Raw genomic sequence first — 72,089 nt, 5'->3', positions numbered from 1 at the left:
GTTCCAATATGTTCTGTCTAACATTAATCCTGGCCTGTCCCTGCTCTCTTGGCAGCCTAGCAGGCTCATAATTGTATGGCTGTGGTCCGTAAACAATTTCCTCAGCGTCCGAAATGTCATTGCAATCCATATTTCCCTGTTGTTTGAATCGACCGCTCTCCCTCGTGCTACGTCACGACTCTCGCCCGTCACGCCCATTTTCAGATGCGGAAGTAAAATTTTCTCACAAAAACGACTCCAGAAGCCACTGTAGCATATTTATAATTTTTTTTTAAAGAAAATCTAGTTCCTACATTATTTTTCTATACATTGACTTGTTGGGTCTTCTAACCTGCAAGTTGCTCTTTAAAGAGACCGCACCAAAACGAGTTGCTCTCAGACGCACATCAGAAAAGGGGTAGAAAAGGGGCCTGTGGAGCTATAATAATGAGGAATTCAGACCCAAGCATTGCAGTTCCGCTTTATATAGACTACAAATGTATGATTTATATGTAAAAAGGAACGATTTAAAAGCATGATATGTCTCCTTTAAATGGATAAAAAAACACAATTTTGGTCGGAGTAATGCTTTGATAGCATGATATTTAGCTTAATTGCGGACATAAATATACCGGTAAAAATACATTTCATTACGCTGTTTAAACACTTTCCAAACTCCGACATGTAGATTCACACAGGACTAGAAGCACCTTTTAACTTGAGGTCCTTGGTAATTCTAATCCCGTGTGAATAGGTCTATAACCACACGTAACTGTTAAACCACTTTGACAATGTAAGGTTATATGCTGCTGGTGCACTGTATTTATGTGTTTAACATTGTTTCACATGTTTTTCCTTAAAAAAAAAAAAATTCTCTTTCATCCTTTGTTATATTGTATCCAGTGTGAACAGCACAATATCCTTCAAAAAGTAGATAAAAAAAACCATTGTGCAATTAGTGCAAATCTGGTTTTCAGAATATATTTTACATCTGTAAAATAATGTTAGTTGAACATATTGAATAGCAGTGCAAAAAAAGTGTGTATAGTCACAATAAAAAACAATACAGCAGGTAATGCCATCACTCAACATCAGTACAAAATGATATCTTCCAAATAATTTCATTTGAAAGTGGAAGTGCATTTAAGTGCATTGGAAAGTGCACGTAGAACTAAAACTCAAGTAGGATGGAAGAAACAAATATCTGGTTGTCTGATCATAAATGGCACGACCCACCAACAAAACAAAAGTCTGCACTGTAAAAAAATTCTAACCCTCCCAAATCAAAAATTTCAAGTGACCGATAACATCTAAATTTTTCAATTGGCCCAAGTGCAATTCTTGTTGCAAAAGTCTGTTAACATTGGCTCAATGAGAAATAATACGTCAGACTAATTGAAAAATTTAGATGTTATCGGTCACTTGAAATTTTTGACTTGGGGATGTAATTTTTTTATACAGTGTGACTTTAATTTTATGTTGTATTAAATGCCATGTTGTTCAGCAAATTGCCTTACAAATGTATCAAGATCTAAAGCTTTAGTGCGTTTATTTTCAATGCTTAGTAATGCTAAGTTTGACAACCTACTCTCGGTCATAGTGGAGCGGTCTTTATTATTCTCAGAGTTGAAAAACTCCGCTCGCAACTTGCACTACTTACAGGGATCACAACAGCTATCCTTGTATTGTTCCATAAATTGGGTGTAATCCATTAAGGTAGCTGGTGAGTCTTTTTCTTCATTTTTAAGTCTTTCAAGTACTCTTTTGCACTGATGAATTTCATGTTTTAGGTCATCAGCGTTTGATCCATATGCCTTTGCCAACAGCATAACATCATCACCCAAGAAGGAACGACTGGAAGGATTCAGAGCCTGGAGTCCATTCATTATGTCACAATTTGTTTTTGAAAAACGCCGCTCGAAAACTTGTCTTTCCGTCTGGTGAAACGTGTTGTCCCAATGTTGAGGCGATGATGGAGTCCTGAAGCGCTTTTGTTGTTTGTCTGACCCTTTTGAATTTGTTCTGTGTTGTGGAGATATTGCTCTGGTGTCAACACTGTTATTCCACAGTTCACCAAAAGTGTCCTCACTGCGATAATCATCCAGAGTATCTTTAAAAGCTTTGATCAGATTAACTGCCTTGCTGAAGTCAATGTTTGATTGAAGGTGATCTAAAAGAAATTTGGACTCACTTAAGATCGTTTTAAAAACCACAAGGCACCCAACAAAATTCAGATCAAGTAGTCCAAGTATCCCTCTAGCTTCAACAGCTCTTTGTGGGTGCATTTCAGAAGCTATCTCCTCCAAGACGCGTATAATAGCAGGCAACCGGTCTAAAACATTGCGACGCGCTGCCTGCCGACAAGCCCACCGGGTGTCTCTAAGACGCTGGAGTTGTCTAGGGGCACCATCAAACATTTCCTGCTGCACTTTCAGCCATTTGTTGTGTACATATGATCCTGAAAGAAATACATGTTTTAATAATGAAAAGAAAGTTCCTGCATCTGAGACATTTTTGACACTGTCCACAATGACCAAGTTTAAGCAGTGAGCACTGCAGTGAACATAAAGTGCATGCTTTGACACCTCTCTCACTTTGGCCATCATAACCCTGACCAACCAGATTTTTTTTGTACTCCAACCCATGTTTTTCAAAAAAACAAATGATCTTTTCAGAGAGAGTGTTATGTCTGCATCAATATGCCATAATAACATATTTTATTCGGTTGTGTTTCAGAATATACACGAGGGAAACCGGAGACATGACTGCACTGTTTACACTGGTTTATTCGGCACACCGCAACAAGCACGGGAGTGACATCTAGTGGCCATCAGGTATTGGAACATCGCTCAAATACATTACAGAGAGCACCTGCATCTAGTTGATCTGCGTTAGAAAATTCAATAAAGCTTTCGTGAACAGCACCCTCATAAAAGTATCTCAGAACAAATGAAATCAGTTCCTTTTTCTGAATATCTTTTGTCTCATCAACAATGATGGAGAATTGTTGACTTTCTTTAACCTCTTTGATAATATTGTCTTTTACCATTCCTGCTAAGCATTGAAGTATTTCATTTTGTATCGTTTTACTTGTGTACATTGCATTTGTTGGCTGGTTTTGTAATCTCTTTCTGATCATTGGGTCATGTTTGGCAAGTAATTCCAACATTGACAGGAACATACCTTTTCTCTCAGAGTCTGTAGTTTCCCTATGGCCACGCTGAGCAGTGTTTTCAGTTGCAGTCACGATTAAAATTTCAGCTAATGCTTTCACAAACTTTTGGTTTTCAGTCAGTTGTTTCTTATTTTTTTCGTCCATTATTGCAACAAGTGAAGTGTTACTGTCTTGTCTTTTTTGTTCTCTGCCCATGCACACATTTCATTTCATTTTCATTTCATTTATTATTTATTTGAACAGGGACAATGTAAAATATACATTAACCTTAAAAAGGAGAGATGCATTTTACCAGGTTGTAGCACATGTGCTAATTTCCACCTGTAGTCCCTGGGCAGGCTGATGTCAACAAGTTAATAATACATCTATCTCAAAAATAGTATTAAAATAATCACACCCTTCATTCATTCCTCAGCATTCATTTACAAGTACACTCTCACATACACATCAATTACAATACATTATGTGAACATGTTTGTTTTAAAAGAAGCCATTTCTTGGCCCGATGTGAAAAGGTGTTAAAATGTACACATGTGGTCAGCTCTGTTGGCAATTTATTCCATTGTCTGATGGCCACACTTGAGAAAGCTGAGCTGGCGAATGCTGTTTTAATCTGGGAATCCTACACTCACCCCGAACAGTTGACCGAGTGGCTTGAGATGTAATTTCTGAGCTCAGTGAAATAAACTTTTTTAACGGAGGAGCTGCAGTACCATTTATTATCTTGAACAAAAGACAGAGATTTGAATATATGATTATGTTTTCAAAACTTAATATACCATGTTTTTTAAGCATATGACAGTGGTGAAATAGCCGAGATTTCTTGTCATGAACCTTAAGAGAACTTTTGTACAATGATTCCAGGGGCCGTAATGCTGTTTTACATGCCTGTGACCAACTCGTCATGCAGTAACGAAAGTGCGGAATTATCATCGCATTCAGATATAAATTAGATGCATCTGTGGTCAAAGAGTTTCTAATATACCTAAACTGTGCTATGTTAATTCTCAACGTGTTGGTTATCTTTTTAATATGTTTTTTGAAATTTAAGTTTGAGTCAAGAATGACTCCTAAATATTTAATTTGGTCAACCCTTGAAATTTCCTGACCTTCAATTATGATTTTTGGTTAAGGTTTTACACAGTGATAACTTACGGCGATTTGTGAAAAACATAGAAACCGTTTTGTCAACATTCAAAGTTAAATGAGAGTTTTTCAGCCAAATGGATATCTTTTCCATTTCCTCAGTTAACTTTCGGGCAACATCCTTAACAGTTTTACCATGCATATACACCACTGTGTCATCAGCGTACATTATCATTTTAGCATTAATAAACACAGATGGAAAATCATTAATATAAAGAGAAAACAACAAGGGCCCTAATATAGAGCCCTGCGGCACACCCATAGTGCATGCTCGTAAGGGATATGATACATTATTTATCGATACACACTGCTGCCTAGCACTGAGAAAAGATTGAATCCAATTAATTGTATTTTTACTAATAGAGAAATTTGTTAATTTATCTATCAGTAGTTCATGGTTTACTGTATCGAAAGCCTTACGCAAGTCAAGAAAGACCGCCCCTACAACTCCTCCACTATCCAAACTTGATTTTATTTCCTCTTTTAAATAGCAACATGCTGTCTCCGTTGAGTATCGTTTTCTGAAGCCAAACTGGAGAGGATGTAATGCTGCATTGTAATCAAGATGTTCCACTAGCTGTGCTGCAACTACTTTTTCAAAGACTTTGGAGATAGTGGGAAGGATACTTATAGGTTGATAATTAGAGACCTGGAGCTTGTCTCCTGACTTGTGTATAGGCTTTACTATAGCTGTTTTCAAAGCTGTAGGGAAGATACTTTCATTTATAGACTGATTTATAACTTTAGTTAGTGTGTAATGTTGCTGTTTGAGCATAAACAACATCTGCAAAGTTACAACGCTCAAAGTTCAAAGCAAAGGAAGATATTTGCTTTTAAAGAAAGACACTGAATGCCCCAGAGATCCATCTCTTCCTGATGCTCTCAACACTTTTTATGCTCGCTTTGAGGCCTCTAACACCACTCCTAGCACTAGACTCACTATACCACCTGGTGAGCAGCCACCCAGTGTAACCACAGAAGATGTCAGGAGGGCCCTACAGAGAGTCAAGCCACGGAAAGCTGCAGGCCCGGATAACATCCCAGGCAGGGTCCTGAAAGACTGTGCACATCAGCTCTCAGAGGTACTGACTGACATTTTTAATATCTCACTCTCAAAAGCAGTTGTACCATCATGCTTCAAATCTGCTACCATCATTCCTGTGCCTAAGACTACTATAGAGTCATGCTTGAATGACTATCGTCTGGTAGCACTCACCCTGATAGTGATGAAGTGCTTTGAGCGGCTGGTCATGACTCAAATCTGTGAGAAAATTGATGCCAGCATTGACCAGAACCAGTACGCTTATAGAAAGAACAGGCCCACTGCAGATGCTGTCTCATCTGTTGTACATCTGGCTCTTACCAGTGGCGTGGCGTGGGGAAATTTTCTGAGGAAGCCAATTAAGACACAACCTCTAAGCTGTGCATGTGTTTTAAGGGGTGGGGGCAGAAAATCATACGTTAGGGGTGCCGCCAGAAATTCTGGGCCCCCTACATTTTTTACAGATAAAGATTAACCCAATAAACATGCCCTGTATACTTTAAAAAAAGATACTTAGCACATTGCATAGTTAAAATGTCTAAAGATGAGTACAAAGCCTACAAAAACAAGAAAAAAAAATTTTGTATTTATACAAATTTGACTTATAAGTCAAACACACGTAATAACCATATGATTTCTATTGGCCTATTTAGTTTTCATAATATAAAATATAAAATATTAAAATATCTATTTTGTAAACTCCTTATAGCCAATGGTTACTACAAACACATGTTTTATTCGTTTTTTTATATTATTTTTTTTCTGGGGCATTTTATTCATATTAAGAACGTCAAGTTTGACATAATCGATGCGTTTTTTCGTATCCGTCATTATGTGGCTCTAAACTGTCAAAACACCATTCAAACCCTTGTTACGGATGCGAAAAACACAGAAAATCGAACCCGATCCGAATTTTTTTTTTTTTTTTGACGGACGAAAGTTTCGGAGGCAGTGTGCTAGTGTGATTGACCTAACGTGAGGTTGCATTTATTTTTTAACGTGCTAAAATATCGGACGCGAATTTCGCACGGGGGGAGAAGGAGGATGTGGGTGTGCAGCAGCCGCTGAATCTGTGTAGCTATTTTTTACAGATGGTGTAGAGACATGATAACCCAGAGATGTCATAATTCAGTAATTATTTTACTAAGCTAGCTAGATAAAAGCAGGTCATGTAGCAACAAAAATAAGTAACTCTGAAAGTTTTGGAATACAGGAATAGGGCAAGATACTTTTCTTTTTGAAAAACTGTGTGACATACTGTCGACTTCGGCGTTTTCTGTCTTCTCTTTCCTTTCCTTTTTTGATGCCCTAACTTTTGATGTGACATGCCTGCGTGTGTCACTGTCTGCGCTGCATCATAGCAAGTGCAATAAGAGACGTTACACTAGCGACCGTAGCTCGGACAGAAGCCGGCCGCACACCGGACGCGCAGCTCAGCGCCGCGCAGCGCCACGTCTAGGACAACTGTCACCTGAAAATCCGTTAGCATCAGCAATTTTCTGATTTCTGTAAATAAATATAAAACTAAATGTATATTGCAGCACGGGGTTAAGTCCGTATATACATTAACTACGATTTGAGACACATAAATATAAATTTAATATAAAACTATGTAAATGGCGCTGTGTGGCGCGGCAGGGTTTTGAACACGGTCCTGAGCCGTTGCTGGGCGCCGCGGACAGACGCCGCCGGTGTGTGTACTCTCATAGAGAATAATGTGTTCGAATTTAAAAGACGTGGCGCTGCGCTGCGCGGCGCTGAGCTGCGCGTCCGGTGTGCGACCGGCTAGAGCAGGTGGAATGAACCATTGTAAGGGGGAGGGGTGTGACTGAAACAATAAATGCAGTATTTGTTTTTTAAATATTAAATCTATGGTCAAAACGGACAAAATACACATTTAGTGTATGAGGGGCCCTAGCACATTTAATGTATGTATAAAAAAGAGAAAATAAATAAGAAAAGAAAAAGGGGGTCTGCTCTTCTGGGCCCTAAATCAGCCTGGGCCCTTAGAATCGTCCTAACCTTCCACCCCTTTACGGCGCCCATGTACGTTACCATTTAAATGTTGCTATTTGGATGAACTAGAGCGCCCAGCATCATCTTACCGGGACTTACGCTTGTTACAATCCAACACTTTGAGCACGGACGCTCTCGCGCTCTCTCTCTCTCTCTCTCTCTCTCTCTCTCTCTCTCTCTCTCTCTCTCTCTCTCTCTCTCTCACACACACACACACACACACACACACACACACACACACAGTCAGTCCTCTTAAACATCTTTCATGGTGTTTTTATTAAAACATTCGCAGATAGGAAGCGCCAACGGTAAGCAACAAGAAAAATAACCTTTTTCATTTAATACACCCTTAAATCGGTGTGACGCTCATGTAAGGATATACAATAGCGGTTATTCACAAACAATCACAACAATAAACAACAAAGTGCACTCACATGCTGCTTAATCAAAGCACGCAAGAAACAGTAAGAACTATAATCACATTAAAAAAATAACACATCGCTAAATGGGCAGTTTAGACCAGACGCGCTCTCTCTCTCTCTCGCTCTCTCTCACACACACACAGTCAATCTTATGGTCTTTTCATTAAAACATTCGCAGATAGATAGGAAACGGACGGTAAGCAACAAGAAGATAACCTTTTTCATTTCTTTTTCTAACTAGCTAAACAAGATGTCAACACAAATCCACAAATCTTCCGCTATTTCATTCATTCATTCATTGACGATGATAACGTGATGTGATTGGCCTGATGCCAACAAGTTCATGGCTTCCCTTGACACTGTCCTGACCAATCACAGGGGAGCAGTGTCGTGACAATAGCGTCACCTGATTGGTTAATCATTCTTTTTTTTTCTATCAAGGGATGCCAACTCTGCCTGGCCTCCTCACAGACACAGGGTGCAGTACCATGTTTTCAACGCTCATTCACCATGTCACTTTTATAGGGGCGCTGTTTTACACATCATAAAACATCATCCACAGACCTGATTGCTCGATAAGCAAACTGTCCAGCAAGTGTCCAGTGAGCTCCTCCAGGCAGTGGCGGCTCCAGAGGGGGGGGGGGGAGGTGGGAGGTGGGGGGGGGTTGAGGTGGAAGTTGTCTCCAGTTACAAATATCTCGGAGTACACATCAATGACAACTAACACCGAATAACTTTACATCTGAGGCGTTTAAAGACAGGAGGAGAAGCTCACAGTCAATCGGGGGGACGTGGAGGCATAAAGTCAAGGGAGAAGCCCATAGAGAGTCATAAAGTTGCTCCTGCTCCTAGCTCATGGACAGCTCCTACTCACACTCTCCGTCTCTGCAAGTTTCGGAAGGGAATGATTCAGATTTCTCTTGGCACAGCTACTAGAAGACAGACGGGTTGCTCACGTCACATCTACGTCGTCAAGCTCAGTTTGAGTCTGCACAGTTCGCTCAGCCATCAGGAAATGAGTGCTTCTAATTTGCTTCACTTTTCTCCGTTGAAACCTATGGGGTCGCTGTGTCCAGTTTATATACTGTCTATGGTCAAATCACCAGCGCAACAAACAACTCTATGATATATTAATTATATATATTTTTAATTTATAACAACTCAAACACACCTATATACATTTGGATGCTGCATTAAACAAATTCTTAAAGGGAAAAAAAATGTAAATATTAAATCAACTCCACAGCTGATTCAAAGTGATCAAGGGCTTAGGACGTTCCAGTTCAGCCCATTGCAGTTTCCGCCAGTAGTGGGCACTCATGCAACATAATCAATGACGTACATCAGAGTGAACGACACGGAGGGAAGTTAGCGAGTGAAGGGCATGACAATTTTGGACTGGAACGCAGACTCTGTCCACTGTTGTGGTCCTACTGAAGCTGTGATCCGATTGGTCCCCTCTGCTCTGGTGGGCGTGGCTACTGTCATTATACTGGTTTATGACATCACATACAGAAGAGATAACAGGATTATTGATTTTTAATGTCTTTCTATTCACCTTATTCCGCCCGCCCACTTTTAATACTTTTAATACTTCGCGCTTCCGCATTTTGTCATCCGACTTCCGCTAAACTGACACGGCACATCCGGTAGCTATTTCAGTAGTTAGAAGATTGTTTATAGTTAGCCAAAACTTTATCAAAATGACAAATAACGCTAATACCGTAAATGTTTTAAATTGGGAGCACGGAGAAAACTTCATACAACGATCAGTTCGTCTCACATTGTCTCATCCATCGTCATTGTTAAAGGTATAGCGGAGGATTTTTTACTTCCGGGTGGATCACCTATACTATTGGTCCTCCTAATTGTCAATCATTCTGGTGAATCAATCAAACTTTTCAAAAAGTGGAGAGGGCGGGTCTTATCTAAAATTCAGAAAGATCCTCCACTATACCTTTAACGTGGCCAGAGGTAACGTAAACCTATGGGAATAATTAACTACGTCCTGTCATCAGGAGTTGATGGAGCAGCAATGAAAAATTATTTGTAAATAATAAGGAATGAGAATATTTAGGGTTAAGGATAGGAGATTAGGTAATTGGTTAAATATGAACGATTAAATAAGTTGTATAAAATCAGTTGTAAGAAGTGTTTGATGTTTTCAGGAAGCTAGAGACACCTTCTACTGACCTTCATGTAGAAACATTTCACCATTTAAATTTCATAAGTAATAAGATGGTATTCATTTGCAAACTTGACGTGACTTATTCCTTCTAACTAGAAGACTTAATTCATTTTTTTAAGGGGAATCTACAGAGCTCACATTATATTGTTTTATAATAAATGACTGACAGGTAAAATCTGCTCACACTGTAAAGGTTTATAAAAATAACTATTCATAACAGGGAAAATCTGTTTTACAAGATTCACAAGGAGGACAAGTTTCACCTTCCTTTCATAGAGGAGATCGGTAATGGTGAAGCCTCTGTCTGCCATTACTTCATCGCCTGGACGAAGTTATTAAGTGCACGATATTGAAGAAAAATGCGATATACGATAACTCAATAAACAATGCGATATTCCATATGCGATACGATAATGCTTAAAGTATATAAAATTAACTTAAATTAGATTTAAAATTATATAACCTACATATGTGTTTCACATTCTTTTTGTAACAAGAAAACATCCCTTCAACTTGGGAAAGTGAACATCCGTGTTTTACTGTATATAAGATGTGTTATTTTAACATCAGTGTAATATTATCCTACATTAGGTCTATTTAACGTCCATAAAATGGTACGAACACACAGCGCTCGGGTGAGCACTTCAAGTTTAGCGCCTTCCGCCATTGCCTCAGGTGCTCCTCGTGTAAATCGTAAAGTACACCACAACATTCCGATCGCTTTAGCCTACATTGTGTTCGTAACACCGTTGGTTAAATTGTTCTATCCTCTTAATCCAATTGTTATGGCAGCCCCTAACTGAGCATATAATACTTTACATACCGTTGCAACTATAGAATTACGCTAGAAACTAGCGTAGGTCCTTTCAGCCGGAAGTTGAAGTCCCGCTCAGCTGGAAGTAAGATGACAAAATGAGCGTAATGGCGTCGCCCTTGTTGTCATGGAAAATAAGGTGAATAGAGATCTGAAGCTCCATCAGCGCTGTATGACGTCAGTGTGAGACTGAAGATTGTTAGTTTGAATCTCAACATTAAGATGTTTGATGTTCATCTCTCAAATCCTTTCTAGAACATTCTATTCTATTCTATTCTATTCTATTCTATTCTATTCTATTCTATATAAACATTTGATATGATTTACAGCAGTATTTCCTGTTCCTGACACAGATATTCAACATCCTGGTGTGTTTGTATTAATTGAGCATATTTATTTGAATATTAATCTGATCTTTCATACACACAGTTATTGCAGGCGATCTGAGAAACAATCGAGACATTTGATCAGAAATGAGCAACAAACGTCCTGAAGAGAGTTACAGGAGAGAGCAGAGCCAAACACTCACAGGATCTCATGACAAGATCAAACTGTTACTTTAAGATGTTTTTAACACATTATTGGTCAGTTTATTTCTGTTGAAAGTGTCACCAGTGACTTACAGGAATTGGAGGCCTACTGGAGCTCAAAGTGACAAACTGACAATGTTCAGAGTGTGAATTTATCAGCTAAAAAAGTGCTAGACGGTCGCATGCATTAACACTTAAAGATGTGCAGTTATTTTAGCTGACGGTGGAGTTTCCCCTCACTTTACTACAGAGCAGCTTCACATCAGCACGTCTGTTTATCACTGAACCAGTTTTGAAGAGTTTGTCTTTTCATATTTGTGGACTGAAACCGATGAAGATGTTTCTCCCTGTTTTGCTCTGCTTGTGTTTCTGGCGTCTGGATGGTGAGTTTAAATGTGTTTTTATGACTTCAGTTGTTTCTGTTCTGATGTGATAAATTACTGGTTAAATTAGTCAGAGAGGATCAACATTCACTGTTATTCTCATATAGAAATAATTGAGCTGTGATTTTACTGTCAGATCAACTTTGAATTCAGCTCTAAACTCAGTTATTATTGATTTATTAAATAAAATAATATAAATATGAAGCTCAGATACTCAACAGCATTAGTTTTAGTGTGACATTAAACATTACAGTAAAAGTGTCTTTTTAGTTATTGTTCCATATATAAATCTATTTCTCTTTTCATTCTTCATCTTTTGTCTTTGTACTGCTGCAGAATATTAATCACTTCACATTTAAACGATTAAAAGTATTTTAGTAAAGCTTCATCAAACCAACAATAAGTGATTTTAAAGCTTTAATCTGTGAAAAACTCTGTTCTTCAGGAGTGATTGGTGGGAGAGAAGTGTTTGTGATTGAGGGAGATTCAGTCACTATAAACTCTGATCTTACTGAAATGAAGGATGATGATGTGATTCAGTGGAGGTTTAGAGATGAAAACACTGTAATAGCTGAAATCAATGTAACGGCCGACAGAATCACTGTATATGATGATGTTCTTGATGGGAGATTCAGAGACAGACTGAAGCTGGACAAACAAACTGGATCTCTGACCATCACAAACACCACAACTGAACATACTGGATTTTATTATCTACAGATCAACAGTGAGATCAATAGTCTAATTCTCATTGTCTTTGGTGAGTTAAATATCAGTTTCACCTGTTTTATATTTTAATCAGCACAAAGATACAATTAATAATTCAAACTCCATTTTGCTTTTGGTGTTTAATGATGATATTCATTTCAAATTTAAATTTCAAACTATTTACTTTTATAAATCATCAAGTGACCGTCTTAATCTGAGATGAACCCTGTGTGTGTGTGTGTGTGTGTGTGTGTGTGTGTGTGGTGATTCAGTCCTGGAGTCAGTGACGGAGGGAGATTCAGTCTCTATAAACTCTGGTCTTACTGAAATGAAGGATGATGATGTGATTCAGTGGAGGTTTGAATATGAATGGACTGTAATAGCTGAAATCAATGTAACGGCCGACAGAATCACTGTATATGATGATGTTCTTGATGGGAGATTCAGAGACAGACTGAAGCTGGACAATCAAACTGGATCTCTGACCATCACAAACACCACAACTGAACATGAAGGAGGTTATGATCTACTGATCAACAGTGAGAGCAAGTTATTCATTCTCGCTGTCTTTGGTGAGTTCAAAAAAGTTTACACCTGTTTTTAAATGAAAAAATGTAAATGAATTCATACACGATTTTGTTTTTTTTTATTTTATATTGTTTATTTTTAATGTCAATTTTAACTATTCGATTAGTAAACCACTATAAAGTGATTTAACAGTATTTGTAGTAGCTTTTTCCAGTCAGATTGTTCTCTATTTGCTACTGTGTGCTGAGCTGGATATAGTTTGACGCAGTTGTAAAGATGAGGAGTAGAAGTTGATCCAGTCGGTCCAATGACCATTTATTGTTATTGAGAATGTTACAAAAAACTTGAGGTAAATAAAACAATTAAACTAAAGTAGTTTCTTATATGGTAGCAAACGGCTTGTGACGTCATGGAACCATACAGCACACACACACACACACACACACACACACACACACACACACTATTCACAAGAAAGAAACATGAAATCAACTCAAAGCTCAATTTTGTTTTTGTTATTTTATATTTTTATTTTTAATGTAAATTTTAAACTGTTCAAATTTAGTAAACGATCATAAAGTTATTTAACGGTATTAATCTTTGCAAACCCTGTTTCTGTTTGTTCTCTGTGTGTTTGACAGATGAAGTGAAGTCAGTGTCAGTGAAGGAGGGAGATTCAGTCTCTCTAAACTCTGGTCTCACTGAAATGATGTATTATCAGATTCAGTGGAGGTTTGGAGATGAAAACACTTTAATAGCTGAAATCAATAAATGGTTCAACAGAATCACAGTATATGATGATGTTCTTGATGGGAGATTCAGAGACAGACTGAAGCTGGACAAACAAACTGGATCTCTGACCATCACAAACACCACAACTGAACATACTGGAGATTATAAACTACTGATGTTTCCAGGATTCTCATCAAAATCATTCAGAGTTTCTGTCTATGGTGAGTAAAGATCATTTTTCTTCTCCTTCAAATATTCTTATTTACTATTTACATGTTGAATTGTTGAATCTTTACAGTTTGAGATGACAGACCGTATAAAAACTCACTTGGAACCGAATATAAGATTGTTGATTAGATTTGATCATATTTCTGTGTATTCAGAAATATTAGTTGATGTCAGCGCTGATATTAGTGTTTATTGACTGATCTGATCTCAGTTTGATGTGTTTATTCCTCAGATTCTGTCCACTGTTGTGGTCCTACTGAAGCTGTGATCCGATTGGTCCTCTCTGCTCTGGTGGGCGTGGCTACTGTCATTATTGTGGTTTATGAGATCAGATCCAGAAGAGCTGAACGAGATCAAGGACATATTCACACATCAGGTACATGATTGATGATGTCATTTCTCACAAACTGATTTAGCATGTATAATTATCTGTGAGATTTATTAATTTATGGCTTTTTATGTTCATCTTTTTCAGGAAGTATTGAAATCTAAAGCAGAACGCTGAACTTTAAAGGTTCTTCAAGTGTGTTTTTGTTCTTCTAGTGTTTTTTTCATAATAAATACGGATGATTATTTGAGTTTGTGCTCTCTTTCAGTGTCAGATTTAAACAGTGTCACTTTATTGTTTATAACTTCTCTCAGAAAATAACTTAATATCTTAACTTGATGGTTTAAAATATTATTAAATTTTAAATCTTATTAGCCTTTATTGTTTATATTTCTCTCAGATACAAAAATAATGAATAAAGAGACACACAGATCTCAGTTTACTACTGCTGTATATTTGTCATATGTATTTTCTTGCCTTTATCAATAAAGTTTCTCACTCTGAGGTTCAAGAGTCTCTCATGATTTATTCAGAGGAATACAAACTTCATGTATATTTTAAATATTTCAGCAGTGTACCGTATACAGCTTTATTTCTACTTTTTCACAGGTGCTTTAACCTGTAAAAACATTATTTATTTATTTATTTATTTTTAATAATACCAATTAGTTTGTTTTTATTTCAATATATTCCGGTATAAACAGCATATACAGCTAAAATATTATTTTAAAAAGTTTTCATATTGTATTAACTCAAAACTAACTCTGTTACATGTTCTAGCTGCAGATTTACTGCAAGAAAAATATACAATACTGTGTTAAGTTCGTGTTACAGATCACATGCAGCATCACATATTTTTTGTTGTTGTTTATTCAAGGATCAAGGATCTCACAATACTCGTTTTTAAAATATTTTATGCATTTAAAAACAAAACATAATGTACATACATGAGTACATATAACCATACATGTCAGGGGTAAACAAGGGGAAAAGGAAGAAAGAAAGAGAGAAAAAAGGCATTTTACAAAGAATTTGTGCCTATTAAACAACTGTGTCATTTTCTTTGCTTTTAAGTTTTTACATTTAGATATTGTTTCTAAATATATTTTAATATCAATTTTAAATTGTTCAGAATTTGCCATTTTCATTCCATTTGACTTTATGAATATAGAAACGGGCAAACATAATAATTAAATCAAATTTAAACAAAAGATTTTTATCACCATCAAATGAAAAACATTTTAGTATGACATCAACTTCTTCAAAGTTAACAGGAATCATTCTCCATTTCCTCCAACAATAAAGTGTTTAAATCTCTAGTGTGATTTGTCTCTGTGGTCTCGTCTGAGGAGCAACACCTCCATCTAGTGGCTCACCCTGAACTCACATGTTATCAGGAGTTATTTACTCAGAATCTGTAATGAGATCCAGTGATTGTGTCTGTTACTCAAGAAAGCCACTAGATGGCGCTGTGAACAGTCCACAACACCCCTGGGGGGCGCCAGTGCTGATTATGCAGGAGCTGGATGAGGATTTTGCCTGTCGGTGAGGAAGCTGGTGATCCACTGACAGATGGAGGCGGGCACAGGGAGCTGGGTTCATTTGGACAGGAGGATGTTTGGTATGATGGTGTTGAAAGCCGAGCTGAAGTCCACATACAGGATCCTCACATAAGTCCCTGGTTTGTCCAGATGTTGTAGGATATAATGCATTCCCAAGTTGACTGCATCATCCACAGACCTGTTTGCTCGATAAGCAAACTGACCAGCAAGGGTCCAGTGAGGTCCTCCAGGTGGGCCAGCACCAGTCTTTCAAATGACTTCATGAGCACAGATGTTAAGGCAACAGGTCAGTAGTCATTCAGTCCAGTGATTTTGGGTTTCTTTGGGACGGGGATGATGGTGGAGCGTTTGAAGCAGGAAGAAACTTCATACAGCTCTAGTGATCTGTTGAAGATCTGTGTGAAGATAGCGGCCAGCTGGCAGCGTTTGCGTACGAAGGTACGTCTCAAAACTGATTTCAGACACTCTTCTGAGGCAGCGTAACAGTTTAATGATCTACAACAGAATAGAGCGAGCTTTAGTGAAATTGAGAGAATATTTAATGACTACAACAGTAATTTATCAAGAAATGACATCATAAGTGGAAATCGTTGATCAAAAATGTACATTTACACACAACCTGATGACCAGCCGCAACTTTCAGACGCCATCTTTATTTTTCTAGCTCAACTGTCACAGAATGGAAAGCACAGGATTGTGGGATATTAAAGGCAGAGAAGGATACATCTACGCTACCTTCAAAAATCCATCAGATGGAGACAAGTGAACGTGATTTCACCAAGTACCATGATCCTGGATTAACATCTTTTTTGATCCTGGAAAAACTTTCTAATCAACTAATCAGATTTGAGGGACAGGTTTACAGTTTATGTCAAGTTTAGACTTAGACCCAGGGTGAGGTGCTTCAACATCAGTGTTATTCACCTATCATTTCCCTCTGGTTTTAGGGAAAGTTATGGGTAGGGTTAGGTTTAGGGATAGGGATAGGGATAGGGTAAGGGCTACATTTTGGGACAGGAATGTTATGCAGGATCAACAAAATATGTTGATCCAGGAACATGTCTTACTTGGCAAAATTACAGTGACCCAGGAGACAAGTGAGCTAACATTGCATTCGGACGAGCCTTGATGTCTTCCGACCTTGGATTGAGTCCGGCAGCATTTATCAGCTTTCGGACGCAGCCGTACACTCGTTATTGCGGTGCATTATGGGATTGAATGAGTGCACTCAATAACGTCCACTATGGTGTCGGACAACACTACAAATGGCTGTTCCCTCAAATTATGGCCTATTTAAGGGTCTAGTGGCGATTTCAGACACAGCCCATGCATGTTTTATTACATTTATTATGTTGAGCGCCTCCTGGAGGAAAACTAAATTTATATACATTATATATAATTATCAGCAGAGATAACCCCCCCAATATTTAAATCTATGCATTACAACCCCCCCCCCCCAAATATTTATACCATGATCACATGAAAAATATGCCGACCCAAACTTCAACCCTCCCAATGTTCAAACCAAATCTACACCCTTGACTCTGTACACTTTTTTTATCTAATTTTTTCGAAAAAACTAAAAAACTGTATATTGTTTGTAAACTTTCTGTCATGGTTAGATTTAAGAAATTCATGTTTATAAAAGACAATAAATTCTGTATATTTGTTTGTTTCCTCAGAGTAATCAATGAGTCATGAGTCATTTTTCCTATAAATTATTTTCAAAAATAAAAAAGTCACATTAAATAATGAAGTGCTCTTGATGACCACTAGAGGAGTCTTCCCGTTTCCCACAATCATTGTGGCATTTTATAACTGGTGAAATTAGTCAGAGAAGATTAACATTCACAGTTAGTAGAAATTATTTAACTGTGATATTACTGAAAGATCAAGTTTGAGTTCAGCTCTAAACTCAGTTATTAGTAATTATTAAATAAAAATGTAATAAATTATTAATTCGGTAGATACCGATTCCGTCGCCTACCCTTTGGCATTGTCTCAGCCCAGGACATCTTTCAACAGAAAATAGACGAGATTTACGAAGGTCTGCCTGGAGTTGTGGCCATCGTGGACGATATCTTAGTCTACGGAAAAACAAAAGAGGAGCATGACCATAATCTCAGGAGGATGCTGGAAAGGTCCAGAGAAAAAGGGGTACGCCTTAACCCTGAGAAAAGAACTGTTTGTGTCCCGGAAGTCAGCTACTTTGTCCACCGTCTTTCCAAAGATGGAATCAAACCGGACTCTCACAAGGTGGAGGCCGTGAAAGAGATGTCTCCACCTAAGAATTGTGCTGAATTAGAAACAATTCTGGGAATGGTCAATTATCTTTCAAAATTTGCACCAGACCTTTCAGACATAAATGCACCTCTGAGACAGCTACTGCGGCAGGACAATGAGTTCATATGGGACAAGCAACATGACGCAGCGTTCCAAAGGATGAAAGACATCATTACCAGGGAACCAGGACCTGTGTTGTCATTTTTCGACACAAGCAAAGACCTCACACTGCAAGTGGATGCCTCCAAATATGGATTAGGTGCAGTGTTGCTGCAGGAAGGTAAACCACTTGCATATGCCTCAAAGTCACTCACAGACTCAGAAATAAGATACGCTCAGATCGAGAAAGAGCTCCTGGCCATCCTCTGGGGTTGCAAAAGATTTCATCAATATGTTTATGGACGGCACGTAACAGTGGAGTCCGATCATAAACCCCTGGAATCGATCATCAGAAAGCCACTAGCTGCAGCACCACCAAGACTGCAAAGGATGATCTGGCAATTGCAAAAGTACAATTTCACCATTGTACACATTCCTGGGAAAAATATTCCAGTGGCCGACACGCTGTCAAGGAAATCGTTGCCTTGCGCCAATCACAGCCTTAGTGAGGAGATGGATGTGCAAGTGCATACCGTATTCAGCGCTCTCCCTGTTAGTGATGCGAAGCTCAGCAATATTCAAGAACAAACTGAAAGAGATGTCCAAATGTCCACGCTAAAGAAAGTGATCAAAGAAGGATGGCCTGCTGAAAGAAAGCGATGCCCTACAGCCATTCTAGAATACTGGAATCATAGGGACGAGTTATCTGAGATGGGCGGCATGGTCTTCAAGGGAGAAAAGATTGTAATTCCCATCCAGCTGAGAGAAGAGATGCTTAAACGCATTCATGCAGGCCACATGGGAATCGAGAAATCCAAACAACGCGCTAGGGACATTCTTTTCTGGCCAGGCATGTCCAAACAGATCGCCTGCATGGTCGAACAGTGCTCCATTTGTCTTGAGCGTCGTATGTCAAATGCAAAAGAGCCTCTCATTTCCCATCCTATACCAAACCGGCCATGGCAGATTGTCGGTACTGATTTACTCACTTGGAATAGTGACGACTACATCGTGGTGGTAGATTACTATAGCCGATACTTTGATTTGGAAAAGCTCAAGAGCACCACAGCTGCTGCAGTAATCCTGAAACTAAAAAAAGTATTTGCAACACATGGGATTCCTGAAAAGGTCATCTCAGACAATGGGCCTCAATTCAGCTCAAAAGAGTTTGAGAACTTTGCTCGGACATGGGACTTTGTGCATGTCACAAGTAGTCCGCATTACCCACAGAGCAATGGGCTCAGTGAGAAGGCAGTGCAGATTGCCAAATCACTAATGGACAAAGCAAAAGCGGACAAGAAAGACCCATATATCAGCCTGTTGGAGTACAGGAACACCCCAGTGGATGGTTTCAGATCACCTGCCCAACTATTGATGAGCAGAAGACTTCGCTCCATTTTACCAACTACCAGCCAACAGTTGCAGCCTGTAACTATCAGTGGAAATGATGTTCATGCAAGGCGTGAGCAAAAGCAACAACATCAAGCAAAGTACTACAACAGGTCAGCAAAACCACTCACACCACTAAGGGCTGGGGACCAAGTCCGAATTCAGGAGTCGGGTAAATGGAAGCCTGCTGTAGTCATTAAACCTGCTGACACCTTCAGGTCTTATCATGTGAGTACTGCAGGAGGCCAAGTCTTCCGCAGGAATCGTCGTCACCTTCTGCCAGATAGAGCACAACCTACCACTGCCGAGCCTGGAATGTCTTCGAGCATTCAGCACACAGTGCCTATGGATCAACCTAAGCTGACAGACACAAAGAACACTGACTCTGTTGCTCCACGTTACGTTACCAGATCCGGACGTGAAGTGAAACCAAGAGTCGTCCTTGATCTATAACTGTAAAGGGTGTAGGCGGATCGCTGCCATATATATATATATAAAAAATAATGATAATAATTTGTCATTATCGTTGATATAATTATGTTGTTTACTTTTCGTTCTTTATGCTGGTTGTGGCACTGATATGTTATATCTTAAAGAGTTGCACTGTTGCCATATCTTGTTCATTGACATAGTATGCCAAGCTCTCAAAGAAAGGGGATGTAATATTCAAGTTTGAATAAAGACTTGTAATTCCATATATGTTAGGGAGTTCCTGAATATATGCTCTAGGGGGCAGTGGGTGAACGGGGGGGTATGTGAAGCTGTGGGTTTGGGGGTTGGAGGAAGAATAAAAAAGTGGAGACCTGCGTTTGTTAAACAGATCTGAGACTCTGGTCATTTTTTCTAAATAATACACCTTCGTCTTTTTCATCACCCGTTGATGTTACAACTCTTATATAAAGTAAAAGTTTGTCTATTTTTTGCTTAGTTATTGGTTCATATAAAAATCTGTTTATCTATTTCTCTTTTCATTTATCATCTTTTGTTTGTGTTTACTGCTGCAGAATATTATTCACTTCACTTTTAAATTAATAAGTATTTGATGTCTTGAAATGATCAAATCTGAGATTATTTATTTTCATTATTCACATGTTGTAACTTTAAAAAAAAAAAAATATATATATATATGTGTTGTAACGATCACCAGCTGGAGTGCCCTTGAGAGCCACCAGAGGGCACTCCACATAAGACTGTCCTATTCACTCACAAACTACAGTTCCCATAACTCACTGCCTGGACTCATCATCACTTATCACTGATCACATTCACCTGTACCTCATTCACTGATTGCATTAACCTGTCTCATCCTGTTAGTCTGTCTATTTATACCATGTTCATTCATTCACTCACCGCAAAGTCTTGTTGTACTGTTAGTCTGCAATTCCGAGCATTTTCCCTGGTTTCATGTCTCTTGGTTTTTGGATATCTTGCCCTGGTCCCTGGATTACTCTCTTGCCTCTGGTCCCTGTTTGTTTGTTTGTTTGTTTGTTTGTTTGTTTGTTTGTTTGTTTCTTTCTTTCTTTCTTTCTTTCTTTCTTTCTTTCTTTCTTTCTTTCTTTGTTTTGACTGCCTGCCTGTGTATGACCCTTGCCTGTTCTTTGGATTACTGTTTATTAAAAGCTGCATTTGGATCCCAACCTTCAAGTCTCGGAGCAGTTCGTAACAGAAGACTTCGCCATACCCAGATCCAGCAGCAACAACAACATGGACCCAGTAACTAGACTCTGCTCCATCTTTCAGGATGGTCGCCCCATAGAGGACTATGTGGGTGAGTTTGTGGCTTGTTGCCACCTGGCCCCGCTGGACGATGGGGAACTCAAGGATTGCTTTTGGATGGGACTGGATCAGGACGTGAGTTTTTCTTTGCCTGAGGTTGACCCCAGATGGACTCTGGTTCAATATATAGATTTTGTTTTGCTATTTTGTGGGTCTCCCTTCATAGTGGGCGAGGTTGAGCCCGCACTTCATGCCAGTTCAGCCGAGCCTGGACTTCACGCCAGTCCAGCCGAGCCCACACTTTACGCCAGATCTGCCGAAGCCAAGGCAGTATGCGTCGTGCCCACTGATCCAGAGCCCTTTTCACCGCTGGTCCCGTCCAGCACGGAGCTCTCTTCACCGCTGGTCCCGCCCAGCACAGAGCCCTCACCGCTGGTCCCGCCCAGCACAGAGCCCTCACCGCTGGTCCCGCCCAGCACAGAGCCCTCACCGCTGGTCCCGCCCAGCACAGAGCCCTCACCGCTGGTCCCGCCCAGCACAGAGCCCTCATCGCTGGTCCCGCCCAGCACAGAGCCCTCATCGCTGGTCCCGCCCAGCACAGAGCCCTCATCGCTGGTCCCGCCCAGCACAGAGCCCTCATCGCTGCCCAGCACAGAGCCCTCTTCGCCGCTGGTCCCGCCCAGCTCAAAGCCCTCTTCGCCGCTGGTCCCGCCCAGCTCAAAGCCCTCTTCGCCGCTGGTCCCGTCCAGCTCAGAGACGCTTCACGTCACGTCTGCCGATCCAGACGCTGAGCTTCACGTCACTTCTGCCGATCCAGAGACTGAGCTTCACGTCACTTCTGCCGATCCAGAGACTGAGCTTCACGTCAAGTCCGCCCGTCAAGAGTCTCGTCCCGCCGAGACTGAATCTGTTCCTAAGCCTGAATCTGATCCTGATACTGAGCCTGAATCTGTTCCTCTTCCTCTTTCTGCGCCTGTGTCTTCGGACAAGATGGCCGACTCCACGCCTGTGTCTTCGGACAAGATGGCCGACTCCACGCCTGTGTCTTCGGACAAGATGGCCGACTACACGCCTGTGTCTTCGGACAAGATGGCCGCCGCCGCCGAACCAGTGTCTCCGGACAAGATGGTCGCCGCCGCCGAGCAAGTGTCTCGGGACAAGATGGTCTCCGCCGAGCCAGTGTCCTCAGCAGAGATGGCTGCCGACATGCCTTTCCCTGAGCCGGTGTCTGTTCCAGTTCCTGAGCCAGAGCCAGTGTCTGTGTCTGTGTCTGTGTCTGTGTCTGTGTCTGTTCCTGAACCTGAGTCGGTGGTGCCAGTTCCAATGCCAGTTCCGGTGGTGTCTGTTCCAGTTCCTCCGCCGTGGCCGCCCGAGGGGTCTTCACCGCCGTGGCCGCCCGAGGGGTCTTCACGAGGGGTCTTGATCCGCCCTGGTCTCCCATCCTGCTGCAGTATCCAGGTCCTCTGCCGCTCCACGGGCCTGGCCCTCCATCCCGCCCCCGGGTCCGCCTCCGCTCCACCTCCCTCCTGGACAGTTTAGGAGCGTCTGGAATCCGCTCCTTAAAGGGGGGACTATGTAACGATCACCAGCTGGAGTGCCCTTGAGAGCCACCAGAGGGCACTCCACATAAGACTCTCCTATTCACTCACAAACTACAGTTCCCATAACTCACTGCCTGGACTCATCATCACTTATCACTGATCACATTCACCTGTACCTCATTCACTGATTGCATTCACCTGTCTCATCCTGTTAGTCTGTCTATTTATACCATGTTCATTCATTCACTCACCGCGAAGTCTTGTTGTACTGTTAGTCTGCAATTCCGAGCATTTTCCCTGGTTTCATGTCTCTTGGTTTTTGGATATCTTGCCCTGGTCCCTGGATTACTCTCTTGCCTCTGGTCCCTGCCTGTTTTGTTTGTTTGTTTGTTTCTTTCTTTGTTTTGACTGCCTGCCTGTGTATGACCCTTGCCTGTTCTTTGGATTTCTGTTTATTAAAAGCTGCATTTGGATCCCAACCTTCAAGTCTCGGAGCAGTTCGTAACATGTGTATACATATATAATCACAATAAACACTCACAGAATGACTTTACAAACCGTTTATTGACTGATCTGATCTCAGTTTGATGTTTTATTCCTCAGACTCAGTCCACTGGTGTGGTCCTACTGAAGCTGTGATCTGATTGGTCCTCTCTGCTCTGGTGGGCGTGGCTACTGTCATTATTCTGGTTTATGAGATCAGATCCAGAAGAGCTGAACAGGATCCGCTCCGTCAGTGCTGTATGACGTCAGTTTGAGATTGAAGGTTGTTTAAATCTCAACATTAAGATGTTTGTTCATCTCTCATATCTTCTCTAACATTCTATTCTATTCTATTCTATATAAACATTTGATATGATTACAGCAGTATTTCCTGTTCCTGACACAGATATTCAACATCCTGGTGTGTTTGTATGAATTGAGCATATTTATCTGAATATTAATCATATGAAGATATCAGAGGACACTTTCATACACACAGTTATAGCAGGCGATCTGTTCCTGCTCCATAAAACCATTAGAGAAACTCTGAAATCAGTCTGAGAGGAGAAACAATGGAGACATTTGATCAGAAATGAACAACAAACGTCCTGAAGAGAGTTACAGGAGAGAGCAGAGCCAAACACTCACAGGATCTCATGACAAGATCAAATGTTGCTTTAAGATGTTTGCGTGATAATATGTGTCCGTTTATTTCTGTTGAAAATGATGTCATTGACTTACAGGAAGTTGAGGCCTACTGGAGCTCAAAGTGACAATGATCAGAGTGTGAATTAATCATCCAAAAAAATAGAGCTAGATGGTCACACCCATTAACACTGAAGAAATAGGCAGTTATTTTAAGTAATTGTAGAGTTTTACTTCACTTTACTACAGATCATCTTCACATCAGCACGTCTGTTTATTACTGAACCAGTTTTGAAGAGTTTGTCTCTTCATATTTGGATTGAAACCGTTGAAGATGTTTCTCCCTGTTTTGCTCTGCTTGTGTTTCTGGCGTCTGGATGGTGAGTTTAAATGTGTTTTTATGACTTCAGTTGTTTCTGCAACAAATCTCAAACAGGTTAGCCTACTTTTTCTGTTTGTTCTTCAGCTGTGTTTGGTGATGCAGTGAAGTTTGTGCCAGTGATGGAGGGAGATTCAATCACTCTAAACTGTGATCTTACTGAAATACAGACAGATGATCTGATTCAGTTGAGGTTTGGAAGTTATAGCACTCGTATTGCTAGACTCAATAGAGAGTTGAGTGAGATCTCTATGTATGATGTTCTTGATGGGAGATTCAGAGACAGACTGAAGCTGGATCATCAAACTGGATCTCTGACCATCATGAACATCAGACCTGAGCATGATGGACTTTATAAAGTTGAGATCATCAGCGGCAGCAGATCATCGACTCAACACAGATTCAGTGTTGCTGTCTATGGTGAGACACAATTACACAATAATAATTGTTTATTAAACATTTTTACACAATAATAATTCTTTTTTTTATTTTTTATGAAGTTCTCTTAAACACTTACACAACAATGTACATCACATGTCTGTAACAGTTGTGATGATACATCTTCTGATGCAACGCTAGGGCACATCATCAGTGATGTTCCTGATCTCATTGGGTGTTTTGGGTCTTTTGAAACATCAGACACCCTCCTTCAGGCGACCCAACTGAGGTTGATCAGACCTCAGCTTCTGCCCTAGCAGCATTTAGCCACGGATCTGCTCTTTTAATCCAGAGCCACCTCGAAGCCTTCTCTGCAGCCTCTGTGCTATTGCTGATAGCCCTTCTCCTTCTCTCTCCTGTGATGCCAAGAGCAGTATAGGCCCCGTAGAGGGACTTCCCCGCGAAGCCTCTGCACCCCACCTCCACAGGTAAGCACCTTGCCTTCCAGCCTTGGTTGTGGCAGTCGTTGACGAGGCCATCATATTTCTCCCTCTTCCTCTCATAGGCTTCCTCCATTCGGTCTTCCCATGGCACGGTGAGCTCCAACATGACCAGGTTCTTTGTTGCCTCAGATACCAAGACAATGTCAGGTCTCAGGGTGGTCTTAACGACATGCTGGGGGAACTTAAGCTGTCTGCCCTAGTCAACTTTTAGCTGCCAATCCTGTGCAGTGTTCAGAATCCCTGCTGTTATCCTGGAAGATCTTTCTGGCCTTTCTCCGGCCCTGATGAAACTAATGGTTTGCTTGGAGGGCTTTGACCTCCGACAGCTGCTGATGTTAACCTGGATGCTCTCTGCAATTGTTTCCAGCACCTAGTCATGCCGCCAGCGATATCAGCCTTCCCCCAAAGCTCTTGGGCAGCAGCTCAATATGTGCTCAAGGGTTCCCTTTCTCCGGCACAGGGCACATGCTGGAGTATCGACCAGACCCCAGGTGTGCAAGTTGAACGGGCTGGGGAGGATGTCATAGACTGCCTGAACTAGGAACTTAATGCGGTGTGGCTCTGCCTGCCAGAGGTCTGTCCACGTGATCTTCCTCTCCACAGCTTGTTCCCATCTAGCCCAGGCACCCTGACATGCCATTCCCGCTGCTTTGCTGGACCTCTCCTCCTCCACCGCTGCCCTCACCTCGCTTTGAACCACCTGTCTCCGCTCCTTTCCCCGAGCCTTGTCAAATCTGGGTCCTTGAAAGGTTCCTAGCCCAGCCCTTCCTCTGGCCACTGCTCCCACTATAACACCATGACGAAGCTGTGACTCTGCCTGGTCCATTACCACCTCTGCCCTCCATTTTCTACCAGTCTTGACCTCTACCCCAGCCCCGGAGACTTTGGGGTCCCTAGACTCACGGAGCTGCAGCAACTCTCTTACGCGCAAGACCTTGAACTCCTCTTCGATGGATTTTAGTGGTAGCTGCAGCTTGCAGGTGTTTCCTTAAATGGCAATGCTGCTTAAGCTCCTCGGGAATCCCAGCCATCTCCTTAGGTAGTGGCTGACTCTCCTTTCTAGTTCTAAGATGGTGGAAATCGTAAACTCGTAAAGAAGCAGAGGCCACAGTATCCTTGGCAGAATCCCATGTTGGTACACCCATGCCTTAAATTTTCCAGGGAGCCCAGTTTTATTGACCTTCTTCAGCCACCCCTCCAGCTCCTCGTGGTGTTTTTGATGGATGTTGTATCCTTGAGGCTGCTGTCGAAGATCTTTCCCAGGCTTTTTACTGGTTTTTCAGACAAGGTAGGGATTTGAGTTCCTGAGATGATAAAACGAAACTTCTCCTTCATCCTGCCCTTCTTTAGCACTAACGATCTGGATTTAGTTGGCTTGAATGACATCCTGGCCCATTCAATCACCCTCTCCAGGCCCTTCAGGATCCATCTGGCTCCAGGCACTGACTCCGTTGTCACTGTGAGGTCATCCATAAAAGTGCGGATTGGTGGTTGCCGCGTTCCAGTCTTGGATTTTGCCCCTCTGCACTCCAGTTCAGCAGCTTTCACCAACATGTTCATAGCCAGAGCGAATAGGATCACTGAAATGGTGCAGCCTGTGATGATTCCCACCTCCAGCCTGTGCCACTCTGATGTTATTGACCCAGATGAGACTCTCAGTTTGAAATCATTGTAGTAATCCTGGATAAGGTCTCTCACTATGGAAGGAACATGGTGCCTCTCCAGGGCCTCCTGTACCAGTTTGTGGGGCATAGAGCCCTAGGCATTGGCCAGGTTTAACCACAGCACCACCAGATCACCCCTATTCTCTTTTGCTTCTCTAAGGAGCTGTGTAACCATGCCTGTGTGCTCTAGGCAGCCCGGAACACCTGGTACGCCGCCCTTCTGCACAGAGGTGTCTATGTATCCATTTTTTTAGGAAGAACTCTGCCAACCGCTTCGCAACTATGCTAAAGAAAATCTTTCCTTCCACACTTAAAAGTGAGATGATTCTGAACTGGCTGATGGTCTTGGAGAGTCCTCTTCTTTTGGGATCCACACTCCCTCTGCACACCGCCACTGTTTTAGGGTTTTTCCTTTCCTCCAGATGACTCTTAGGATCCTCCACAGCCGATGTAGCAGCTTGAGGCAGTACTTGTACACCTTGTACCATGTTCCGCTTGGTCCTGGTGCAGACCTAGACCTGGCCTTTCTTACCACTTCCTGTACTTCTTTCAGAAGTGGCTCCCTCAGGTTGAATGCCTCTACAGGCTCTGTTGGTGTAATCAAGGCATCACATTGCCCCAACTCTTTTTCTCTATAAGGGTCGCTAAATGTATCTGAAAGATGTTGGTCGATTTCTCCCTTAGAAGAGATTAGGCGTCCACCTTTCTTCTGCCCGAGGAGCTGCTTGGTGAACTCGAATGGGTTTCTAATGAAGGCTGCTCTTCTCCTAGCCCTCTACCTTCGCCGCCTCCTATGTTGCTCGGCTCTGCGCAGGGTAATAATCTTCTTCCTTAAGATGTAGCGCAGTTCTGCCAGTGGCCCGCGCTCCTCTTCACCAGCTTCCTTGTACTGCTTCTTTAGGGTTTTCAGCTCCCTTCTGATGTTATGGATTTTGACTGCCCTCTGGTTTTTGGTGTACGGCTTTGTTACTCTCACCTCCTCCACACAAAACCTCTCAACTGGCATGCTCACTATGATGGTCGTCATCGTTTGCATCCTCCTCTCCGCATCACCTTTGGCCGTTGCTTCCAGCACCTTAACCACATCCTCATCAAACATCTGCCACTCGGCTGTTTTACATGCTTGAGGCCACCAGATCCTCCTTTTCTCAGACAGCATGACTGGGGGAACAGTTTGTACCACTTGGAGGCTCTGGGCTCTATGGGGTGCTTCCGGGCCCTGCTCCTCCTCTGTCTCACCAGGCACTAGGCCTGTGCATTGTGGCGCTCGCTGTTGCTCCAGACATTTCATCCGTGACTGATGGATCTTCAGACCTCTCGCATTTTTGCAAATCTTTCCACACAGACATACCGCGCTTGTAATCGTTTTTCCTTTGCAATTGGACGATAACCTTAGGTCCGTCCGACTGGGGTTCTCTTTCTCCCCCCCTCTCGGGCTCCCCTGGGGGTGTTGTTAATTTAATTTTTCCGTAGCATAGTTTTGGGTTCCTCTTCACAGAGGCTGCGGTTAGGGGTGCTAGCCCACATCGCCCCGGTTGCCGTCTTCCCGAGCTGCCATCTGTCTCTCCAGATGTCACCAACCTCTTCTTGGTTGTCAACCAGCCTGTTCCTGGTAGTCACTGATTTCTTCAGATTGACAGCTGTGATGATACATCTTCTGATGCAACGCTAGGGCACATCATCAGTGATGTTGATCTCATTGGGTGTTTCGGGTCTTTCGCCCTAGCAGCATTTAGCTACGGATCCGCTCTTTTAATCCAGAGCCACCTCGAAGCCTTCTCTGCAGCCTCTGTGCTACTGCTGATAGCCCTTCTCCTTCTCTCTCCTGTGATGCCGAGTGCAGTATAGGCCCCGTAGAGGGACTTCCCCGCGAAGCCTCTGCACCCCACTTCCACAGGTAAGCACCTTGCCTTCCAGCCTTGGTTGTGGCAGTCGTTGACGAGGCCATCATATTTCTCCCTCTTCCTCTCATAGGCTTCCTCCATTCGGTCTTCCCATGGCACGGTGAGCTCCAACATGACCAGGTTCTTACACATATAATGCCCAAAAACAATAACTTATAAAAAACAAAACACTGGGGCTCATACATGAGAAGTGCAGTAGCACAAACCGACATTGGCTAATACAGTTCTTTGTGAGTCAGAGTTAACAATATATTGCAGTCAATAATAACCACAGATAAGCAATAAAGTAGGGTAGTGCACATTCAAATATATTTTCATATTAATATAATACCTAATCAATTTCATTCCTCTATTATATTGTTAATATCCCCATGTTCAATAAATAAAAATGGACTCAGACCCTCTTAAATTTGTCTTCTTTGCCCTTAAAGGATAATTAGCACTTTGAGTCTCTTTTCTGGTTTGTTTTGGATGAACTAGAGTGGTGGACACAGAAATGTTGACGATGGGTCCTGTCTCGACTTTTTGACTCATTTAGAATCGCCTTTGACCGCTTCAGAGTGGCTGGCTACGGGCATGCACGAACATGTCCTTAAAACAACCCTTAACGCTCGTTTTCAAAACTGTGCAACTCACCGAGGGGTTAGTGGTGTTCGTCAGGACCCAATCGTCAAAATTTCTGTGTCCACCACTCTAGTTCATCCAAAACAAACCAGAAAAGAGACGCTAAATACCGGAATTATCCTTTAAGAATATCGGTTCTCTTTTCCATTGCAGTGCATGAAGATATTTCTCTTAAGCCCGAGACACACTTAACGACTTTAACCCCCTGAGGTCGACAATCGCGCCGGCGCGATAGGCTCGCTTTTTTTCAGTTCAGTTCAAAAGAAATTAATTTTGCTCTGTTGACTTTGATATTACAAGCAAGTTTCATACATCAATCGATTCTGTTAAATGTGTATTATTTTTGTGTATACTCACAATAAAAACAAAGTGTTGTGCTTTTTGCCAAATAAAGAAAAAAAACGTGATGCGAGTTCTGCCTTCTCTCTGTCAGTGAAGACCATTCTGAAACGCGTCCGAAAATGAACTGTAACTCAGCGAATACTCAGTCAAACAGGCATACAGACACACAGGCATGAAGCTTGAATTCTCTTCTTTTAAATGAGGTAATTTATATAAAAAACAAATATTCTCATCTTGTGAAATCTGTATTAAAAGAGAGCGATTCCAGTCAAGCTAATTAGAGCTCATTCAAAGGTAATGTGAACCTGCCCACGGAGAGTGCGTGCTATTCAAACGCAAATTACTGAGGCAATCCAAGCAAACCTGTGAACGCCCCCATATCAGCTCGAGAAAACACATGTTTAATCATATCATTGTAACCTATACGTGTTTACAGCATCTGGCAGCACTGTGAGGAATAATAATAATGGAAAATCTACCACAGAGTGCGGGTATTGCAGTAGAGAGGATCCGAATACTGTAGTTAGTAAGTTTTTTTTCCTTCTCAAGTTAATCGCGTTTCTGTGAATGAATGAACGGCAGCCGCAGAGATGCGCGCTGTTTATCACAGCTCGCAAAAAGACAGTTTAAATTTAAATTGCGTCTCTGTGTGAATGAATGATGATGTTTTAGCAAACTGTATTGCTATACTGAGTTGAGTAAAAATCGACAGAAATATGTTGAAATAAAATGTAGGCTATTTGTATAAGCAACGTATTAAACTGAAAATTAACATTTATATGCCCTAATATTTCATAAAAACAACGTTACAGTCAGGCGTTTCTGTTTGTGAATTAATGTTTCGGTTTTAGCAAACTGTATTGCTATACTGAGTAAAAATCGACTGAAATATGTTGAAATAAAATGTATTTGTATAAGCAACGTATTAAACTGCAAATTAACATTTATATTTCTTATAATAAAAATGAAAGACCTATGTTACAGACATATGAAAGACAACATTTCATTGATTAGTTTTGGATAGATTATACATTTTTACTGTAAAATATCTGCCACCTCAAATAAGCTTTTGTTTGCCAATATTTGCTCATGTTAAATATAGTATGTTTTGTCAAAAATAAAGTAATCAAATAATCAATCAAATCCTTAACTTTGAAATATGTATGATAAAATGTATACTTTAGTTTTTACAAAGAAAGATTACACTTGAATTGTTGTTGTAATTGTAACCTTTTTAATAAAAAAATATATATTTACAAGGTAGATGTAAACAAACTATTAAAAGGTAAATATAAGCCTTTTCTTTAAATAATTTTTATTGTGTTTTATTAGTGACAAATTTGGGGAGAGGATAAATATTCCAAAACTGAAAATACAGTATGAGAATTAACTTACTAGACATGTTTTCCTTGGATATTATAGGCCAAATTGCAAGCACAATATGTGGAAAAATAAAAAAGAATTGAGATGCTTCCAACTGTTGCTCTTGCATTCTTTTGGCTCAGTGACTCACCTGAATGAATGGCTAATTAAGTATGCAGGCCCCATTGTCTCCTCAGGTGTGAACCACTAAATATGCATGATCGTTGACGCCCACTCCGCATATTGCCTTTCCAAACAGAAAGTGCTTTGCAAAATTCAAATCAATGTATTGTGTTATATGAATGATTAGGCAGGGTGATTTTCACATCATTTTGAAGAAAAAACTCTAGGCGATGAAATCCATTAGTCAAAAGTCTTATTGGCACATATTTAGTATGTGTTTTGTGGTCTTATTTCAGAAACTTTAGTTTTTAGTTTTTTCAATAACCACGCATAAACATTATTCTCTCAAAAATTCAGACATGTACATTCTTGTTGCTCACATATTATAGTAGTCCTGTTTGTGCTAAATAGTGTGTAATTTTTTTTTGCCATTAATATGTTTATAAGCAACTGAAAAAAGCACAAATGTCAGGGCATGTCAGAACATCTCAAGGACCCCAAAAACACCTTAGACCCCAGAGGGTTAAGGCCGATTATGAATGTGCGACTGATCAAACCGGGCCGAGTTAGAGACAGTTGTGTTCAGTCAGTGTTCACAGTCAGTGTTTAAAATCTTCAGTCGTTGGAAACACTCTGTAAGTGTGTGAAGTCAGTCGTAGAATGTTTCAGCTAGTTGTTAAGTGTGTCCCGGCATTAACCACTGAGTTATAGTAGATCTTTCTGTCTTTTTTTCTTCTTCAATAGATGGCGATGAGCCATTTGCCATGTAGAATACACGTCTATCAATACTTGATTATCCTTTTTAATATTCCAGTTTTCTGGATAATACCAAAAATGGACCTTTACACCCTTTTTTTGCTCCCATTTTTCCTTATCTATCTCCAATCCGAGGTCTTGTTCCCACATGGCTAATCTGGATGAAGATTACTCCTGAGAACCTAATAATAGCATGTTGTATAAACTAGATACGTGTCCTCCACCTTCGCTTGGTTTAGATATACAATTCTCCAGATTAGTTCTGGGCCAGCAACACAAATAATTATTCATTAAGTTTAAAAAACAAACAAACAAACAAACAAACAAACAAACAAAACAAATAAACAAACAAGCAAACAAACCACTTACTCATTTAATCATTGTATGGTGTTCGGATCTGTAGGACACGTTTTCATTTTTTATCAAAAGTAAAATGATACGATTAATTATTTTTTCAACCTCAGACTCATTGGCCTTGGCTCATTTTCTGTGAAGATCATATATCAGAACACATTTTCAATGACCACACACTGTACGCCCCTGTGAACCTTTACTTGGTCCTCCTCCTGTCAGGGCTTGCTGTTATTGTGTGTGTGTGTGTGCGCGTGCGTGTGAGAGAGAGAGAGAGATTGTGTGTAAGTGTGAGAGAGTGTGAGTGCAAAAGTGAGTATTGTTTCTACCCCTGCCGTTCCCGCACAAGGTTGCAATTCTTAAATGTGATCTAACAAAGGTAAAGGGAAAATATTAACCATATAAGCTGTTTATATTGCTTGTAACTGGGATGAAGTAAACATCTGTTGAGTATTTTAACATAAATTGTTTGATTATGTTGAATTAAAAACCCCAAAATGCAGCGGGTCCACCAGACCCACAAACACTGGCTGAATAACACAAATATGAACACCACACAAGGGTTAAGATTGGGCATTTTTATATGACTTGTTCTTCTCTGGCAGTGTAATCTTGTTAAATTAGACTATAGTGTTTATTTATTGAGCTGATCTCTGTCTTCTGTTGTAGATCAGACACACTGACTCAGACTAAAGACTGTCTTTCTTTCTCCGCTACAACACCAGACCCACACATTTCTTAATATCCTTCTTCAGGTCCTATAGTTCCTGTTTCTCTGATAGTGCTGATCTCTGCTGCTGCTGCTGGTTTTCTGCTGATTGTGGCTCTAAATGGGGTGTTTTGTTACTACAGGAAACGCAAAGATGAAGGTAAAGTGAAACTACAGCTTGAACATCCTTAAAAAACAATATTATTCATGTTTTGATTGAACGTGTGTGTAATTACAGATCAGAATCATGATCAAACTGCTGCAACTCTCTATAAACACTTTGGACAAATGAAGGTAAGTGTCTCTGTGTCATTTCAGTCAGTTTAATTAACAAATAACCGCAGAGCATATAGCAATATTCCTGTTTAAAATGTGTATGATTTCATTCCGCAAACTACAACAAACTTGTTGAACATATATTTGGCAGTGTGCGGTATAATATGGACAAGTTTTATGGTTTACAGAGTCTCTCTTGTTGGTTTTTATTTTTGGTACTGTTAATAAAGTTGCTCTTGTGTTCTAAAATTTCATAATAAAATGTAAAAGACAGAAATCCTACATTATGAACAAACACAAACCAATCAGTCAATGCAAAAAACAAAAAAAAAACAAACAAAAAACTGATTTGTATCCGATAATACTCAATTACGGTAAGGTGACGGTGTCCCGTCAAGAAGCTTCTATCACTACCTCAATCACACATGAACACACAGGTCTTTATCATCTATACACTCTCACCGTCCTTCTCAGGTGTACACTGGTCCGACACAGGATCATTAATACTAACTCAGAGTATCACTGCCTCAGCCCGAGGGCGGCTCTATAGTCTTCAACACTATCACTGTCTCTGCTGTGGTCTTCTGAGCATAGGAACATTAGTACTTCTGTTTCTCAGCTGCGCAACATATACCTGACACGACTCCCAAGTTGCTCTTTGTAGAAATGAGGCCCTATTTTAACGATCTGAAATGCAAGTATCAAGCGCGAAACGCAAGTAACTTTGTGGGCGGATCTAAATCTAAAATGTGTTGGTCTGAAGTAGCGTAACGTGAAATAAACAGAATCAGAGCGACATCTCACATTCCCTTTAAAGGATTAGTTCACCTCAAAGTTGAAAATTGTGTCATCATTTACTCACCCTCAAGTTGTTTCAAACCTGTATGAATTTCTTTCTTCTGCTGAATACAAAGAAAGATATTTTGAAGAATGTCTGTAACTTGGGTCCCATTGACTTCCATAGTATTTTTTTTCCTACTATGAAAGTCAATGGGACCCAAGTCTGTCTGTTTACCAATATTCTTTAAAATATCTTTCTTTGTGTTCAGCAGAAGAAAGAAATTCATACAGGTTTAAAACAACTTGAGGGTGAGTAAATGATGACACAATTTTCAACTTTGAGGTGAACTAATCCTTTAAGAGCTTGTTCCATGGCGGATTGCTGTTATAACGGCGGATTTGCCAGGCGCGGTTCATAGCCGAGGAGACCGACGTTCTTGTCAGGGCCGTAAAACACAGAGAAGTGACATTTTATGGGGATGGAGAAACCAAATTAGCCCAAATTAGCTTCAGTTAAACAGGCGTATAATAATTTGGGTAAATGTGTAAGCTAGATTTATACTTATTTTTTCACATCTTCATGGACACAACAATGATTTCCCTCATGTGGTAATATTTTTCCTTGTAATAATGTATGGTTTGCAAAAATGAAAACTGCTGTGTCTGTGTGTAGATGAGAGAAGCAAAGTGTATGAGCGTTGTGCACATGCTACATTATGGCCAAGCATGCGCCCTTAAAACAGCATCTGAATAACGCGCCACTGAAAACACACCACTGACTTTAGACAAGGTTTCTCCTGGTCAGTAGCGGAATTGTTTTCTGAAACTGCAAAATAGCACCAGGGAACGTTTGCGCTGGAACACGCCTCCTCTTTTGCGCTGAACCGCCCCCGGGAGTGCAAGTTCATTCCCTAATTTACCGACGTGCGTCTGTCGAGGGAATAGTCCGCTGTGTGCGGGTGCAAAATGGGAATGATACATGCGTCTGTGTATAAAGTAAATTGCGCTGGGTGCAAGATAGGGCCCTTGAAGTTTTATTCACATCCGGGAGATCACTGGCCACAACAACCAAGTGAGTCTCCAGAACAAAAGATACATGTACATTTATATCATACAGTTGAGTAAAAATCAATGCCACTCAAGTCTTCTTCACTGGGATTTGTTCTGGTCATTAGTTTAAAATGATCTAAGCTAATCATGTGACTGTTAGTTCTACTGTGTTAAGCACTTTTTTTGGTAAGTATATATGACCTTTGACCTGAGCATCCTTAATCTGCATTTCTCTGTACATTTAATGTTGAAAATACCCATTACATTAAATATCTCTATCACAATCCTCAAAACTCATTTATAAATTTTTTATTGATTATGTTTGTATCAGTTTGTTTTTCTCCTTTTGTGTTTGTGTTACAGGAATCTGAGATGACGGAGGTGATTACACATATTTCACATTTTAATCACAAATGATGATCTGATCACAACAACTGCATCTGTCTTTACAGTTTATTACGGTTTCACATATAATCTGATTATTTGTTGTTTTGTCATTTATATTTCCTCTAAGTGATCTTTGAGTTTGTGTTTTATTGTTTATTGATGAGTTTTTTACTGCTTGTGTTCATCAATAAAGTTTTCTCTCTCTGAGGTTCAAGAGTCTCTCCATTGCTGTGTCTGAAATCCCCCCCTATACCCTCATTCACTGTTCCCTACATTACTCCACTAATATAGTCCACTTGAGGGAGTGAATGAAAACGAGTTAGTGGATTCAGACACTGAGTTTGCTGGAAGGGCTGAAGCTTTTGCATAATTTGTGCTGTTTAATAATTAATTGAAACGTAGCAAACTGGCAGCTCCAGTAGTGAAAAGATTTATCCTGAACTCTGCTATGGAAACTAGCATGTAAACTGTAATTAAACAATTAAATTGAATGATCAATTAAAAAGGAATTTATACCTGTATGATATTACACTGGACCAGCGCGGGTTTGAAAACGAATGGATGATTAATTCAGCTGCGGCATCATCTTCTCATTTAGCGCGCGACTCTCACAGTGCATTATGGGAATTCTCTAGCCGTTCAGAGTTTCTGTCTATGGTGAGTAGAGATCATTAGTCTTGTCCATCAAATATTCTTATTTTATTCACTATTTGCATATTGAATTGTTGAATCATTTGAAATGACAAATCATATAAGAACTGAATATAATATTTAATAATTTGATTTATACTTTACCTTTGCAGTTTCTCTAAACCACACATCTCACATTTTTCAACAGGGTATCTTGCTTTATTATTATTTATTATGAATTTCTAAAATTAACAAACTTCAACAACATAAGGGCAGATCCTCTGAGCGCTGCTGATGATGCGGTGAAGTAACGCTTGAGTGATCAAGTATTCCATTGTATAAAAAAAGCTTTCATTCAATTCCTCCGTCCTCGCGTCTTTTCCTTGCAGTCTTCCCTCGCATCCTACAAGGGGAGGAGCTGAGACGCGGGGAAAGGAAGCGAGGAAAGGAAACGAGGATGCACAAATAAGAATTGAGAAGCACCCTCTGTCCACTGTTGTGGTCCTACTGAAGCTGTGATCCGATTGGTCCTCTCTGCTCTGGTGGGCGTGGCTACTGTCATCATTGTGGTTTATGAGATCAGATCCAGAAGAGCTGAACGAGGATCCGCTCCATCAGTGCTTTATGACATCAGTTTGAGATTTAAGGTTGTTTAAATCTCAACATTAAGATGTTTGATGTTCATCTCTCATACAGTATCTTCTCTAACATTCTATTCTATTCTATTCTATTCTATTCTATATAAACATTTGATATGATTACAGCAGTATGTCCGGTTCCTGACACATATATTCAACATCCTGGTGTGTTTACATTAATTGAGCATATTTATCTGAATATTAATCATATGAAGATATCAGAGGACACTTTCATACACTCAGTTATAGCAGGCGATCTGTTCCTGCTCCATAAAACCATTAGAGAAACTCTGAAATCAGTCTGAGAGGAGAAACAATCGAGACATTTGATCAGCAATGAGCAACAAACGTCCTGAAGAGAGTTACAGGAGAGAGCAGAGCCAAACACTCACAGGATCTCATGACAAGATCAAACTGTTGCTTTAAGATGTTTTTAACATGTTATTGGTCAGTTTATTTCTGTTGAAAATGATGTCATTGACTTACAGGAAGTTGAGGCCTACTGGAGCTCAAAGTGTCAATGATCAGAGTGTGAATTAATCAGCAAAATAGAGCTAGATGGTCACACCCATTAACACTGAATAAATAGGCAGATATTTTAACTGATTGTAGAGTTTCACTTCACTTTACTACAGATCATCTTCACATCAGCGCGTCTGTCATTTTATTACTGAAACAGTTTTGAAGAGTTTGTCTTTTCATATTTGTGGACTAAAACCGATGAAGATGTTTCTCCCTGTTTTGCTCTGCTTGTGTTTCTGGCGTCTGGATGGTGAGTTTAAATGTGTTTTAATGGCTTCAGTTGTTTCTGCATCAGATTCACTGTTTGTTTCTCTAAATGTTGGTTCTATAAAACACTGAAGCTCAAACAGCATTAGTTTCAGTGTGACGTGATTCTTGTCTGAAGTAAAAGTGTTTTCTGTGTTTGATGTTGTGTGGAGATCAGACCAACTTCAGTTCCAGCCGCGGGAATCAGAGTTTTATTCAAGTCTGCGTGAACCGGAAGTTGCAAATAACTGCTGTGAGGTATTTCCAAGTGAAACGGAATATTGAACTGAGGGCAGGGTTTTAGTGTCAGCGCTCCTCCTCTCCATCTCTCGCTCATAGCAGACTAACGGTTTGAGGGGAGTGGTTAAGCGTTTTTCAACCCAAGCCGTCAAGCCTACGTCATCAGAAAAAGACGCCATTCCAGACCGGAAGTAACTTTTCAGATTTTGATTAAAGATTACCACAGCAAACAATTTTTTTCTGTGTATTATTGCACGGATTAATTGTTCACTAGAGTTCTCAACGGGTCGGGTCGGGTCGGCCCGACAAACCCGACAGGACCCGCGGGTTCGGGCCGGGTTCCGGTCGAAAATATAAGCAAATGGCTAGGGTCGGGTCGGACCTCGGGCTTAATCTTTTCTGCTCAGTGAAAAACAAAACAAAACAAAAAAAACATTTATTAATCATCGCTGCTGTTCACCGTAAAGAAAGTCTGGCTGCTGCGTGCAACGTGCATCATGGAGAGGGGCGGGGGCAGACCTGACGCCGCTGTGTGCACGCCTTTAGCCTGGAGAAGAAGATGGAGTTGGTGAAAAGTAAACTTGCCGCAGGTGAATTCACCGTCGCTACTACAGGAGTGGGAAAATCAGAGGTCTGGAAAGTTGTTTGTATTGTTTGTATTGTTAAAAGGCATGAACATTAAAGGTTGATTTGAATTCCCGTCTGCTGGTCATGATAATGTATGAGAGAAAGAAAAAAATGATCGCCGGGCCGCGGGCCGGGTTCGGGCAGATAATTCATGTTGAAGTGTCGGGTTACATCGGGTCCGGGCTTTAAAAGCCACGGGCCGGTTCGGGTCGGGTTGTAATTTTCAGGCCCGTTGAGAACTCTATTGTTCACCACAAGACTAGTAATATGCGCTAACAAAGTAAATAGGGTCAATTTTGATTTTAATATGAGATACAATGATTCGTGCCAATTTATCACCATTTTGCTTCTGTTGTGTCTGTTCTGTTGTATAGATGTTGTTCAAATCTCAAACAGGTTAGCCTACTTTTTATGGTTGTTCTTCAGGAGTGTTTGCTGATAATGCAGTTAAGTCAGTGAAGTTTTTGTCAGTGATGGAGGGAGATTCTGTTACTCTACAAACTGATCTCACTGAAATACAGAAAGATGAAGAGACTGTGGAGTCTCTGTGGAGGTTTGGAACTAATGGGCCTCTTATAGCTAAAACCAATGGAGTGAAAAATATGATCCCTGATGATCTTGATGAGAGATTCAGAGACAGACTGAAGCTGGACAAGAAGATTGGATCTCTGACCATCATGAACACCAGACCTGAACATGATGGAGTTTATAAAGATGAGATCATCGGCAGCAGCTCAATGACTAAACACAGATTCAGGCCCTGTCCACACGGAGACGCGTTTAGCTGTATCCGTACAAATTTTTGTATCGTATCGGCGTTTCGTCCAGATGGATCCGCCGTTTTCGGAGACTGGAACCGCAATTTTTTTTAAACCGCGTGTCCCAAGGTGGATAAATCTGAAAACGCCACCCTTGCGTTTTCGTGTGTACGGCCAATCCGTACATTTTGTGAAACGATGATGTCATCACACCAAGTGTCAACCAGAGCCATATAGAGAGAATAATTTTGACCACATTAAGTTTTGTTTTGAATAAAGCCTTTCTTTAAAGTGAATTTCGTTTTGTATAAATTGTATCTTAATTTTAATCAATGTTTCATCAACCAATTACCTGGACTTAATAAATAAGAATAAGAATATAGCAGACAATTTAATCAGGATTAAATTTAACATGGAGGCACCGGCGCGATATAACTTGCATTGCTCGTGAACTGAGCTCGTCTTATAATGAACCGAAACTCAGAAATGTATCTATAGAAAGCTTGAAATGTCTACTTTTAAACAAATCAATTTAAATCGATAAAAAACAGACAACTCTCTTATGTAATCCGTATGAAGTGTGCATTTCTCTCTATAGGCACGTTCACAATACTGCGAAGGTGGCGAGTCATCATCGTCAACATCTTTAGCCGAGACTGACACAAAAAACACTAGTTTATTAATAAGCAATTAAAATATCTCCTTGCTATATTTGACACACTCATAATGATTACTTTTGCCGGTTCTTTGTGGCAAGCTTTATGCGTCCGCTAACTATCGAATATCATGACTCATATTTTGTACCAGGCCATTTATGGTTGTTCATGTTGTTCAATAAAGTGCTTGGTAAAAAAGAAAAAAAGAAAAGAAAAAAGAAGCTACTGTGCCTAAATATTATTGTATACAGCGCGCAAGGTTTATGCACATGCTCTAAGTCTTCTTCTCTGTTTTTAGTGTATGTCTGTGGCAGAATTACAGCGCCACATACTGGTCTGGCATGTATTCCTCATGGTTTTGAGTCGGTTTCAGTGGTTTTGTGTGTACGGCGATATTTCTTGAGACAACGTCGTGTTTACGGATTTTTTTTTTTGAACGGGGGAAAAAAACTTCGGATAGGGAAAGCTCTGGCTTCGTGGATGTGGCCTCAGTGTTGAGTCTATGGTGAGACACAATTACACAATAATAATTTTTTATTAAATATTTTTACTAGAGGTGGGCATAGATTAATTTTTTTAATCTAGATTAATTTTGAAATTAATCTAGATTAAAATGGCTCATTTGAATTCTGCCGAAGGCATTCATAATATGTGTGCTACCCAAATAATGACTATAAAAGTAAGTCTTTGAGAACGGGTTTCTCAAGCCAGGTGGCGCATAGACTAGGGGCTCATCTCCTGTTTCCAAAATGCATCACAAACTGCTTGAGAAAGCTGTTCTACTCACTGTAAAAGGTTACTACTGTACTGTTACCCTCCGTAGGCAAGATTAGGTAGGCCTATGTTATGATCAACTAGGCCTACTATAGGCTATCAATTAGGGATGGGCGATATGGCCTAAAATCTATATTGTGATATACATTGCAGCCTCTTGCGACAACGAATTATGTTGTATACTTACAGTTTTGCACAATATATGTTCTCAAAACTACATACACCCTTTAAAAAAAAATACATTTAGCAGTTGTTTAGCAGGGTCTGTGTAACCTGTTCTGAAATGGTTTTATTATAATATACTGTATATGTAGTTTTGAGAACATATATTGTGCAAAACTGTAAGTATACAACATAATTTTGCAGATAAATAAAATTGAAGTACACTAGCTGCAGAGATATAAGTTTAAGATTATAAGTACGTATTTTCCGCACTATAAGGCGCACTTAAAAGCCTTTCATTTTTTCAAAAAACGACAGTGCGCCTTATAGTGCGGACCGCCTTATATATATGGACCTGGCGCCTTAATGTTAATGTCTGTAAAACAACCGCTGACTTAAAACCTTGTTTATACTGTCGGCTGGCACCGGAGCGCGAGCCTCCCCAGCAAGCAATAGCCGTCTTTTCAACGTCTGGGTTAAATATAGACCCGATATAGTCCGGCTATGTGTAACCCACTTTTAGCCCAAATAACATTTAATCTGGATAAATGTATTTTTTTCCAAAATAACTTGTGAGATGTATGATATTCCATCATGTAAGCAAAGTCTACTGTGATTACAAGTTGTTTGGTTTGCTTTATTTTACATGTTATATGTGTAGGCTGTGCGTAGCCACGATTTAGCTCGTATTCAGACCCGGCTATGCGTAACCCACTTTTAGCCCAAATAACATTTAATCTGGATAAATGTATTTTTTTCCAAAATAACTTGTGAGATGTATGATATTCCATCATGTAAGCAAAGTCTACTGTGATTACAAGTTGTTTGGTTTGCTTTATTTTACATGTTATATGTGTAGGCTATGCGTAGCCACGATTTAGCTCATATTCAGACCCGGCTATTGTAGCCCACTTTTAGTCAAAACTGATTAATTGTAGTTTTTTGCCAGGCAGTGCATGAGATGGTTGATATTGCATCATGTTCGCATTGGTAATGATATCTACAAGGTTCAATGTGTCATTTCAAGACATGGTCGATCTGTAGTCACGATTTAGCTCTGAATTGGACGGGCTATATGCGGTCTGCTTTAGCCCACCTGGCGAAATGAAGGCAATCTAGTCTACGTACGGCTTGGCTATAGCCCTGATTCAGACCAGCGATATAGTATAAGAATATTAGTCTTAAAAATGTTTTCGCTCACACAGCTTAATGTTTGCTGTCACACATAAACATAACATTTATACATAATCTACGATATGGCTGTCTATCATTTCAAATTAAATCAAATGCAATGGCATTTCTCAACCGCTAGATGGCACAATCGAAACACTACTGAGACATGACTACTGGGACTACTGGCATTGCGTGACTAGATCACTTTAGCCAGATCTCGCGATACACATTTCCTCCATTTTCAATTTTATTTTACACGAGGCCGCTGTCGGAGAGCAACGGGCGAGCGACACTCTGAAAACCTTCAAATTTCTACTTCGATCTTGTAAGTATGCGTGTTATTTTTGTTATGTTTATTGTTTAAAGTAGTTAGTTGTTATAATGTGTAGACCGTGACATTTTAACATTACCATTGCAGAGTAAGCCTACTATTTTTCTCCAACAAGTTAACGTTACCTGCACGTGTTATTGCAACTGTGCCCTTAATCTAAAATGTATCTAAATTCAAGGTGGTAAGCATGAAACTATGAAACTTATTTTATTTTTAAAATGAGAAGTTTCATGAAACTATGAAACTTATCATTTTATTATTAAAGATACTAATATATTTTTGTTTTTATATTAGATTAGAGTAAGTAATAATAGTTTTTGATTTAATGCAAATTTTCAAAGTACTTTACATAAAACTTAACAGCAACATATGCATTCATGAAAAGAAATTATAAAAAAATATTTGTTCCTTTCCAATTAATAAAAGGTAGTGGCAAACAGTAAAGTCTTTAAACTTGATTTAAAATAATTCAGATATGCAGCATACATTCAGTTTTCAGTGAATTTGTTTCAGATATATGGTGCATAAAAACTGAATGCTGCTTCTCCATGTTTTGTTTTGACTTTGGGGATATAAAAGTAGCTGGCTAGTGGCTACTGTCCCAGATGACCTGAGAGGTCTGCTCTGGATGGTTCATAATGCATCAGAAGATTAGAAATTTACTTTGGCCTTAAAATGTTAATTTAATAACTAACTGTAGTATTTTGATATGAATTCTTTGACAGACAGATAGCCAGTGTAAAAACATCAGAACTGGAGTGATGTAATCCACTTTAAAGACACTATTGCAAGTTATCCAGCAATCAGTCAACAAAGTACAGCAATTGAATATACAGAACACTTGTCACTGACTATCATTAAATGTCTTGTTACCAACATTCTTCATAATATATATTTTTTGTGTGTGTTCAACAGAAGAAAGCCATACAGGTTTGGAACCAAGTGAAAGTGAGTAAATGATTACATGATTTTTTTTTTTTTTAAGTGAACTACCCCTATAAGTATCTTTTTATGTTCATTAGAGTTATATGAGTAAGTGATAAAGAATGATTTATAGGGATAGTTTGCTTTGAAATTAAATTTTGTTATGTTTTAGCTTACCTTAAGGGCATCGAAGATGTAGGTGTCTTTGTTTCCGCAGTAGTTTTAATTTTGATATTTTAGGTCAAACTGTTCTTGTCAGTCAGTCAGTCATATAATGCAGGTCTATATGGTCACTACCTGAAAGAGCACGATTGTTGTCACGATTTGTTATGATTTCTCTTACATTAAGAGCAGGCTTTTTGACGTGCCTACATTTGTAATTAAAAAATTTTGGTTAGCAGGAAAAATTGTCTAATGAACCGTTCTGTTTAAAAATCCATACTGAAATCGAACCAAAAGCCTCGTACAGAATCGTTCAATACGTGTATCGTTACACCTCTAAAATAAATATATATATATATATATATATATATATATATATATATATATATATATATATATATATATATATATATATATATATATATATATATATATATATATAATTAGTGCATCACCATTATGCAGGCAAAAAAATTCAATTATTGATATTAATTTATTAATAATATTGATATAAATTATATAGTCTCAATCTATATTCCGTTAACTCTATATTGGCCAGCTCTAGTGTGCAACCTAGCAAAAGTGAATGACTGTAATTAGTTAAAAATGATTGTCATCAATGCTTTTCTTGAGCAATAATATTTTTCTTTTTCTTATTTGACAGACGCAGTGATGACCAACTTTCCTTCGGCGACTGAATGGGAAATAAAAAATTTAATTTCTGGTCATTTTAAACAAGCACCAGGGAGAGCAGGGGGTGGTGGTTATGAATATAAAGCTAACAATTAATTCTTAAAAATTTTAGTATCTTAAGTCGTTTTACAAATTTTCCAATATTTTATGTTAATTTTTATGTTTGAATGTTGTCTAAGTTGTTAATATATTTGTTCTAAATAAATCCTTTATATTCAATTAGTTTGGATGGATTTTCCTTTATGAGAACCTGTTATATTTGAGTGAAAATCCTTATGCCTCATTTTGTTGTCTATTACATGTATATGTAGTGTAATTGATGTCTATTCTTGGGCTATGGTTAGACGTCTATTAGATTTTCACTGACAGCCCAAATTCAGCCTTGGTTTAGCCTAGACCCATATTGCCTGTCTATTAGACGTATATATGTAGTCGTTTAATAGCCGTCTAATTAATGACTAGTTCTTGGGCTATGGTTAGACGTCTATTCTTGGGCTATGGTTAGACGTCTATTAGATTTTCACTGACAGCCCAAATTCAGCCTTGTTTTAGCCTAGACCCATATTGACTGTCTATTAGACGTATATATGTAGTCGTTTAATAGCCGTCTAATTAATGACTAGTTCTTGGGCTATGGTTAGACGTCTATTCTTGGGCTATGGTTAGACGTCTATTCTTGGGCTATGGTTAGACGTCTATTCTTGGGCTATGGTTTGACGTCTATTCTTGGGCTATGGTTAGACGTCTATTAGATTTTCACTGACAGCCCAAAATTAGCCTGATTTTAGCCTAGACGTCTAGGCTATGTTTAGACGTCTATTAGACGTCTATTAGACGCAAAATTGCTTGCTGGGACCAAACCGTTACCCCACACACTCTGTCTATAGTTTGCTGCTGTTTGTCGGACGGCTTAAATCTGAACCAAGTCCAAATAATGGATGTTGCAAAAGATGTTGATCTTTTTCACCAGCTTATACTTTCAGCCGTGTTTACTTAAGATGATGACGAATATGCGCTGCAGCCGCGGGTTTACCTCGCGGCCGCGGGTAGATTGCGTCATCCCCAGCAAGCAATTTTGCGTCTAATAGACGTCTAATAGACGTCTAAACATAGCCTAGATGTCTAGGCTAAAATCAGGCTAATTTTGGGCTGTCAGTGAAAATCTAATAGACGTCTAACCATAGCCCAAGAAGAGACGTCTAACCATAGCTCTAGACTAGACGTCTAACCATAGCCCTAGAATATACGTCTAACCATAGCCCAAGAATAGACTAGTCATTAATTAGACGGCTATTAAACGACTACATATATACGTCTAATAGACAGTCAATATGGGTCTAGGCTAAAACAAGGCTGAATTTGGGCTGTCAGTGAAAATCTAATAGACGTCTAACCATAGCCCAAGAATAGACTAATCATCAATTACACAGCTATTGAAGGACTACATATACATGTAATAGACAACAAAATGAGGCTAAAAGATTATTTTCACTCAAATATAACAGTTTTTCATAAATGACAATCATCCAAACAAATGTAAAACAAAGGATTTATTTAAAAAAATAATATTAACAACTTAGACAACATACAAACATAAAAATGAGCAAATAAAATTAGAAAATATGGGAAAACAACTCAAGATAATAAAAATATAAAGAATTTAATTTTATAAAACAAATCAATGGATCCCTTTACTCCCATACCCACCACCCCCTGCCCTCCCTGGTGCCTGCTTAAAATGAGAAGAAATAGCATTTTTTATTTCCAATTCTTTTGTTGAAGGAAAATTGGTCATCACTGCATCTGCCAAACGAGAAAAATAAAAAAATAATTGTACAAGAAAAGCATTGTTGACCATAATTTTTAACTAATTACAGTAATTGTCACTTTTGCTTGGATGCACACTAGCTGGCCAATATAGAGTTAAGATACATGTATATAATTTCCAACAGAATATAGTTTGAGACTATACATTTTATATCCATATAGACAATAATTTACATCAATTAATATTAATAATTGAAAATCTTTGCCTGCACAATTGTGATGTATTGAACCGTTAGACCATTTTTCCTCCTGACTAAAATTTTATTTCAAATACAAGCACGCTCAATGTTAGAGACGCTGGCGCGACCACACCATTGACTAGCAAATGTAATGTAAGCGGAACGAAACTGAGCTACTCGTTATTCTGTTTGTCTGGACCGTTTATCAGTTTGTACCTATGAACTATGAAGCGTGAGCCAGATGAAGCGACACTGTTAGTACGCTTATGATATGATATGTACGATAGATATGTTATTTGGACTATTCAGATCAGTACCTAACAACTCTGGAAAAACATGTCCGTACTAACCATGGGGGTTTCTGCCTTGAGGAGTCCTGGCTGATTGGCTCTCAATCCTGGAAGCTGTAATGACATTAAAATATATATATATTACTATATTACTATTTTACCCCTGAAATTTTTTTTCCTTATGCTGTGTCCTGACTTATCAGTTTTGTTTTTTCCATTACCTGGGGTTGAGGTGCATGTTGGCAATTCTAAAAAACGACCCCTGAATGCCTGCTTAGTCCCTGATAAAAGCATATTTGGATTAGATATACATAAAGATCATATTGCATTCACTTTAGAAAAAATAAAGCTGCTGTTTTTGTGAATTAAAGAGAAGTCGTTTTTTTTAGAAATACAGAGCTCTATTGTTCTGAAATAATGTATCCTCGTTAATCTCTGAAGTGAATGCAATTTATTAATGCAGGATATTTAGAGTCAACAAATAACAATAATCAAAGCACATCTTACTTTTTGGCGTTTCAATTCTTGTGGAGTCCAGAGACTGTGGAGTGCCTTTATAGTCACAGAAAGCAACATGCATTCAAATTTAAAACAGCAATGGATGAAAAAATACAGTATGCAACTTAGGGCTATTCTGAAGGTGTCTGATGTCTTGAACTGTTATTTAGTTATCTTGTTGGTACACTACAATCATAGCTACTTATACTTCATTTTAATGATTAAAACATCATTATTAAATTGGAATGTTTTTCTTTACTTTGTTCAAGAATTGGAGACAGGAGTTGTGGTGTTTGTTGAGAATCTAAAAAAACAAAAAACAAAAACAACACAATAAACAATATTGGCCAAACATATGGCCTCTCAGAGTGTTGTACTCCTAACAGAGAACATTTGACTTCATATAGGGATGTCCCGCGTGACGTCACGCCATTTGGAGCAGCCATTTTGACGGTATAGAAAATCCTAAACCGCTGGTCATAATACAGGTCATCGTGAAATATTCACCAGAGAATGTCTAATATGGCTCTGTATTCACCTATTTTTCTATCATGCCCGAGCGATGCTGTGATACCGATAGCCTGCTAAGCTTGTGTATGCTTTTAATGAAGCTCCGGTGTAGCGTGATGGGAAGTGAATAAGGTAACTTGTAAATGTCACCGAACTCAATGTCAGGAAGTTTTTCTACACATTTAATGTCTGTAAAAAGAACTTGTGGTGCTTCATAAGGATCTATGATTACTAATTCCTTTATCTTCCTCTTGTATATTTCTTTTTGTGATGACATGACGTGAAGAGTTAGCTGACGGCCGATGTGCTAATAATAGATAATGGTCAGTGTTCGTCTAAACCAGTGACCGTGACGCTGAAGTGTGTGAGAACAAATGAATAACATCAGTGTGAACCACGAACAATTATTTATTTGAATTAAATATTTAAATTTTAATCATTCTGTGTCATTTTTCAATGTCAATCTTTTCATTATTTACATGTTTATGCCCAAAATGCTATAATATTCAAAGTAGTTGACTGTCATTCTCCTCTACCCTGTGTACATTATTGATTAAATAGCCTAACGTTAGCCTATTTAACATCGTTACTAGGCACGATCGCGAGCATTCATTCAACTATTTTAAAAGACTGGAATAAACACCAGCACACACAAGCAATCTTTATAGTCAATTTAATTAAAAAATGTAAACCCAACAGGTAAGAAATGTCAGAAAGAGAAGAAAAAAAAACTGTTTATGGGAAGACGAGCATATGACTGCTGCAGCTTAGTGGATAAATATATTTAGCCTATTTATTATTCAGAATGCACAGTTGGAAAGAAAATATATGTATAGGAACATTACAGCAGGCTCAAGATAATTAATACAGTGACCAATATATACTATTATATTATTTTAATCAATTCGCAGTCATAAAACGTGATAATCCGCATTCTCATGTATGTAGGTGCGCTGAAGTATTCCGTCAAAATGGCTGACACGCGGCTAGAGGTCACGTGACTGGGAGATCCCTATACAGTGCTCTGTCACCATCCATTAATTTCTCCATTCATCCAAAAGAGTGTAAAATATCTCCATCCATGGTTTAATTTAAAAACAATATTGCTAATTTTTTTTTTTAGTACATGTATTTCTTGGGTTTATTGCAAGAAACACAGTCAGAAGAAGTCATTGGTAAGTGGTCAATACTAGTTTTGAAATACAATTTACACACTTCATGTTTGATGAATTGAGAAATGAGTAGAAGAAATACTTTACTGTTTTTCACTGCCTTTTATTAATTGTAAAGGAATAATGATTATTTATCATGTCTTTTCATATTGCATTATGTTGCTGTTAAGTTGTATGTGAAGCACTTTGAAAACTTGCCTTAAATCAAAAACTCATATTTCACAATATTAATCTTCAATAATAATAAAAAATTAGTAATGGTAAGTTTCATGCTTACCAGCTTGAATTTAGATAAACTTTAGTTTAAGGGTAGTAAAGTTGCACGTGCAGTAAAGTTACACGTGAAGATAACGTTAACTTGTTGGAGAAAAAAAACTCTTTGCTAACGATATGTCACGGTTCCTACACATTCTAACAAATAATGAATTTAAATAATGAACATGTCAAAAAGACACTCATACTTACAAGATCGAAGTAGATGTGTTACGAGTTTCGCTCGTCCATTGCTCTGCTCTTCTACAGGTGCAAAATGGCTGTATGGCTCGTGTAAAATAAAATTGAAAAGGGCGGAAATGTTTCTCGCGAGATCTGGCTAAAGTGATCTAGTCGCGCGATGCCAGTTAGTCCCAGTAGCAGCTATGAGTAGCAGTAGTCATGTCTTAATATGGCCAGGGCTTCGCTTGTGCCATCTATAGTGGTTGAGAATTGGAATTTTATTTTTATTTATAAATAAATATTATTTTACGGGTATAACCGAGGCGGTGAAATGACGGCTATTGCATGCAAGGAAAATAGCCCGTCTTACTACGAGCTAAATCGTGGCTAAGCACAGCCTACACATATAACATGTCAAATAAAGCAAACCAAACACCTCGTCATCACAGTTGACTTTGCTTACATGATGGAATATCATACATCTCGCAAGTTATTTTGGAAAAAAAATACATTAAACCAGATTAAATGTTATTTGGGCTAAAAGTGGGTTACACGTAGCCGGACTATATCGGGTCTATATTTAACAGTGGTTTCTGTTGCCATCTAGCGGTTGTGAAATGTAATTGCATTTTATTTATTTAAAAATGATAGACAGACAGTCAAATAATATCGTAGATTGTGTATATATGAATGTTATGTTTATGTATGACAGCAAACATTATGCTGTGTGTGTGAAAACAATTTTAATTTTATTCTTATACAATTGCTGGTCATACGTGGACCAGATTTCCTCGATTTCGCTGGGTGGGCTAAAGCAGGCTGCACATAGCCCGTCCACTTCAGAGCTAAATCGTGACCACATCGACCATGTCGTTAAATGACACATTGCACCTTGTAGATATTATTACCAATGCGAACATGATAGGATATCAACCATCTCATGCACTGTCTGGCACAAAAAATATACAATTAATTCGTTTTGACTAAAAGTGGGCTACAATAGCCGGGTCTAAATATGAGCTAAATCGTGGCTACGCACAGCCTACACTTATATGACAAATAAAGCAATCCAAACACCTTGTAATCACAGTTGACTTTGCTTATATGATGGAATATCATACATCTCGCAAGTTATTTTGGAAAAAAATACATTAAACCAGATTAAATATTATTTGGGCTAAAAGTGGGTTACACATAGCCGGTCTATATTAGGTCTATATTTAACCTAGACGTTGAAATGACGGCTATTGCTTGCTGGGTCATAGCTTGTGTAGTTGAGTCATCTTCCAACCCAACTTGGAGAATAGATTAACGGCGATATTTTTTTTATCGCGCGATAAGAGTCTCGCGTTAACACAGCGCGTTAACGCCGATAACGGCCCACCACTAATTTTTACACAAATAATAATACTTTTTAATTCTATTTTTTTATGAAGTTCTCTTAAACACTTACACAACAATGTACATAACATGTTTGAACAACACATATAATGCCCCAAAACAATAACTTAGCAAACAAACAAACACTGGGGCTCATTCATGAAAAGTGTAATAGCATAAACCGTCATTGTATATGGAACGCCTTTGGGGACAATACCTATTATATGCAACGCGTGAAATTTGGACGCATTAACACGCACAGTTTGTACGCGTCTTTTTGGTCCGTGTAAACGCGAACGTTTTGTACGTCTAAACGCGATGTTTTTTGTCATGTTATTTAAAGACACGATCGTTTGTATCGCCTTAACGCAACATTTTTGGCCGTGTATTTTTTGTTACGTGTTTCTATACGAACGTTTTCGTCGTGTAAACATGACATTTTTGAACATGTAATATTTCTGAGTCTTATTTGATGTGCGACATACAAATTTTTCTTTTTTAGTTAAACTGGTGATAATTTAGAGTCAATGAAATACATTCAATGACTGCATGAATTAACATTATATTCTTTTGTAACGTTAAAGGAATTTGTCCTGTAGGAAAAGTGAGTGGTCTCTGTGATCCAACGACCATAGCCTATTTCCCCTCTGGTTAATGCATTCGAGGTGTCTATTTGGACCACTGCAAATTGCCAACAAGTAGGCTATTTGCAGTGGTCCAAATAGACACCTCGAATGATTTTAATATTGTTTTATAAATCTAATAATCTACTGTCAGTTTAATTGCAGGATGTTTAATGCACAACAATACTGATGAGCAAATAGTAACGTTATCTGTAACTATTTATAAGTAAATAGCATTTAAATGTCTACTGAATCCACAACTGTTGCTATTTACACTTGGACTTGCTGGCCGCCCCACAGTTTACGTGGTCCGCCTGCTGTAGTGATTCTGTAATGTTTATGTGTCGTATGATTGTGTCTGTGTTTAAATGTTGAATAAAGATTTGTAAATTGTCATAGGCTACTGGTGCTTTGTTTTCTGCTTTTATTTGCCTTATTGTTATAATATAATTGTTAAATTTGTGATTGTTACAATATATTGTTGTTATTAGATTATTTTTATCTGACATATACAGTATACATACAGTATATCTGTATTAATTATTTCCAGTCAAACTGACATCCCGACTTCAAGGAGCATTCCAGAGTCTCTCATACCAGATTGATGCTGGCCCACTCGGAGATTACTCCAGTCATTTTGAAAAAACAATAGCCACAGTATTTAGTATTTAGCCTTTGCTAACTTTATTATTCATTGTATTTATTAAAGTTGAATGATTTATGGCATTTATTGGCACTATTATGTATAATTATTGACACCCCACCCTGGACCTCACTAATTATTAAACCCTATGGCCGTATCCAGTGTTGTATGTTGTATATATGTTAACATATGTTATACACAGGGCTTAATTTGAGCCTGAACACGCCGAAACATGTTCCGTCACCTCCGACATTGGATCCGGCACCTTTTTTATTGGATCCGGCACCTGTGTCACTAAAATTAATTGCCTAAATGAAAAATAAATAAATAAATACTGTTTGTGTAGTGTTCAATGTTTGTGACACATGACTTGCGCGCTTGTTGTACGAGTTGAGATTGCTGTTAGCCTCGATCATTTCACGCTGGGGAAAAATGTCAAAAAGACAGGAAAGTTTGCTTAACTTTTTCAAATACGCTGGACAGTCAGATCCCAAACAAGCAAAAATCGTTTCCCCTGATCAAAAAGGAGACCACGGTGGACACAGTAGCCTAGAATCGACATAATATCTCGTTATTTCGACATAATAAAGGGGACATTCTAATCTGCATTAAGCCACATTAAGCGTTCTTATAATGGGTTTCTATGGGAGGAAAATGCTTAACGTGTAATTGCGTTCATATTCTGGGCTCATTTGATTTGTTTTTCTGATTTGGGCTTTTCTGATTTTTGTACATAGCATAGCCTATTTGTTAGGATTTTAGTATCATAATGATTAATAAATGCACGCACAATTATCCGTGAACTTGATTTGAACAAATGCCTTTTAACTTGTGTGTGCAAAATTCAGAATTAAATTAATGTGCAGAAATTTGTACAAATACAAAGTATGTAGGCCTATACTGTTTTAGCCATTAAAAAAGCGCATTTAGTTTCATATTTGTTAAAATATTATAATGTTATTTTTTTTTCCATTTATGTTGATTTATGAAAAGTGAACAGCACGGTAAGATAGGATGCGCAATATGAGACATGGAGCGGGTCAGACATGATTTTGAACGCTGAAGTTGAAGCTGTTTTGTAGAAAGCATTTCTTTAAAGTGAATTTCGTTTTGTATAAATTGTATCTTAATTTTAATCAATTTTTCATCAACCAATTGCCTGTATAGGCCTACGAAACAAATATAACGGAGTCGCCCGCGCGCTCACTTCCATTGCACGTGAACTAGAGCACATCCTAACTTAACGAAACTCAGTGTATGCCTCACACAGACATGACAAATACATCAATTACACAAAGCTTGAAATGTCTTTAAACGAAATAATTCAAAACGAAAAAAGGAAAAGGCTACTCTCTGATTATGTAATCCATTGGTCTTATTTATGTGCATTTCTCTCTATAAGCGCGTTCACACGGAGATGGCGATCGTCAACTTCATCTTTGCAGCCGAGTCGACACTTTTAGAGAAAACACTTGTTTATTAATAAAAATCAATACACGCATCACCGGATTTACAGATGCACGCACACATATTATTTCGAAATAACGAGATATTGTGTTGAAATAACATTATTATTAATAATAGCCTACATCTTTTAGAATAGGCCTATTTGATTGAATGCTGAAAGTTGCCCTTGTTCAATTTAATAAAAATAAAACTTTAATTGTGATCATTAACATAACTGAATATTAAATATTTAGTGGCCAAGTTTTGCGCGGCTCTCCGTTAAATCTAGCACCCACTCAGCACATGCGTTAAAAATTCTCTGGCGCTGTCCCTGCAGAGAAGCTACGTAGGCAGTGTAATTTAAATTTTTTTTTGTTTGTTTGTTTGTTTGTTTTGTTCCGTTACCTCCAACCCCCGTTTTGAGTCGCCGGATCTGCGCTCCGGGACCTCACTTTACAAATTAAGCACTGTACATGTGTATATAGCCTGTTATAAGAGGATGCAAACTGAATGCAGTCTGTAAAAGTTATTTGACAGTTTAATAAAAAATTTCTAAGAGCAATCGTAGAGAGCAATCCAATTTTCCACGTTACCGGAGACAAAAAACCTGCATGAGTACAAACGGGATGAGATGACACAGCACTGACATCACAGCCAACGTATAAATGCATCATTGACTCTAAAGTTTTACGCTTGCCTATGTACATGCCAACGTAAAATTACGATCTCATTCACGAACAAATGTTACGTGTGACGTTTGCATAGGTATTTGCTTACCTAACAGCACATCATCCCTCACGGAAAGAAATGTCGTCTGATGTTTATATATGTATACAGCAACGTGCCATCGCATCACAAATGCAAATGAAATCCTAAATAGAGCAACGCTATTGGCTGTTGTGCGGTCTGACGCGACACCCGAACATATACTTCGTATTTACGCGTACAAACTGTGCGTGTTAATGCGTCCAAATTTCACGCGTTGCATATAATAAGTATTGTCCCCAACGGCGTTCCATAATTGTACAACCCCTGGCAAAAAGTATGGAATCACCCCTCTCAGAAGATGTTCATTCAAATGTTTAATTGTGTAGAAAAAAAAAACAAGCACATATATGCCACAAAACAATTTTCACTGAACAATCCAAACTTCTGGCTGTATAAAACACTTTTTTAAAAAAATAAATAAAAAAAATAACTATAGTCAATTACAACTGTTTTTACAGATCACACAGAGGAAAAAAATATGGAATCACACAAATCTGAGGAAAATTATATGGAATCACCAAATAAAAACACTACTAGTACTTTGTTGCACCACCTCTGGCTTTTATAACAGCTTGAATTCTCTGAGGCATGGATTTAAAGCCACACCGCGGACTTTGTGACCTAAAGAGTTGACGCATACGAGTTATTTTAAATGATTCCTCAGGCCAATATACAGCGTTTGACACTATTAATGCTCCGAGCGGGGCTGCCCTCTTGAAATACCGCCTATGAAAGTTTGGAGAAGACGGACCGTCGTTGGCCTGGAGAACGTATCGCTTTACGGCCGTCACGTGACCATAGGCTCTGATATACTCATGGAGCAGACTTTTGGGACAGTGCTGCGGCGCTTGTGGCCTCTAGGGGCGCTAGACGTGAAAGTACAGGTCTAGTACTTTCACGCCCGCAAAAGTTCCACGGTGTGGCTTTAACTAATGACAAACAGTATACTTCATCAATCTGTCTCCAGCTTTGTCTTATTGCAGTTGCCAGATCAGCTTTGCAGGTTGGAGCCTTGTCGTGGACCATTTTCTTTCATTTCCACCACAGATTTTCAATTGGATTGAGGTTGTCTTTATAAATTTCATTGGAACGGCACCAAACAAAAGTTCCAGCATCATCACCCTGCCCAATGCAGATTCGTGATTCATCACTGAATATAACTCTCATCCAGTCATCCACAGTCCAAGATGGTCTTTCTTTAGCCCACTGAAACCTTGTTTTTTTCTGTTTAGATGTTAATGATGGTTTTCGTTTGGCTTTTCTGTATGTAAATCCCATTTCTTTTAGGCGATTTCTTACAGTCCGGTCACAGACATTGACTCCACTTTCTGCCCAATTGTTCCTCATTTGTTTTGTTGTGCATTTTCTGTTTTCAAGGCATATTGCTTTAAGTTTTCTGTCTTGGCGCTTTGATGTCTTTCTTGGTCTACCAGTACGCTTCCCTTTTACAACCTTTCCATTTGATTTGTACTTGGTCCAGATTTTAGACACAGCTGACTGGGAACAACCAACATCTTTTGCAACATTCCGTGAAGATTTACCTTCTTCGAGAAGTTTGATAATCCTCTCCTTTGTTTCAACTGACATCTCTCGTGTTGGAGCCATGAGTTATGTCAATAATCTTGGTTCAACACATCACTAATGTGTGCAAGCACTCTTTTTTAACTGTTTGTTTTAGAAATGCAAAGTGCATGGTGATTCCATATAATTTTCCTCAGATTTGTGTGATTCCATATTTTTTTCCTCTGTGTGATCTGTAAAAACAGTTGTAATTGACTATAGTTATTTTATTTTTTTTTTAAAAAAAAAGTGTTTTATACAGCCAGAAGTTTGGATTGTTCAGTGAAAATTGTTTTGTGGCATATATGTGCTTGTTTTTTTTTTCTACACAATTAAACATTTGAATGAACATCTTCTGAGAGGGGTGATTCCATACTTTTTGCCAGGGGTTGTAGACCCTCTTAAATTTGTCTTCGTTGCCCTTAAGAATATCAGTTCTCTTTTCCATTGCAGTGCATGAAGATATTTCTCTTAAGCCGGAGACACACTTAATGACTTAAAGGCCGATTATAAATGTAATTTGATACTTATGACTGATCAACTGAGTTACATTACAAAAGTAACTTAATAAGTTACAAAAGTAATTAGCATGTTCGGGTGTTTCACTCGTTACTGAAAAAATTAACGCCGTTAGTAACGCCTTTTATTGTAAATAAATAGTAATAAAAAACTATACACATGCACTCTTTGTGGTGCAAATTAAAATGATAAAACTCACACACCTTTAAAACTGGTAGACATACTGAATAGCCTACTTGATTTTTACTTGAACAGTTTAACAAAAAATGCTCTCAATATAATACTGAACAAACTATATTATGCTCGGACACATTCGGTCTCTCGCGCGCACTGTCGAGCGCGCTCTCGGACACACTCGGTCTCTCGCGCGCACTGTCGAGCGCGCTCTCGGACACAACGGTAACGGCGTTGTAACGGAGGAAACAGTAACGTTAATTAGTTTGATTACTCATTACTGAAAAAAAATAACGCCGTTAGTAACACCTTTTATTTATAACGTCGATATTCCCATCACTGCTAATCAAACCCGGCCATCAGGACAGTTAAGTTCAGTCAGTGTTTAAAATCTTCAGTCGTTGGAAACACTCTGGAGGTGTGTTAAGTCAGTCGTAGAATGTTTCAGCATTAACCACTGAGTTATAGTAGGCCTTTCTGTCTTTTTTTCTTCTTCAGTAGATGGCGATGAGCCATTTGCCATGTAGAATAGCCTACATGTCTATCAATACTTGATTATCCTTTTTAATATTCCAGTTATCTGGATAATGAAAAACCCAGAATCCAGTGCTATGCTGTATCATATTATTGAATTCTTTCCAAAACTCATATATTTTATCACATTCCCACATACAATGAATTAATGTGCCTTTCGTGCTGTTCCATTCAGTGTCTGGAATGCCAGTTATATAAGTAAGCATAAGCCAGTTGTACTGTAGCAGTTTTAGTCTGCTGTTAACTGTCTGTGTTTGGGCCTTTACACATTTTTGCTCCCATTTTTTCTTATCTATCTCCAATCCGAGGTCTTGTTCCCACATGGCTAATCTGGATGAAGATTACTCCTGAGAACCTAATATTAGCATGTTGTATAAACTAGATATGTGTCCTCCACCTCCGCTTGGTTTAGATATACATTTCTACAGATTAGTTCTGGCCCAGCAACACAAATAATTATTCATTAAGTTTACAAAACAAAAAACAAACTGCCTCTAGCAGTGTAATCTTGTTAAATTAGACTATATAGTGTTTATTTATTGAGCTGATCTCTGTCTTCTGTTGTAGATCAGACACATTGACTCAGACTATTCAATTTCAATTCAATTCAAATTTATTTGTATAGCGCTTTTCACAATACACATTGTTTCAAAGCAGCTTTACAGAAAGTGCATTTCAGAAATATACATAGAAAAATAAAGTTAGTTAACGTCTCAGGTTACGTATGTAACCCTGGTTCCCTGAGAGGGAACGAGACGCTCCGTCGAGACGCGGTGGGAACACCCTGCGTGATTGCGTCGTGAAGCACGTGTATAATCAGTCCAATGGAAAGACGAGACGTCATAGGCGGGTGACGTCATCGACCAGGAAGCTATAAACCAGCGCTGTAAACAGGCTCAGCAGCATGGGGTATGGATCTGGAGTCAGTGCAACCACATAGCATGAGTCCAAAGTTACGTGAAAGCCTTATCTGGTATAGTCCATGGATACACAATATAGCCTGTTGAAGATGAAGATGGTGGTCTCGTTACAATCCTTGTGCATAAGATCCAAGCGATCCACAAGGTGAAGTAATGAAACAGTTTGTGAACGGAAATCCTCTTTTGATCTCCAATGGATGAACGACAGTACTATAAGATTTAGTGGCTACAAAGAGTCCTTCTACAATAACAACAAAAAGATACAAACTTGACATTAGCAGTGCACCCAGTTAGCAAACAATCGTAAAGAACACAGAAAAAGTATGTGCAATGGCTACAAACTAATACAGAAACCACACCCAAAAAAATATGTAGAATAAATAAATCTTACTTTGATTGAGCTTGAAACCAAAGTTTCCCAATCAGGACTTAAAGTGGTTTGTGGTATCACAACAGGTAAGCCATGCTTCCTCTGCCCAACAATTCTGACTTGTTCTACTACCCATCTGATTATATACCATCCACTAAAGCACCCTATCGCCTCTGGTGGAGTGTAGTAGTAGTACACAGGCCTGAGCCTGTTACAAAGCATCCAAAGCCCAGACAGGGCATACAGATTAAGTTTTTCCTGATCTGGGGTATTAAGGTGGAGGACAGAAGGCCTGCAGCACAAATGACCCACAAATTTAGTAGGGACCTAGGAATACAACCCGGCAAGGGGTGAAGAAAGACTATCACCATACCACAGTGGTTCTCAAACTTTTTTGGTCGCGCCCCCCTTTAAACCTTTAAAAAAATCTGACGCCCCCCCCCCTCCCAATTTTTTTTACATACATATATATATATATATATATATATATATATATGCGGAACGTTTTTTTTACAATGAAAAACGTGCAATGATAAACTTACAAGTGTCTTTGATCTAGGAAATTATTGAAGGCCTGCTTTCTGTATTTCCCCTTAAAAAAAAAAAAAAAAAAAAAAATTACAAAATAAAATAAAAACGTGCAATGAAAAACAGGAATAGTTTTAATTTGTCATGTCATTAAATCAACAGTAAGAGAGAATAATAAACCAGAACTTTAACTTTTAATTTATAATTAAAAGTTAATATATAGCAGCTTTGGAGAGTGCCTCACGAGCTCAGCTTCTGGTTGGTCTTCTCACCAGAGCGCGCACAGCAACGGAGTGCCACGTTCACAATAGCAGCTCGTGATTCGGTCCGCTGAAGAGGTTTTTTTCTTTGGCGAGCAACTTCTATGTTGGGCTTGTTCCAACGGTCTGAAGAAGAACGATTCAGTGCCGTTCGTTGCCGCTTTATAAAAGAAGAGCGCTATCACTACCGCTTTCACGCACTTGAACGCGTAACGTAACGGCTGTATTTTTATTTATTTATTTTTTGCTGATCTCCCGCGCCCCCCCTGCAGTAACCTTGCGCCCCCCCTGGGGGGCGCGCCCCACACTTTGAGAACCACTGCCATACCAGGTGCAAATCCAAGTACGTGCAGGCCTCAGCCTCATGTACCACGGAGAAGACGAAATAAGGATCTCTCCTCAGAGATAACCCAGCAAAGAAACATTCATTGCAGGAATCAAGTACTGTACCATAGGGCAGATAGCAAGATTCAGAAGGCGTTCTCCGCACCAAGCAGAGAACAGTTTCCATTTCAATGCATATTCAGTCTTCTCGTGGAGGGAGCTCTAGACTGGAGTATGGTCTCCACGACCTCAGTCGAGAGACCTGAATCTATGAGCTGGGCCCACTCAGAGGCCGAGCCCACAGTATCCATAACTCCGGATGAGAGTAACTCCCGGGAGCAAAGGTATCGGGAAATGCGTACAGGTGTAGCCTCAACCACACCTAATACGTTGCATCCAGTTCAAACAGAGCTGGATGCGTCAGGGAGAACCACATAGAGCAATGAGTTGTATAGGGGTGTAAGAAAAAATCGATACACTTGAGTATCACGATATTTTATTTTGCAATACTGTATCGATTTTCAAAAACGAAATATCGATTTTTTTTTTTTTTTTTACGTCCAAAAATATTCATGGTAAGACCGTAAGACAGTGGTTCACGTTTATGTTGTTTAAATCCCTACCACTAGATAGCTATGCTGAGACGCACCACTAGTGTCCTCGCCAGGCTCACCTATAACGGTGCGTGTCCACTGGACATTTTAGGATTGACAGCGGACCGGAGAAAGCGTTGAGAGCGACCGAGAGCTTCAAAAAGTTGGGCAGTTCCTTTATACGAATATGAAGCGAAAAACGCAGTCGGCAGCCAATTGCTGTGAGGTTCGGGATGTGACGTCTGTCTTGAGAGTTTAAACATATGCAAATTGTGCCGGAGTTTATGCTAGATTTAGTGTGTAAATCATTTTGTTTACAAATTAGACGTTGTGCAGTTGTTATATATATGTTAAATATTTCATTTTGGATGTGTTTATTGTGATTATATTGGCTGGTTTTATAAAAGTTTATACAATTGAAAGGATATCTTTGCTTGGTGCATTTGGAAACAAGCTTGTCTATTTCTAAATGTAATCGCGTGCATCGTTCACACCAAACGCAAATAGAGCGTCTGGTGCGAGTGATTTCAATGCAAAGACGTGTTTACGCGCGTCTGGAGGTCCTGCGGCACGAGGCGTTTAGCGCGGCGCGGTTCGCCTCATTCGCGCGTCCAGTTCTTTTAAAATCTTTTATCACATAACACTTGATTTCAATATATGACACATTCATTTTGTTCACTTTCATCCACTTTCATTCATTTTCGTCCAGTTCACGTTGTTGTTTTGTATTGTGACAGGCGCTATGTACCTATTTTCTTTTATTATAAGAGAACTTATAACTCTTATAAGAGAGACTACTTGAGCATATAAAAATTTGCTCACTAAGAACCTGTGAACCACAATCCCAAACTGGCAGTTTGATTTTCTGTGTACTGAATTGTTTACCTAAAGTAAACTTCTTTGACTTTTATGCACATCATGTCTTTTTAAAAATATTTTTAATATATTTTACTTTAAAAAATACCAATATATCGCCTTATGCACAGTATCGAAATATATTGCAATATATTGAATCGTGACCCATGTATCGTGATACGTATCGTATCGCCAGATTCTTGCCAATACACAGCCCTAGCGTTGTATAAAACGATGCGAAAGGTAGACTTGAGTTTTGACCGAAGTTCTCCCAAAGGAGCTCCACCACCTCGGGGTGAAGTCTCCATTCCCCGGGCCTCAGCCCCTGCCTTAACAGGATATCTGCTCTGATATACGAGACCATCAGTGTGTTGCCCAGAAGGACAAGCACATGGTGACCTCTCAGGTCTGGCAAGAAGTATTTGAGAGCTCGAAATATTGCCATCATTTCTAGCCGATTTATGTGCCAAGAACGTTGATGGTCCCAAAGACCTTTCGCCGAGCGTCCGCTCATGACCGCCCCCCCCCATCCCATGAGGGAAGCATCCGTCGAAAGCATTACGCGTCGATAAGAAGCCCCCAGCACCGGGCCCTGGGCGAGGAACCAAGGTTTCTTCCACATGACCAAGGCACGAAGGCATCGCCGCGTGACTTTGATCATGCGAAACGGATTTCCCCTCGGAGAAAACCCCTTGGTCCTGAGCCACCACTGCAGAGGTCTCATGTACAGAAGGCCAAAAGTGATTACGTTGGACGCAGCTGCCATGAGCCCCAACAGTCTCTGAAACTGTTTTACAGTGAGTGACTGGCCTAGTTTTACCCCCTTTATGGCTGTGAGATAAAACACCCGGAAAAGTGGTCCTCTGAGCTGGGAGGAGAACACTCTTCTTGGCGTTGAGCCACAACCCCAACCTCTTTATGTGAGACAGAACGACATCTCGATGCCGGACTGCCATCGGCTCGGACTGAGCTAAAATCAACCAATCGTCGAAATAATTCAATACGCAAATGCCCTTGAGTCTCAGAGGAGCCAGAGCTGCATCCACGCATTTTGTAAAGGTGAGGGGTGATAAACCTAGGCCGAAGGGAAGAACCTGATACTGGTATGCTTTGCCCCCGAAAGCAAACCTCAGGAACCTCCTGTGATGAGGATGGATAGATACATGGAAGTACACGTCCTTCAAGTCTATTGTGACAAACCAGTCCTCGGACTGAGTCTGTGACACAATCATATTTAGCTTAAGCATACTTTGAACTTGAGATTCTGAAACCTGCTGTTTAATTGACGCAGGTCTAGAATAGGACGCAACCCCTCATCCTCTTTCGGAACAATGAAGCAATGGCTGTAAAACCCTGACTGTCTGATGGGAGGAGGAACCCCTTCTATAGCTCCTTTTGCAGAAGTGTCAGTAATTCCTGCTCCATAACCAGAGCCTGCTCGGGGTCCACCACTGTGGGGAGGACCTCTAGAAATCTGGGCGGACGAGAACCGAACTGAATTCTGAAACCCTTTTCTATAGTGTGCAGGACCCACTGAGAAATATGTGGCAGTAGTTTCCACGCTGCCAGAAATTCTACTAGGGGAATTCTACTGGCCTCTGGATTTGGTTGAACAGTCACTTTGGTGCCCTGAAGCGGCGAACCGGCAGGGAACAACCGAACTGACTGTTCTACACCCCTCCTCGGAGGATCGTATGGGGACACTGACACCTCGGTGCCCTGAACGGAGAACCGGCAGGGAACAACCGAACTGGCAGCGCTGCGACCCTCCTCAGAGAGTCGCACCCCAGAGGGTGCCGAGGAGAAATGATTTCTCAAAACCGTCCCTGCCCCGGAGGAACCTTCAGAAGCCTGATAGCCTCAGCGTCACGACTTCTTGTCTAAGTTTTATTAGAGATAACGACAGTCCTCAGATCTTGCCTACCACTAACTAGCTTTGTTCCTACAACCCTCCTCGGAGGATCGTTGGAAAAAGCAGGCACCTCAGTGCCCTGAAACGGCGAACCGGCAGGGAAACCGAACTGACTGCTCTACGACCCTCCTTGGAGGATCGTTTGGGGACGCTGACACCTCGGTATCCTGAAACGGCGAACCGGCAGGAAAACCGAACTGGCAACGTTGTGACTCTCCTCAGAGAGTCGCACCCCAGAGGGCGCCGAGGAGAAACGATTTCTCAAAATCGTCCCTACCCCGGAGGGGACCACCCTCAGAAGCCTGCAGCCTCGGCGTCAGGGCTTCTTCTTCCAAGCTATTTTAGAGATAAAACAGTCCTTAGATCTTGCATATCTCTAACTGGCTAGACTGCGTCCGCCACCCAAGTCACCTTCGATTGTGGATGAACCCGAATGGCGAATCTCTGTTCTGCCGCACTCTATGCTGTGAGGAGCTTTAGTAGGCTGAGACTGCTCCCGCCCAGCAGTCTCAGGAACATTAGATCGGTGAGGAAGAAACCTCTGGAACGCCGCTGAAGAGTTTATTTCTTTGTTTTTTTTAAAGCGGAGCGTCCAGAAAAACAGACATATTTTATCTTAATTTCTCTTTACATCAGAAAAATGTATATACACATGTAAATATATATCACTCCGTGGCCACCAGCAGGAAACAACCGAACTGACAGCGCTGCGACCCTCCTCAGAGAATCGCCACCCAGAGGACGCAGAGGAGAAACGATTTCTCAAAACCGTCCCTCCCCGGTATAGTTTATCTGTTGCGCGACGCTATTCTCGAATAGTGCTGACATCCTCACATTCATCCATGTCCTTATATACTTTTCCAGTGCTGCCAAATAATATTTATCTATTATTTATGATGGCTGGTGGGTAACGTCGGGGTTATGATGACGACCCGGGAGAGAGATAGCTCGCAAGCGTCTCTTTAACCCGAGGCACTGTCATACCATGATACTTTATACCCATAACATTACTATAGTAGAAGTTTAGGGATAAAACACAAATAGAAACCGGTTTATTCTACGATCTCGACACCTCAGTGTGGAGATAGGGAAAAAACGGCACTCCCCAACGAGGAGGCTGAGATATAGAGTTTTCCTTATATTTTCACTCTCATATATGTTCGGCTGGCCAGTAATATTTAACTTAGCAACAGCACAGTATAAACCCTCCTTTTATAAGCTCCTCTTTATTCAACAGAGTTGTGAGCTCAGTTATTTATTTATTGAAACTCAAAAACATCTGCCTTATTTTCTTTTTTGATATTTTTCTTTTATTTATTTATTTGTTTTTTAAAACAAAACATTAACGATACCAATTCGTCGGAACTGGAAATCGCAGGATGAATGCCTCATCCCGGAGAGGAGAAACCGCAGAGCGTGCTTCTCCCAGAGATAAGGCACTGGATCTAACAGGTGTTTGTTAGAACCATTTGCGATCCCCAAGATGCGCGTCGACGCCGTGCCTCGGCAGCAGTGGGACCCGCGCCTCGGGGGGCGCGCACCGAACCGTCCTCCTCGAAAAACGGCCGGCGGGAGCGGAGCGTCCTCACGGACAGCTTCTCGCAATGCTCACAGTCAGCCCCCTCGAGAACTGACTGTTGGCATGCTCCAATATATGCTCCAATATATATATATATATATTAGGGCTGTCACAATGTTGGATTTTTCACACCACGGTTATTGTGGCCAAAAGATTTCACGATATCGATATATCGCGATATCTATAGAATCTTTTATTTTTACTTTGATTATAGTTTTTCTTTTTAACACAACATACATAAGGATACTGATAAACACAATGCACATGCATTACTTCTTGTATACTCAATCTATGGCAAATTTTTGTGAAGGAAGACATGCAAGCATGTGAAGTTTTTCTGGTTTCAAACTGAAGCGAAACACTGTCTGAATGTTTCCTGAAGACCTGAAAAGCTCTTACCTGTTGCGCTGGCGCAAAGTCATGCATATAGCAGATCTGAAAAAAAAAAAAATCAAGTGCAAATACAAATGCTAAAATAAGATGAGTAAAGAAATGGGATAGGCTATATGATCACAGAAACAGTTAACAGGTTAATGTCACGTTTCCCATTCCATGACTAGTAAAATAATCGCAATTTACTCTCTGTAAAATGGCATAATCCGCAGAGTGATGGAGATGGAGATGCGTAAAAAGGTTGGTATTCTGCAGATTGAGTTTATGGGGATCGCACACGCGGCACACCGGACGAGAAGCGCCGCGACGCGTCTAGGACAACTCGAAGTATCGCACACCGGACGCGCACTTTCTCAGTTTATGGCCAGCAATATTGTAACGTTTAAGGAGATTATGAAATGACGATAATGTCTGTCTGTAGCCTACTATGTTATGATTGTACTGTACAATTAAATACAATAGTTGCTGAGTCTGCGATCTGAACACTTTACCTCAGAGCATCCGTTAATTGAATGAATTGAGAGTCTCACCTAAAAATGGTCGCGGACGGATTTTGAGCCGTTGCGGGGCGCAGTTGCTGGGCGCCGCGGACAAATGCACACCGCCGGTGTGTGTAGCCTAAACTCATAGAGAATATTCTCGTTCGAATTTTAAAGACGTGCACTTCTCGTCCGGTGTGCGACCCCCTTTAAGGAGAATGTTTTCTTTAGGAGATGTTGTGAGATTAATTTTTTCGGGTGTGTACAGTGTTTCACTCTCTCGCTCAGACGACATTCTTCTCAGATTAGCTGCGCGGGCGCGCGCTGCGTCGTCTTCATTCTTATTTGATAGGTGTCAGCGGGTGCAATACAGCCACCTGAGAGGTCAGCCAGGTACTGGCGCTGGAGTATTTACGTGTCATGTTATCATAAGTGTCCTGTTCATTTTAAACATTGTGGTTATCGCCAATACCGGTATATTGTCACACTCTAAATTAACACGATGTCGATATTTCATGCTTTGAATATCACGATTATCATCAACACCGGTATATTGCGACACCCCTAATATATATATATATATATATATATATTGCAACTTGACAGACAACAATACATATGACAAGGACAGAATACACAGATCGCTTGCTGAAGGCACAGAAGGTTCAGGCACAGTGGTTTCAGCGCTGGTTTATAGCTTCCTGGTCGATGACGTCACCCGCCTATGACGTCTCGTCTTTCCATTGGACTGATTATACACGTGCTTCACGACGCAATCACGCAGGGCGTTCCCACCGCGTCTCGACGCAGCTCGAGTTCCCTTGAAAGGGAATCATGTATTAATTTAGGGCATAACATCGCTGGCGTCGAGTCATCTTTTCACAGGCATCGAGTCGTCTCTTCACAGGCGTTGAGTCGTCTCTTCACGGGTGTTTGGGCATCTGAAGTCTCCATGAGAGGCTGGATACAAACTGGAGCTGACGAACTCTATTTACTAGCGTCCCGAGATAACAACAGAAAAGCAGATGGGAAATTATTAGCATAGCTGCTGTTCATAATATTAATGCATTTGATCCGATTTAACTGTAGTATAAAAGGTAATCATTATGTGAATGCTTGGCTAAAGAGATGCGTCTTTAATCTAGTTTTAAACTGGGACAGCGAGTCTGAGCCTCGAACAATATCAGGAAGACTATTCCAGAGTTTAGGAGCTAAATGTGAAAACGCCCTCCCTCCTTTAGTGGACTTAGATATCCTAGGAATGACCAGAAGCCTCAAATTTAGTGATCTTAAAGAGCGCGATGGATTATAGGGCAAAAGAAGATCCGTTAAATACACTGGAGCTAAACCATTTAGGGCTTTATAGGTCAGTAGCAATACCTTGTAGTTAATACGGAACTTTATAGGTAACCAGTGTAGAGACAATAGAATTGGTGTTATATGATCATATTTTCTTGATCTAGTAAGAACTCTAGCGGCGGCATTTTGGACTAACTGTAGCTTGTTTATTGAGGATGCAGGACAACCAGCTAATAAAGCATTACAGTAATCTAGTCTCGAGGTCATGAATGCATGAACTAACTTTCCTGCATCAGAAACAGATAGCATGTTACGTAGCTTAGCAATGTTTCTAAGGTGGAAAAAGGCTGTTCTAGTAACAAATGAAATATGATTTTTGAAAGACAAGTTGCTGTCTAGTATAACACCCAGGTCTTTTACTGTAGAGGATAAAGTAACAGGACATCCTTCTAAATTAAAGTTGTATTGTAAGAGGTTTTGTGGGCGGTTTTTTGGGCCAATAAGTAATACCTCCGTTTTATCTGAATTTAATAGCAGAAAATTACACGTCATCCAGTATTTTATATCTTTAACACACTCTGTCAATTTAGATAATTTAGCGTTTTCATCTGGTCGTGATGAAATATATATTTGAGTGTCATCAGCATAACAGTGGAAACTAATTCCATGTTTTCTTATAACATTACCAAGTGGCATCATATATATTGAGAATAGCAGAGGGCCTAACACAGATCCCTGCGGCACTCCATAGTTTACTGACGTTATCTTCGATTTTTCCCCATTTAAACAGACAAAATGGTAACGGTCTGATAAGTACGATCTAAACCAGTTTAATGCCTGTCCCTGAACACCAGTGTAATTTTGTAGTCGATCTAAGAGTATTTTGTGATCTATAGTGTCGAACGCAGCGCTAAGATCGAGTAAAACTAGTATTGACTGCAGACTGTCTTTCTTTCTCCGCTATAACACCAGACCCACACATTTCTTCACATCCTCCTTCAGGTTCTCCTCCAGGTTCTCCTCCAGGTTCTCCTCCAGGTTCTCCTTCAGGTCCTGTTTCTCTGACAGTGGTGATCATTGTTGCTGCTACTGTTGTTGGTTTTCTGCAGATTGTGGCTGTAATTTGGAAGCTTTGTAACTGCAGGAAACGCAGAGATGAAGGTAAAGTGAAACTACAGCTTGAACATCCTTCAAAAAACAATATTATTCATGTTTTGATTGACTGTGTGTGTAATTACAGATCAGAATCATGAAATGAAGGTAAGTGTCTCTGTGTCATTTTAATCACATTTACATGCATTCATTTAACAGTTGAATTAACAGAGTAAAACAACCACAGAGCATATAGCAATATTCCTGATTAAAATGTGTATGATTTTATTCTGCAAACTACGGTGACGGGGAGGGGACATGTTCGGTTCACTTAGTTTTGTCGTGGCCACAACATATAAACTCGTGGAAACGGGATATTAAGTCATGGGAACGTCATGATATCTCGTGGGGATGAGATCGTATGTTGAGGGAACGACATCTGTTTCTCGTGTATAACATGTGGGAACTGAATCTTCACACGCGACACGTGTGTGACTCCTCCTTTTACCCCGTCATAATTTACTTTGTAATTTGTTAATTTAAGTTTCTCCTTTTTATTTATTATTGCCTTAATCAGGACTTTATTTGTGACCCGAGTATTTCATTCAAACCAGCAAATGTCTGATGGAAAAGCCCATTCAACTTAAGAATGCGCTTCAAGTGTTCTTTCACTTATAACGTACTCATATCTTAATGCCAGAGACTGAAATACAGTATATCTTTATATTCTTAATTCAAACTAAAATATTATTTCATCAGTCATCTCCATCTCCGACTGCTGTATGGTTACAGTATTGACCGGAGTGGTTCATAACTCGTGGCCACGAGAAATAGATCTGTCAGTCTGTCATTTGAGTATTATAACCAGGGTGCGATTTGTGAAAAAAACAGAGGGGGGGATGTTTTGAGAATTTTATTCATAGAAATAAATCATGAGAACATGAACTTCATTGCTGCATTTGCAGGAATTGTAAAATCTTTTTTCTTATTAAGTCATGAAGTCAGGGTAGGGGGGTTGGGTGGCATGCTCCCCCGAGAAAATTTGGATTTCTCTGACCTACATATGTGCAATTTAAGACTTTTGAAGGCCAAAAAAATATAAGAAATAGCTTTAAAACCTTGTCATTAGATTATTTGTCAATACCTGCTCCTCATCTTCATATTTCTTATTCTCTCAGTCTTCTTATTTCTTCGGCCTATTTCTTCCCCTCCTAAAGCTGAACTTTGACTGAGTCATTTCATTTTCGTCTGTGTCAGTGACGAAAGTAAACATAGGCTCGACAGATATTTATTCGTTTTATCAGTGGCGGATTTAGCAAATCGGGGGCCCAAGGCGAAGGTAGGCTATGGGCCCCTACCCATCCAATCTTTAAAAGAGAACGAAAAAAATATGTACCGACTGAATGGTGGATAGGCAGGTAAAGCTAATCTACAGGGAAGTAAAGGTTAGAGAGGAGAAAAAAAACGTCCCTTTTAAACCCTGCATAGGCTACACTTCTTTACTCCTAAACAGAAACATGTTACAATGTTTACATGGTACAATTTCTGGTAAGCTATGTTTTTTTTTTGCTTGGCAAATTTCACCATTTCGATTCAATTCTTGTGATTTGATTCAATATTGACTCATTTGGATAAATATTAGGTAACGTTTCACAAGACAGGCGTTACTTTTTCTCAAGAAAAAAAAAGCCCTAGCTGGTATAATTTAAGGTTAAAATAAGTAATATAGTACATTTTGCCACATACTCTCTATAGCTCTTTTTTTCTAGCCAATTAAATTTCTTTCCTGAGGTAAATGTTATGTGACGATTGTTCTCCAGCTGTTTTACCTCTTTCCGCGGTTGAAAAACACTTGTTGATCGATATTATGAATGAGGAATATACATTATAATGCACGAATGCAGCGTTATAATGCACGTGACGTAACTGAAGAGACGAATGTTCTTATTAAAGGGACAATATGTATCTTTTTAGGTATTTTATTATCTAAAATCAATATTTTTATTCATAAAAATGTCCTCAATGGTGTACAAATACCTATGCCAATGATCTGACTTATCCTCGTAAACGAAGAATTTATTATTTTTATATACATGGGACGGGTAGGTCCACGGAGGCTTCCATGTAGTTCCGCCATCTTAAAAAACTATAATAGCAGAGAGGGACAAAAAGTACTAGGCCAACGCGTTTCCACAACGCGTTTTCGTTCAGAGCCCGCGTCACGTGACTGAAACCAGCAGAAGCGGAGCAGAGCAGAGAGAGGCGCTTGTCACTGCCCCGGCAAGTTTAAAAGGCTGCACTGCACGGTTAAGTCACAGGATAACGAGTCATCTTTTTCGAAAAAGTCCAAAATAAGACCGTAAAAGGAAACGTGACCGGAGATTACAAAAACAAGGGTTATTATAATGTCGGGATAGCTAATGCAGGAGAAAGCTTTCAAAAGAGACGCTGCTGTCCACGCAACGCGTGCGATTAATGTTTTTCAGTTTAACACTTTAAAAATATTTAACGCAATTAAAGCAGCATTTTTTTTTCTGTCATCCTTTGGCTAGCGTTACATTATATAATCACGTTCTTCTTCATGCAAATGCTTCTAACTATGCAAGCGAGAAAATACAAAAGAGAATGCGCTGTCTGTGATGCTGACACGACGCGCGCCAGACTCGACTTCTCTTTCGCGCTTTCGCTTTGTGTCCTCATAAGAGCAGTCTTAAATTAGTTAAATAAAGTCTTAAATGAACGTTAAGAGTTGTGAGAAAATGGGACGCGTGTGGGATCCACATGTGACAGTGCAGCAGTGACATCAGAATCAAATAACACTTCATTCATAAAAAGATGCCATTAAACAATTATTTGAAATATACTGTCTTTATGATGTTTCTACATTAATTTGGAGATTTACTGTGAAATTATTAGGCTACATAAAATATAGTAATAACAAGCTATCTTGTGCAATTATAACAAAATTATCCCAATAATTATCCCATACACTGAGTGAGCAAACATTTAGGTGAGATTTGCAATGGTAATTGAGCAATGTTTATATATGAATAAAAAGCCTTAATTGAATATGTCATTATGTAAAGTGATCTCTTCAGAAGAAAGTAATGATTTCCTAGATTTTAAATGGATGGACAAAAAAAAAAAAAAAGATAAAAATATCTATATGACAGTAGGCCTATAAGTTCTTCCCTGTGGTATTGAAAATTGATACATTTATTTATTGCTCAAGTCATACATAAATGTTTCATTCATTCATTTATTCATTAATTCGTAACATGCATGAACGAAGAAGAAAAAAAGGAAAAGGAAGAAGAAAATCTTATGGCACCTGTCATTTATTTGTGCACATCAAAAATAAAATAAAAAACCCCCAGCACATTTCAAGGTATAGTAGTATCAAAGTAGTATCGTGACAACACTAGTGTAGGGTGCCACACATTTTTTTTTTACATTTCAAATGGTGCCTTGACTGAAAAAAAGGTTGGGAAACACTGATATAGACAGTAGAACATAGTTAAAAGTTAAACAGGCTCTTTGATGAATAGCAGCTATTGAGTAAAGTAAAGAAGGCCCTATAAACAAGGTTGTAAGTGTTGTTTGTTCAAAACTGTAACATTCATTTGTTCGTTGTGTCAAGTTGTAGTTTGGTTAATAACAAACCAGTTCACCCGAAGGAAAACTCAATGAAGTGCTATTAGAGGACATCTTGTCATAGCTTTTTGGTACATAATGGCTACCGTAGATGCAACACACATTTGAAAAAGCAAGGCGCTAGAGCAGGGTTTCTCAAACTCGGTCCTGGAGGGCCACTGTCCTGCACAGTTTAGCTCCAACCCTGATCAAACACACCTGAGCAAGCTAATCAATGTCTTCAGGATCACTAGAAACTCACAGCTAGGTGTGTTTGATCAGGGTTGGAGCTAAACTGTGCAGGACAGTGGCCCTCCAGGACCGAGTTTGAGAAACCCTGCGCTAGAGAGCACTATTCATTTGATTGCAAAATACAATTTCACCACTAGATGGGAGAAAATCCCACTTAGTGTCCCTTTAATATTATTACGAGAGAGTTTTAATTGTTTTTGACGTTTAATTGTTTAACGTTAAAGGAGAACTCCGGTGAATTTTAACATTGAGCAAATTTTTTTGTATATTTGGAGTGCTGTCAATACAGAGAACAACGACAAAAATCAGTGTTGCCTACACCAAGTTATTCTATTTTTAAAATTTGCACCCTGTTGACTTCAATGGGGCAATATTTAAACCTGCTTTTAGCCTCTTAACATCCTTGATGTGTCATTACAAGTGCACAGAAAATGTGAGTGATTCCTTCTGAGTGAACACAAGTGAATCTGACTGCAGTAGATGTGAAAGAAATGTATAAAAATGATGTTATTTAAGCCAGCGCAAATACCTGTTTACATCCTGTTTTTCAGTTGAAGTCCAAAGTAGTCGATTGCCGAGTTCACGTGCATAGGTTTAGTTACCTATGATCACGCGCGTGAACTCGGCAATCGACTACTTTGGACTTCAACTGAAAAACAGGATGTAAACAGGTATTTGCGCTGGCTTAAATAACATCATTTTTATACATTTCTTTCACATCTACTGCAGTCAGATTCACTTGTGTTCACTCAGAAGGAATCACTCACATTTTCTGTGCACTTGTAATGACACATCAAGGATGTTAAGAGGCTAAAAGCAGGTTTAAATATTGCCCCATTGAAGTCAACAGGGTGCAAATTTTAAAAATAGAATAACTCGGTGTAGGCAACACCGATTTTTGTCGTCGTTCTCTGTATTGACAGCACTCCAAATGTACAAAAAAAAATAGCTCAATGTTAAAATTGACCGGAGTTCTCCTTT

At 39.6% G+C, this 72,089-nt stretch overlaps 2 protein-coding genes and 2 long non-coding RNA genes across 4 annotated transcripts in view; 3 read left to right on the top strand and 1 right to left on the bottom strand.

Moving 5' to 3' along the window:
* The window catches only part of LOC311085941 (uncharacterized protein), a gene marked incomplete at both ends in the record, with an annotated part of 15,093 nt that extends 710 nt beyond the window's left edge, over nucleotides 1-14,383 (top strand). Inside the window, 6 exons of the mRNA XM_084118560.1 lie at nucleotides 5,209-5,740; nucleotides 12,141-12,455; nucleotides 12,676-12,975; nucleotides 13,573-13,884; nucleotides 14,124-14,267; nucleotides 14,367-14,383. Coding sequence (XP_083974686.1) covers nucleotides 5,209-5,740; nucleotides 12,141-12,455; nucleotides 12,676-12,975; nucleotides 13,573-13,884; nucleotides 14,124-14,267; nucleotides 14,367-14,383 — 1,620 coding nt within the window. The remainder of the gene's footprint in view (nucleotides 1-5,208; nucleotides 5,741-12,140; nucleotides 12,456-12,675; nucleotides 12,976-13,572; nucleotides 13,885-14,123; nucleotides 14,268-14,366) is intronic.
* Nucleotides 14,384-24,190: 9,807 nt separating this feature from the next.
* LOC311085940 (uncharacterized protein) lies at nucleotides 24,191-35,509 on the top strand (the record flags this gene model as incomplete). The annotated part of the gene is made up of 4 exons (XM_084118559.1): nucleotides 24,191-24,317; nucleotides 24,404-24,736; nucleotides 33,079-33,192; nucleotides 35,502-35,509. The coding sequence occupies exons 1-4, from the start codon at nucleotides 24,272-24,274 to the stop codon at nucleotides 35,507-35,509; spliced, it is 501 nt and encodes a 166-aa protein (XP_083974685.1). The 5' UTR covers nucleotides 24,191-24,271.
* A 5,717-nt stretch (nucleotides 35,510-41,226) lies between these two features.
* Nucleotides 41,227-44,270, top strand: LOC311084664. Its single transcript, XR_014606569.1, has 3 exons — nucleotides 41,227-42,276; nucleotides 43,198-43,230; nucleotides 44,033-44,270. It is a non-coding gene; the product is annotated as an uncharacterized lncRNA (long non-coding RNA).
* A 1,345-nt stretch (nucleotides 44,271-45,615) lies between these two features.
* On the bottom strand, nucleotides 45,616-49,221 carry LOC311084665. The gene is made up of 6 exons (XR_014606570.1): nucleotides 49,003-49,221; nucleotides 47,115-47,159; nucleotides 46,865-46,909; nucleotides 46,579-46,638; nucleotides 46,418-46,471; nucleotides 45,616-45,864 (listed from the first exon to the last, which is right to left on the bottom strand). It is a non-coding gene; the product is annotated as an uncharacterized lncRNA (long non-coding RNA).
* Nucleotides 49,222-72,089: the final 22,868 nt, after the last annotated feature.

Source organism: Abramis brama, assembly GCF_963993115.1.
Source record: "Abramis brama genome assembly, chromosome: 6".
In the NCBI taxonomy this organism is placed as follows: domain Eukaryota; kingdom Metazoa; phylum Chordata; class Actinopteri; order Cypriniformes; family Leuciscidae; genus Abramis; species Abramis brama.
The sequence above is the reverse complement of the archived record's forward strand: the minus strand, read 5'-3'. Positions and strand labels throughout refer to the sequence as shown.